The following is a 60,948-nucleotide window of genomic DNA, read 5'->3' as shown; positions in this document are numbered from 1 at the left end:
TCCTGAGTGAGCCCAAACACTTTTACAGAGTGTGAACAAAGCTGACAACCAATGCCTTTTTCAGTTGCTGAGTGGGAAGAGTGGACCAACTGTTCTCTGAGGTAGCGGCATTGGCACATTGAGCGGTTGGAGGGCAAAGCCATATTATTCCTCAGTGTGCCCAAGGGAAACTTCAGCTTGTTAATGTTTGTGCTTCCTTCCGTGTGCAAGGCCTCTTTGGACTCCGAGTCTGCAGTCCACCAAATGGCACGGAAGACAAGCCACTCTGTAGAATATGGATATTGCAGTTTTAATGCTTACATGGAATTATGAACAGTTAGCAAGATTTGGCAGGAGATATCCATTCATATTTAAGCTGGAATCTTCCCAGGTTTTTTTTCTAGTTCACAGCATGTTTAGTACCTCACCCTCACCAGGCAGGTCTAAATTGGTCTCTACCAAGGGCATGGTTTGGAAGGACAGATCTGCAGTGTTTGTCTTCTTCCTCTAGTTTAAGCTGTTCTGCCTAGTCTAAGCTAGTCTCACTTCCAAGATCCACACTAGACACAAAGTAGGTCAGGACAAGTCTGCCAGTGTCTTGCTTAAAGCAGTTAAGGAGAGATTGACAAAGACAGCCAGATAATGTAAGTTCATCCTCTAATAAAGGATATGGGTTTTAGTTTCTTGTGCCAGTCAGAAGTAGAGCTGCAGATTTTGGGAAGCTGGGAGGAGGGAGCTGACCAAGAGAGGGCAGTGCTTTGGAGGGAGGGTATCCAGAAAATGTGTCTTGAGAGAGAGACATCTGAGTCAGGTGGGAAGACCTGCTGAGGCTTATATGGAACAGGAAAGGCTGGAGGAAGGAGGGCGAGCTCAAAAGGAGGTATCTGGGAGACCTCAGCAAATCATCATAATGGAGTGGGTCTAGGCTGAGAGAGGTGCTCTGGGAGTGTTCTTGTGGAGAAGAGCAAGGGGCGTGGCACGTTTTGTTTGTTTGCTTGTTTTTCCTGCATTGGGACAATGAGACAGCATTCACAGCTGCCTTCCTCTCCAGCTGCTGTCAGGGTCTGATGTGTAATCCACGTACGTAAGATTCTTTTGGTGACGTTGCAGAGCATTTATGTGTGTGACTTTGGTTCTATACAGGTTCTCAGTAATTGGCTGTAAACATAAATGGACTAATAAGCCATTGAGAGCACTAAGTCACTTGCTTCTTAACTCTTATTTTGGCTTGGTTTAGGATGTCAATGGATATTATAAAGGGAAACCTTGATGGAATTTCAAAACCAGCCTCAAGTTCAAGATCACGTCCCGGGAGCCAGACTTCAAACGGTTCTCTGGAGGTGCTCTCGCCAGAACCAGGGCCTGTCAAGGTAATCTGCTTGGAATGGGACAGAGCTCTCAGCTACAACAATTAGCACCCATTTAGATGGCATTTCTATAGATTGTTTAGAGTAAGCACACTCAGTTCTTTTTCTCTCCCCTCTTCTTTCTCATTGGTCTTTAAAAAAATCTACACTAAACTTTGTTAAGGTTTATGTCCTGTTTGACTTCACAAGAAAACTTTGTATTCCAATGTCTAGTATATACCCACTGGCATTGGCTATGAAAATGATTCAGTACTAAGAACTAGATATGTCAGGTGAAGTACTTGCCATGTAAGTGTGAGGACCTGCGTTGGAACCCCCAGAACCACATAAAGCTGGGAGTGGTGGCACACATCTGGAAGTCCAGTGCCTTCTGGTGAGGTGGAGGGGTTGGAGACGGAATTCTCCGGAGCTTTAGGCAGCTAGCTTGGTGTACAGGGTGACTAGCAACAGAGACTCTGCCTCTTGTCATGAAGAGAGTGCACAGCAGTCAGTTTACTTCTTAATATCACATAACTTCTGCCCTTGAGGTTGCCACTGGGGCTGCCCATTGCTATGGTGTTGAGTATGTGGGTAGCATCAGTGGTTGAGGCGGGAGGGCTGAAGCGGACGGTCCTCCTTAGAGAGAGTTCCTTTGAGGACTCAGCTCTCCCTGGCACATATTTACATCTATCATGACTCTCATTGCCCCGTACGGGCTTCAGAGTTCTAAAAGAGGTCTTTCCCTTGACCCCTCCATAAATGTCCTTTTCTTACCCTCTATCGGGAAGACACAGCTGGGCCAAACTGCTGTTTTCAGAGTGAATTTTGCTGACGTGTAAAGGGAAGCTGAAACAAAATGGGAAACTAAGAATAACCTAGGCACGCGAGTCTCATCAGAAGACTTATTAGAAACACATCTCATTTGAAATAGGCACGTCCGAGTCACCGAGATCACTCAGCGGCTACACGGGGACGCAGCTGCCGCGCAGTGCCTGAGCGAGGCTCGGCAGGGCCAGCTTCAACCCTTCCCCAAGATTGTGGGACAATTTGGTGAACTATTATTAAATTTAATTTGCAGTTAAATTGCATTTCAGTAAAGACCCTACGTTTCTAGAAATTTTAACAATAGCACGTGTATCTACATGTCTCTTTATATGTTTCCATTAATGTTAAATGCTACGAAGTGTGAAGTTTTAAGAAAACAGTGTCTTTTTTTAAAAAATGTCTTTGAGCATTATATTTTGTTGAAATTATCTTTAGATCGACATGGTAAACAAGCTGAATTCTGGCAAAGAGGGCCACACATCAAACAGTGGTAGTGTGGAAGAAAGATATAGTAATGACGATAAATGGGCAGACAACTCCAAGAGCACAAAGCCAGCCAAAGAGAGCTCAGATGAAGACTCGGACCTGACTCAGCCTCAGGGGACCCCTGAGTATTCAGGTGGGATGGCACTGGGTGACTGGCTAATCACAATCGCAGATGCTGTATTTAAAATATTAGAGGTGTATTTTTTTTCCAGCCGAGGAAGACAATAAACCCCAAAAGGACATGGTTTTAGTGAGAAATTCATCTCTGTTTTTATGTATAAGACTAGTGAGAGTATTTAAATACATTTAGACATTCAATAAAGCATGTTCCTTAATAAAATAAAATAATTGTGTTCCAAAAACCCTCCTCAAGGGGGAATATTTCTGTATCGAGCAGCGTGACACACGGGCCAGTTCTGATGGCTACAGTTGCGTATAGGTGCGTATACATACCCTTTAAGGATAGCCCTGATGGGGACGGACAACACTGAGATGTTAAAAGCTACTCTCTTTCATAATACTAAACTCATTCTGGTTGGACTGAGTTAGAACAGCAGTCCTCAGCAGTGACACGCAGAGCTCCTGGGATGTGGGTGTCTCAGACTCTTGCAGAGGCTCTATCATGACACTGAGGAGCATTTGCAGTTTTGCCTTCCGTACTGGTGTATGTGGTGATGCTCCAGAGGCAACGGTGAGCAAGCCAGCCAAACACTGGCACCAAGTGGCATCGGCTTGCAGTTGGTAAGAAACGTCTGAGGGAGTTGAGATGAACTATCAGGTCTATTTTTTTTTTTTTTTTTAATTGTGTGAGTTAGTTTAAAATCCCTGACCTGTGCATGCCAGGATTGAACCGTACAAGCAGCGTGATTTTAGATTAGATTAGTATCCTTTTTTAAATATTCTCCTTTTTTTCTCAAGGAGGTAGAGATGTACATTATCGGTTAACATCGCTGGGCTCTGAGCTCTCACTTAGCATAAGGTACTGTTTTAAATGATCAGATCTGGGGAGTCTGAGACTAAGTACTGGCCCATTTCAGCTTTCTCAGTTTTCATGAAGGGAGTGTTGCCTGGTAGCTAAGTGTTCCCACTGTGATGTTAGACAAATGTGGGTGGAACTCACTGTTCTGCTTATTAGTTAGAACACTTTGAATATGCAAATTTGCCTCAGCTTACTAACTAAAAGGAAGACAGGGCCACCACGTTGGATGAACAATGTGTGTGAATGAAGCACACTGTTATCTTAGCTGTCACCCAAACCCGGAGTGACACCACTTCTAACGTCCTTAATTTCATAAGGTATCACCAGTTACCATCTTCTCACGAACATTTTCATGTGAACCAGGAGATCAGCAGAGAGGGACTGGGAAAGGCACATCTATGCATGCAGAACACCTACTCGAGTTGGCTGTGTATTGGATCTCCTGTGGTTCACAGGTTATGCCTGTGCCTTCAGTGAGTCAGAATTGGCTTAGAATAGAGTCACAGTCTTTTTATTTGGTATGTTTGGATACAGACAGGCTCGCAGATGGGAAGAAAGACAACTGTGGACTTAAAGTCACAGGAGAAACACCTCTATGCCCAGTGCCGTAGCGTATTGTCCCCTGGAAGGGTCCAGTCATCCCACTGGACTGTCCAGTGTCTGCCTGTCAGCACGGTTAGACATCTATGTGAAAAGACACTTGATGTTCACCAAGTTAGGACTCAGTATTAATGCCGTAGGTGTCAGCACTGGCTGCAAGTATTGGTTGAATAAATAAAAAGTAAAATCAAAACAAAACTTTGCTGCTTTTATTAAACTTCAAATTTCTTTTTACCTTCAACACAATGCAGACGATTCCAAATTAGAAGGGACGGATGCTGCACTTCAAAACGCTATTCGTAAAATGCACAGACTAGACAAGATACTGGCGAGAAGACAATGCAGAGAAAAGGAAGTTAAACAGCGAGGTCTAGAAATGAGAATTAAGCTGTGGGAAGAGCTCAAGGTAAGAACTGTAAGAGTCTGTTTCCTCTAATGCGAAGAAAGGCATGGCCCATGTGAGCGTTAATGCAGTCCTGCTTTATTGATTTATTTTGAAACAGTGTGGCTTCACTCTGTGTGTGTGTGTGTGTGTGTGTGTGTGTGTGTGTGTGTGTAGTTCCTGAAACCAAGAGAATAATTGGTCTGTGACATTCCCGCTTTGGGGCCCTGCTTTGGCATGTTCATGGCCCATGGCACCAGCTAACCCCTGTGGCTAGTGTCAGACTGGCCCTGCTCCATCTCTGACTAGGAACAGATGTGATGGCTACTTTTATCAAAAATGTGTGTCTGCTCTTTTTCCTCTGAGCTTATCGTTTGGAGATGTGCACACACAAAGCACCTCGTTGGTCTGTTGTTGATCAAATAAACTTTGGGACAATCAAGTTGCAGGCTCACTACTTCATAGCTGCTCAGACTCTCCGAGAAGTCATAAAGAGGCCTAAGCCACGCTCCATCCGCCTCTGTGTTGCCACATTACTGAGCCTGATTAACCTCCCTTGGCCTTTACTGGCCTCCTGTTCTCCCTGGCATTGAGAGGTTGAAGTTGAAGAAATGCTGGCACTGTCTCTTAGAGCCACTGACTCACAGGACTCATTCCTTAAAACCGAGCAGCTGAGTGAGGGACGCCGAACTAACTCCCGGGCAGATTCTGACAGTCATCCTAGTCACTGACTGACTCTGGGGGTGGCTCCCTAGGCAGTAAGGTGAGTTAAGAATGGAGTGAGCAGGGATACATTTGTCTGAACTGCCTAGAAAGACTGACCGGGCAAACAGAATACTGCAGCCAAATTTAAACAAGAGGACGATTTTATATAATTAGCAGTTTTTAATTTGTGTTGAAATAAGAATTACAAATAGATACATAATAAAATATGAGGCTAACCTTGAAATTTCAATTTAATGGGGTACCTGTGAATAACTCAGTATATACATATATATGTATATAACTCAATATATATATACACACACTATATACACACGTACATAAATACATAGATGTATTACCTGTAGATAATTCTGTACATACACACACACATATATATGAAGATACTTTAAAATACATGCAAAGTTTTTCTGGGAAAACTTACAGATAGATTTTCTGTTTGAGAAACAGGAAATATTAACAGTTTTCCTGCATGTACACAGACAATTGAGAACTGGGTTGGACTAAGAACCAGCGGCCATATTTGCTTTTTTATATATATTTACATTTAAACTGCTCTTCCCCAGTCTGCAAAAACCACCAAAGACTTGGAAAATGAGGAGGAGTTGGGAAACACAAAAAAGTTTTTGTGCTTGAGTTCAAAATCTGCAGCGACGGCAGCTGGTGAGTAAAGGGGGTGGGGCTTGTGCCCTCACCCCAGCTTGGCCTGAGTTGTCCTTTTCCCAGTGTGACCCTCTGAAGAGCCAGAGACGGGTCACGTTAGGTGGGATTAGAGGGAAGTGTCTGAGTGTAGGTCTGTTTAGTTTATGGGCTGTGTCTATCTTCAAGGGGAGAAAGAGAGAGGGAGGAAACCCAGAGGAAACCCTGATGGCTTTACCCTCATTTCCTGTCCCTTTCAGAGTCAAGATGCTATTCATGCCCTCTACCCCTGCTTGCCGTTGTCCTGGGCAACTCCTTTGTAAAAGTGTATTGCTGGTTCGCCCGTTTCTTGTGACCTCCCAGTCCTACCTTCAGAGAGCCGCCAAGTTCCCTTTCTCTGCTTTCCTTTGTCTCCCTCCACCCTTTCTTCCCTTTCTTCACCATAGGATGGTTTCGGAATCCCTTGTCATGCATCACAGAGGTGCTATTCCAGTTTTGTGTGGACAGGGATGCTCTAAGAGATCCTCTGAGTTCTCTGAGAATGCCGGCTTCCTTGTGTCCTCCACAAAGGCTGTGTTTAACATTTCAGAACCCCAAGTTCTGGGTTCAGATTCAGCGTGGTGTTCTGAGTGGACACCTGGCTTGAGGGACAGATCTTCGTTACATGGGTTTCATTCTGGGCTCAGAACCTTGAGCAATTAGGGTTTACAGCTCACCAAAGTTTTCTCCTGGAGTCTGGGTGCTCCTGTGCGTTGGCCCTTCTGTACAAAGGGATAATTTGTAAGTGAACTTTCTGTATGGTTTTTAATGAAAGCGATAAGACATATACTGGAAAAAGGACACTATTAAGTCAAAGGCAAAAACTGAGCCATCTGCCGAAGAATGAGGTTACACCCGTCTCTCTCACGCCACACAAAAACCAATTCAAAGCAGACCAAAGACCTCAATTTAAAACTCCAGACCCTGGAACTGCTGGGGACAGCAGGTTGGAATATAGGCTTAGGAAGTAATGCTCTGAATCGAACCCCAGTAGCACAGAAAATAGCTCCAAAAACTGACAAATGGAAGTTTGAGGAATTGAAAACACTCGGTGAACCAACCAGAAGATGGAACGGGAAAAGTACTGGCATCCAAACAAACCAGTTCAGTCTCTAGAACCCACAGAGTGGAAGGAAAACTGGCTCCTGGAAGTTACCATCTGACCTCCACATGACACACATAGACACATATGCACAATAGCATATGTGAATGTGCATAATTGAAATGTTTCATCACAACAGAAGAAACTAACTACAAATTAAACAGACATCAGAATGGGAGACACATTTTTTTAAACTAGAAGAGATAGTTCTCAAAGGAGAAATACAAATGACCAGTAAATATTTTTAAAGAGTTTGACATTCTTCATCATCAAAGAAACACGCACTGAAACTGCTTAGGTATTCTATCTCCTCCAAATCAGAATGGTGGGCATCAAATGCTGGTGAGGATGTGGAGAAAGAGGAACCCTTACTCACTGTTGGTTGGAGTATACCTGGTAAAGACATCTTGGAAATAAGCATGGAAATTCCACAGAAACTACAACTAGAACTATCTTACAGGCCAGCAACACCACTCCCGGGCATCTACCCAAAAGACTTCATAGTGTGCCATAGAAATACTTGCCCAGTAATGTCTGCTGCAGTTCTAGTCACAATAACAAGGGGATGGAATCAGGTGAATCATAAATGTGCTGTGTGTGCACAGTGGAGTTTTATCCAGCAGGAGAAATGAAGTTTTCGGGAAAAGAAGTGATTTCCAGTGAGGTAGCCCAGCCTCAGGAAGACAAAGAATATATGTTCTTGTTCATATGATGACTGTAGACTCTCATTTTTGTGTCTATGTGGGAGCGAGTGTATGTAGAGATCAGAGAACCAGAAAAGGGCCCCAAAGGAGGGAGAAGCAGCTCTGAAGGTGGCCGCTGCGGGAATAGGACATAAAACACAAAGCAGGCAGAGCCTCTGGAGCCTTCTCCACAAGGATTCCCTTCTTCCTAACTTGTGTCAAATTGGAACAAAAACTAACTGGCACACTCACATCTACACAAATATCTTCAGATAAATAAGGGCGTGTGTAAGTGTCATTAGGGAAATAGGGACCCCTGTGCTTCCTTCCCTTGCTGTGACCAGGAAAGTGCCAATGTTTGTACACCATCCACTAGGTGGCAGCATCTTGTTGCAACCTGTTTTTAAAGGTGCAAAGCTGTTGTTACCCTGGAGCCTAGCTTGTCTGGAAATCACACACCTTCAGTTGGTTCCTCGTGATTCACAGACGTCTTCCCTGAGTGGCAGTTCCTCGGAGGAGACTTTCTGTTGGAGCCGCCTCCCTCTTCTTCTCTCTTATGAGTCTAGTCTTTAGCATTTTTCTTTTAGGTTGCTCAGGCAGTTTTAGTCTCTTTACCTTGCCTTCCTGCTATCCTTACATCCCTGTGGTGTAATTGTATTAGTAATCTACTGCTGCCTAACAAATTATATCAGAACTTGACATATTAGAAAACAACAGCTTTCTACTCTTAGAATCCAGTGTGGCTGGTGGTTCTGACTAGGTTCCTTCATGCCTGTAACTTGATGGCTAGTTTCTGTCAACCGAAGGAACTTCTGGAGCCTGAGAATCTGCGTCTAAAATCACTCTCAATACTTCCTGGAAGCTCTAATTCCCTGCTCACTTTTGGCAGGGCCTCTTAAGTTTCTTACTACCTGAATTCCACTGCAGTATACTTACCTGTCCTTAGGATATGGCTGCCTGTATCTCTTAACATGGGTAGTAAGTACTCAGTAATTAGGTTGTTTTTAGTATTTCCTTGATTACTAAGCAATAATAACAAGAATATAGTGTTTCATGTACTATTTCTTATATATCAGGGAACTTTGGTCGGCTTCACATAGTTATTGGCTACGCATCTATACAGCTCTTTGCTGCTATACCTACCTGGCATCTGAGTGGCTGTACCAGCTTATGTTTACAAGTTCTAAATGAAATGAGAAAAGAGAGTAACTTTTATAAATTTCAGTGTCGAATTATACCCTATTCTATAATGGTTTATAATTAACTAGTTCATGTTATTTGTTCTGATTATCTTTAGTTTGGGTGCTTTGTATCTTGTTAATTTTGAACATGTCAACCAGAAAACAATGTTAATCTCTGAGTCATCTTAAATAACTGTTCCCATTTCCAACACTATAAACTTACTGCTGAAGGACATTCAGTCCATTTCAATAGCTATTTAAATTATTATAGATTTCTTTCTTGATGAAATTAATGTTTTTAAATTAATAGATTTAAACAATGAATCTATCTCTTGTTCCTAGGTCAACGCTCCTTGCTAATGGAAGATGATTCTTTTAATTGGTATCGATTTGGCTGAATTTATCCAGAAGTTTTGTTTCTATAAAGCAGGATTAGAGGCAGAGAGATGGCTCAGTGGGTAAAGGTGCTGGCTGATTAGCCCAACAAACTGAGTTTCATTCCCAGGACCTACAAGGTTGAAGGAGAGAACCAGCTTCCTCAACTTGTCCTCTGACCTCCACATGTGTGCCACGGCACAGGCTTGCCCCTCTCCCAAATATAATATGCCCATCTGCACACGTGAATAAATAAGTTAACCAACATGCACCAGGATTAGGTTTTGTGTATATGTGTGTATTCAGGTGTGAACATTTTGTCCGTGCATGCATGGGTATTGCAGATGGGCTGGGAGTGGGAGTCGTGGACAGAAAAAACAACTAGTTCAAATTGTCTCTGACTTCTCTGCTTCCTTCATGTCTGCTGTCCTTCATTTACTGGTTCTTCTGGAGACAGTTTGAACAGGACGCCCTCACTCTAGACTTCAAGTCTCTACATACATGATTAGAAATAATCCATTAACGTAGCATCTCAAATCAGTATTTTAATAGTAACATTCCATAATGTATGTATTCTTACTTTGTCTATTTTTCTGTTTTTTTCTACTTGAAAAAAGCAGGTTGGAGAGATGGCTCAGTGGTTAAGAGCACTGACTGCTCTTCCAGAGGTCCTGAGTTCAATTCCCAGCAACCACATGGTGGCTCACAACCATCTGTAATGGGATCTGATGCCCTCTTCCGGTGTGTCTGAAGACAGCTGCAGTGCACTCCTATACATAAAATAAATAAATAATTCTTTAAAAAAATAAAGAAAAAGTAAGCATGAGCCAGGTGTGGTGGTGCACACCTTTAATCCCAGCATTAGGGAGGCAGAGGCAGGTGGATCACTCTGAGTTCAAGGCCAACCTGGTCTATATAGTGAGTTTCAGAACAGTTAGAGCTACACAAAGAAACCATTTCTCAAAACAAACAAACAAACAAACAAAGTAAACTAAAAGCAAAACCAAAACAACAAACAATAACAAAAAAGCAAGCTTTTAAGTTTTAGCACAACTCCTAGTTTACAGAAAGTTACAGGAACAACACAACGATTATTTTTCTGCACCTCCCCTGTAGGAGTCCCTACGTTTGAAGTGAGCCAGCACTGATACGGTCTTATTGATCAAAACCGTATTTTATTCATATTTCTTTACTTTTAATCAAATGTTCTTTTCCTGTCCCTGGATCCACTCAGGATGCGTCATCACATTAGCCCCCTGTGTCTCCACGGTCCAGTCTTAGTTGGGGTGCTTCTCATACTCTCCTAGTTTTGAGGCGCACTGGTCTGGCATTTTGTAGTGTGTGCACTGGTTGGAATTGATCTCACACTTTCCCATGACTAGACGGAACTGCAAACTCTGGGGAGGAGGGTGACAACCAAGTGTCATTCCCTTTACACCACAGTGGCGGCAAGCACACCCCCGTTGCTGTTGATGCCCTCCCCCTCGGAGGAAGAGTTTGCCAGAGACTCCCATTGGATGGTCACTCCATTTCCCTCTCTTCCAGCTGTGACCTTTATGAGGAGGTGTATGTACACTGTCTGTGTGAGGGGTGGGGAGCCATGCTTTGCCTCACTGAAAGCAGAATGCAGGCCTACATTATTCCTACTTATTATTATAATTGTTATCATGTTATTACTATTATTACTCCTCTGCAGCGAAGGTCCATCTGTCTCTTTTACTCATCTGTGTCAGTATTAGATTGGTATTAGCTTGGAGTTAGAGTTCAGTGCTACTGTATTGTATTGGCTGTGTTTTACCATTTGGCCATTAGATGGTCTCTTAGTTGGTCCCTGTGTCTCTTTGACCTATTTCTGTCACTTTGGCTTTGTTTCTCTGGACAGACATATCTTCTCTTGTTTGTTTCTGACTCCTTTTTTCCCACCCGAGTCTTGGGATCAGCAATGTCTCTAAGGAGCCCGATTCCTTTCACTGGACAGTGATATTAGGCATTCGGATCTGGATGCTAGGTGTAATTTCCTCTGGGAAAAGAAACGTATGTACATATATGAACCCATCATGTACATGACTATAACTATGCCTGTGCCTGTATGTAACCATTTCTGTTTGAACTAAAACTGCGTTCACATGTAGCCCTGTGTCTGGCTGTACTCCGTCACCACCTGAACCATTATGGCCCAACCCTCTTGCTTACCTGTAAGGCTTTGTTTCAACAGTGAGAAGCTTGTTCCCACTCTCTGCCATCTCTTTACCTAATTGTGCAGTTGCATGGTATACAGACAACGTTGTTGGTCCGTAGAAAACACTGATCCCTAGAATACAGTTCTGAAGTTTTGTTTCTGTTTCCTTTAGTCATAGTGGCTTCATTTGTCAGAGTTAGAGTGTTGGGGTTAAGTGGCACTTTTCACGAGTGTCTATTTGATGAGACTCTTTTATAGATTATGACTGTCTTGTCAGGTTTCTGCATTCAACATGTGCGATTTCTCAGTCTCTTACGCGATTTTTTAAAATCAGCAAACATTAATTTTTTTTTCTTTCTGTTCTGATGGTAAATGTTTTTTTTTTTTTTTTTTAAACACATAGCACTCCACATTCACAATTACAACATTATGTAGAACAGTTTTACTGCTCTCAAAGAACCCTTTGTGTTAATCCTCTCTGACTTGGTAGCTAACTTTTGCTTGTTATTAATAATATTTCACTCTACTGGTTACTACCCGTTCTCGTTGCACTTTTGTTGCTGTGATAAAATAACCAAACAAAAAGCAATTTAGGGGAGAAAGACCATTCATAGTTCAGAATTCCTGGTTACAGTCTATCACCGTGAGGAAGTTACAAGGGCAGAAGCTTGAGACAGGTGGTGACATCACACCCACGGTCAAGAAAGAAGTGCTTGCATGAGCACTCCTGCTTACTTGTGCTTAGGTAGATCTCTCCACTCCTAGACAGTTCAGGACCCTGAGTAGGGAATGCCGCCTCCCATGGTGGACCGGGCCTTACGTCAACTAACTTAAGGCAGTCTACCACAGACATGCCCACAGGCCAATCTCCTTCAGAAAACCCTCATTGGGACTCTTCCCAGGTGATTCTAGGGTGTGTCAAATTGACAGCGAAAGCTAACCATCATTTGTTCTTCAGGAGCTGCCAACCTTATATATTTATTTCTTTTTTGGAGATAGAGACTCGGACTGTACCTGAGTCTCAGTGCTTCAGTAAGGCTGATTGGCCAGCAAGTCTTAAGGATCTTTTTGTCTTTGTCTTCCCCAAAGCTGGGATTACAAATATGCACCACCACATTCAACTTTTTTTTTTCTTGGCATGGGTTCTAGAGATTGAACTGAGGTGCTATAGTTTGTGCAGTGGGTACTCTACCAACTGAGCTGTCGAAATTTCCAGTCCCAAAATGTTTAATTTTAATGAGGAACAATTTATCATTTTTAATTTAATATGTCTGTTTTTGTTTTGTTTTGAAATACCGTTTCACTGTGTAGCCTTTGTTGGCCTGGAACTCACTTTGCAGGTCAGGTTGTCTTCTAACTCAGGATACTCATCTGACTCTGCCTCCTAAGTGGTGGGATTAAAGATGTACACCACCATGCCTGGCTTGCTATGCTTTTTAAAACAAAAGGTTTTTCTTTTTTTTTTTTTTCTTTCTTTTTTTTTTTTTTTTTTGTGTTACAAACAGGCAGATTCAAGATATCATGTTAAGGCACAGAGAAATAGATTTTGAAGATTGACTTAGTTAGGCTCTGTTGCTGTGGGAGAAAACCATGACCAAAAGCAAACTGGGGGAAGAAAGGGTTTATTTCAATTACACTTCCACATTGCTGTCCATCACCAAGAGAAGTCAGGGCAGGAGCTCAGGCAGGGCCGGAACCATGAGGCAGGAGCTGATGTAGAGGAATGGAGGAATGTTGCTTACTGGCTTGTTCCTCCTGGTTTTTTCAGGCTGCCTTCTTCTAGAACCCAGGATCACATACGTAGAACTGGTACCACTCATTATGGTCTGGGTCTTTCCACATACTTGTCTATACAAATCTTAGGGAGACATTTTCTTAATTGAGAGTCTGTCTTCTTAAATGACTCTAGCTTGTGTCAAGTTATGTAAACTAGTCAGAACAAAGTTATACAGTAACTAAATTAGCTGATATGAGACATAAAACAATCACTGTGAAACAAAAATTGTTGAACAATGCAATCAATGTCTTAGTTTCTTTGTGGAGCTTAAGAGAAGAAATTGCAAGAGAAGAACACCAACTTCAATGAATCTCTCAAATGTACTCTCTCTTTTAAATACAAAGTGTGTGTGTGTGTGTGTGTGTGTGTTTGAGTGTGAGTGTTATGTGTGAATGTGTGTGTATGTGCGGTGAGTGTGTGTGTATGTGGTATGTGTGTGTGGTGTGTGTGTATGTGAGTGTGTGTGTGTGTGGTATGTGTGTGTGTATGTGTGTATGTGAGTGAGTGTGTGTGTATGTGGTATGTGTGTGGTATGTGTGGTGTGTGTGTGTGTGGTTGTGTGTGTGTGTATGTGAGTGAGTGTGTGTGTGTGTGTATGTGGTATGTGGTATGTGTGTGGTATGTGGTGTGTGTGTGTGTGTGTGTGTGTGTGTGTGTGTATGTGTGTGTGTGCATGCCATGGCTGGTGTGAGGTCAGAGGACTTTGTGGAGATGGCTCTCTTTTACTTGGGATGGAGCTCAGACCGGCAGGCTTGCTTGAGTGCCTTGGCTCCCCAGAGCCATCCTGCAGGCCTTTTTTTTTTTTTTTTTTTAAGATTGAGTCTCATGTAGCCCAGACTGGCCTTGAACTTTCTGTCTCAGAGGATAATCTTGAACACAACCTACTTGGGCCTCTTCCCTTCTCTTCCTATGGCTGGAGTGACAGGTATTTGCCACTGTGCCTTACTCAAGGACATTCTGTTAATGACTAACAGATGAAGGGCAATGGACAGTTCTGTCACCGTGCATCCTGTGTCTATCACCAGCCCGGGATCCGTGCGGGTCACCCTAGAGAGAGGTGACGCTCCCGTGTGCTCCCATGCATCCTGGGAAGTGCTGGTTGGCTGTCTTCGGCCGTTCATCTCGTGGTTTATGTGAAGATTGCCTGGTTGATGTTTCAACATGGGAGCGACACTGACTTTTTATGTTAACAGCTCGTGTGTATGGAGAGGATCCAGGAATAGTGGCGAGAGTATTCAATCCTTTCTCTTCCTTCGGTGTCGATAACTTTATCCTGTGGAGATTGAACAAGTGGTTTTTTGTTTGTTTGTTTCTGTATCAGTGGAGCTGTTGCACTGTGAGTTCGAAGATGCCCTTTTCTCGGTGTTTCATACTCAGATTCCTCCAGAAACTTACGAGAAGCACACGGAGAAGGGTATGTTAAACTTCTGTGGCTGTACAGAGTGCCACAAGGGGGCGCTGGCTGTATGCGGGAATAGTCACGGATGAAGGGGGCTTGGCACAATTTAATCTGTTAAGCAGTAATAACTAGAGTTCAGGGTGAGGCATAAGGACCAAGAATGTAGCTCAGTGCCACAGAACACGCCTAGCACAGAACAGACATCGCACACGACCCTTTGTGAGTTGTCCATGTTGAAGTTACTTACTGAAACTTCCTCATTGCCTTCTGTTACTGGATCTTTGAAAATCGGCATAATAGTTTTGAAACAATAGGCTGCAGTCTCCCTGTTCTTCTGGCTCCTAGGTGCCGGCGTTGTCTCATAGATGGATCATTTAGGGCCGGGCACCCACCTGCATTTGTTCTCAGCGTTTTGGCTGGTTGACAGGGAGAAGTTTTCTTCAGGGAAGAGCCCCTAATTGGTTATCCAGAACCAAGTGGGCGGCCCTGAAAGCACATCATACGATGAAAAGAGGTCATGGTTTGAGAGAGTAAGCGAGCCAAGCGCCTGGCTAGCAGGGGAGACTGGAGGTAGGACAAAGAAGAGTGAAATGATGGGATTATACTTTCATTAAAAGTGATTTAAAAAGTAGACTGATAGAAATTTGGGTTACAGAGGATAGGGAGAAAATAAACCGAAGTCAAAGAAAAAGTTTGCATTACTTTTCTAGGTCTAGAACTATATGTGTCTTTGAACCCTATTTTAATGTATATTTAAGGTGAAGTTTCAGTATGATTCAGAATTGTAGCTGTGAGCTTACTTTAAACTCTTTCATTACTAGATCTTACCTGTGACGTGGAGAAAGACGGGCCACCGATTGAAACAGGAAAGCGACAGTTTTCAGATACGGAAGTGATTGAGCCTCAGAGTGAACACAGCCAGGGTTTCACTAGGCAGAACGTTGAACATAGCCAGGATTTTATTAAGCGAAACATTGAGGTGGGTAGCTAATGATTCAAGAGACAGAATGTGGGAGAAAGCCAGTGGCAGAAAGAGTCACAGTCATTTACTTACTTTCTCTCTGGGTGTGAGTGTGGGTAGTGTGTGCATATGTGTGTATATGTGTGTACACATGCCTGTGTGTGCAGAGGTCAGAGGAGGATGGAGGCTGTCCTTGAGACAGGGCCTCTCACTGGACCTGGAGTGAGCCTGGTGACCACCAAGCCCCAGCAGCCCTCCAGTCTCTGCCCCTGACTTGACACTCGGGATCTGTAGGCATCTAGCTTTTTGCATGGGTCCTTCCTGGGGATTTGAACTCATGCTTGCGCAGCAAGTGCTCCTACGGTTTTAGACATCTCAGCTATTCAGGGTCTTGAAATAGCCTTTTTAAATCAAGATGAATGTGTGCATAATTGGTTTAGTATATATAACCAAAAGAAAAGCTTTTTTGAAATAATCTATCCCCATCCTCACTGCTGTCTCGTCTAATTACATCATGTCTCCCATCTTGCCTTGCCCTGCTTCCTTCTATCCTAGTTTATCCCTTTCAAATTTGCTGGTTGCAACTAGAATTTATGTTGTCACTCAGAAATAGTCCGGTTCCTGAAATGGAAAGCAGCCTTGATCAGTACTTCCCCTCCAGATTTTAACTTGCACACCAGCAAAGTGTGTGTGCTTATTTATATTAGAAGACTGATTGTGAAGCTCCCGTGTTTAGAACTTAGGATGGAAAATGCTCCTGGCAGAGCAGCAAGGCTGGCTTGCAGAAGCCAGCTGGTAGTCTGCTCTCCTCTGGCCCTCCCATCGCTGAGTCACTGCCCTTGAGTGTGTCCGTGAGGCAGGGGCTCACCCTTGTTACACCACAGGCCAGGCCGTCTGATTTGGTTTGTCTTTAAAGGAGACAGAGCAGTGAGAGGGCACAGGGACTCCATGTTGGCCTGGGCTGCTTCTGGAGACGTCTGTGGGATGGAGAGACGCTCACACTGACTGCATGGATTGCTGCAGTGAGAAACCACATCAGCAACAGGAGAATTGTGTCTCCTCTGCTTAGAGCACAGTCTGTTCTTGCAGCTGGCATGCTGTGCCGGGCAGCTTGGTCCCCGAGTAAGTGTGCCAGTGCCAGGCTGGCCTCTCTCTGTCACTCTCAGTTTTCTGTGCCCCAGGTTCGTGTTACCTCAGGGAACCTTCTCCTACTTCATCTGGCCTTGGTCCTGCTGGCCTATCAATCTCGATGCACTGTTTTCCAAGAACAGCAGAGTTTCTTCTGAGCTCTTGCTGATCTGCACAATAGCGTCAACATAGATTCGCCTTCTTTCCCTTTTAAAACACCAAAAGGATCTTTATTTAAATGTCTTATATGATATTCCAGAAATCAGTTAATTTTTTAGAGAAGGTCTTGTGCCTCAAACCTGGTGGGTAGTTGAGGATGATCTTGAACTTCTGATCTGCACCCTCCCCACCCCGGCCTCTGCTTCCCAAGTGCTGGGATTACAGGTGTGCACCATGGTTCTCAGTTCTATGAGGTGCCAGAGACTGAGCCAAGGGCTCCATGCATGTGAGGTAAGGCTTACCCACTGATTGGATGCCCAGACTCAATATTCCAGAAATTTAAAAGCAGTTTCATTAAGTGGATGTGTGGGACCAGAAAGTGTGCCAAAAAGTCTTCTGTCTCAGCAAATGTTTTTATGCTTCTGCATTGGCACATCCATATCTTCTGTATCTGCACCTCTACATCTCTATCTCCATCATTAAATCTACACATTTGGAGAGAAATTTGGAATCAGCTTTTATTTGAACATGTGCATATAAAAGTGACTTTTGGACCACTTAATGAGAAGGCCTGCTTGGAGCCAGTGAGATGACTGGGGGGCGGGGGGGATAAAGGGTGGGTGCCTGCAGCCTGAGTTCTACTTCCCGACCCACACAGTAAAAGGAGATAATACGCTCCTTAAGATGACTTCTGACCTCCACATGTGTGCTGTAGCCAACATGTGTGTAAGTGTGCATGCACACACACACACACACACGCATACACACATGCGTTTATGCAGAGAGAGAGACACACACAGGAGAGAGGGGGAGGGAGGGGAAAACGAGAGAGATAGGATGTGTGTGTGTGTGTGTGTGTGTGTGTGTGTGTAGAGAAAGAAAAGAAGGGTTGCTTATACTGGAAATATCTTTGGAGAATGACTATAAAAGATTTTTTAAAGATAAAACTTACATTTCTCACTAATATATTCTGTAGCTGGCCAAGCGTTCAAGAAGCCCAGTGGTTATGGTTGAGGGGGAGAAGAAACGGCTGGATGAGCTCCTGGAAGGCTTGGATGCCCTAGACTCAGGACTGTCCAGTTCCGAGGTATGCAGGCTCCGTTGCCAGGGACTTTTCCTTTCCTTGTCATTATTGGGCTTTCAGCCTCTTCACACAAGTGCATAGTCTTCCAGATTTTTAATCTGCATTAAAAATCTAACGTTTTCAAATGTGTTATTGGTCAGGTCACCGAGTCTGTAAAGTGATGCTAGGCTTAGTGCCTGATGCCGTGAGAATGTGTCTCTCTGTGCCCCTCTTCATCCGTCCTGTCCGGGTTTCACAGTGCTTCAGTGTGGTCTTTGTAATCCTGTAGGCTGCTGTTCTGCTCCTGCCCAGTCAGTCTTCACCATCCCTGGAGACCTGGGAAGAGACTGTGCAGTAGAAGAAAATGCAGATATTTACAGAGCTAGGGAATGATCTACAGAGGGCAGCGGCCCACGGTTCATACAAGTTTTCCTGTTCATTGTGTACGCATGCTTTTCATTTCCACAAAGAAAAGTGCTCTTTAGTGTTACCTGCAGCAGTTGGCACTCTGGTCTGATTTCTATTTACCTGGGCTGAATAAGGATATGATCGGACTGGTGCTTCTGGGCCCTGCCCACATCCCTTTTATCTGCTACCTGGTTGTGTATCAGATTGCCTGAAGCCAGCTGCAAGCCCAGGGCACACAGGAGCAGAGGGCAGCGTTTACTGGAGGTTTAAGAGCAGTGCGTGCGGACAGCCATGGCCACAGGGCCAGATGTACCAAGGAAAACTAAGCCCCACGACTACCCTGGCTGTCAGGCTCCTGCGGATTTTTGAGAGAAGCTAGAAAATCAGATTTTTAAATGGGAAACATGTGTCTTAAATGTCAGCCATTAATATTTTGGAAAAAAAATTCTGTGTGGGCAAACATAATGCCTCTTCTGCTCCAAGTTCAAAGCAAACACTAGAGCCTCACAGAGTAAAATCTTTGAGGGACCTGTGAGAACTGGGGGAAAGAAGCAGCAAGAAAATCTGATGTTACTTCAGCTTTGCTAATCATGGTAACTGTCTTAATGTATTAACAAGAGTCATGTCGCAGAATTAGACACCCAGGTTTCGTTTTTTAGGTCTGTTACTAAGCGTGAAGCTGGGCAGGCAAGCTTTATAATATCAATTCAAACAATATTTTTGTTATTTTTAAGCTATTTTTATTGTTACTTGGAGTGACCATTGATAATATTTGGAACATTTCCTGACTTCAAATGATGAATTTTAATGGTCATATTTGATCTCTTTTATCCATTTACTCCACCCCCCATATTATTTGGGAATCCAGTTCTATTTATGATCTCATTTTGTTATTATCCCTCAACTTGTAAAATAGTTCCTGAAAGCTCACATCTTGACCCGACTAGCCCTTTGGTGGGAAGGTTGTTTGTTTTTTCTCCTTTTTTCCTTCTGCATATGTTGAAATTGTCTGAAATTTTAGTTTTATAGTATTAAAATTTTTTACCTTTATAAAGTATGTATCATGTATTTTAGGAATTCCCTTTTAAAACTGTATGTGCAGTGAATTCGTGTATGGTGGTGTGTGTGTGTGTGTGTGTGTGTCTGTGCACTGATACCTTGTTGCTCTCCTTTGTAGCAAGGTGGGTTTTACAGTGGTGCCCAGATCACTCACTTCTGTGCCAGTGAGTGGATAAGCCTGGCTGGTAACAAAGTTGCCTGCCTGAACCCTAACTAGAAAGGAAGCTGGGAAGATGATCTCTGGTTTCTGTCTCTGGAAGGGGAGACTCCGCAAACCAGAAAGTTTAAGCTTCCCACACAGGCCAGTGGTTTTTAGGTTGAGCATCAAGGCAGACAGTCTTACCTTCCACTTAATATATGAAATTTCTTGCTGCAACTGCCTGGTGCCTGGACATCAGTGTTTCTGTTGGGCTTCATCGATAGTTTCCAAACCTTAGCCTCACTGAAAATAATTTCCCCCAGGCAAGAGTTTTAAATTAGTTGCTGTTTAGTCCTTGATTCTGTAATTTAAGTTTTGGCAGTTATCTTTCATTTAGAGCATTCAGTATATCAGTTTTGTGTGGGCAAATAATAAACTGGTTTCTCATATGTGACTCAATAAAGCAATACTACTTCCCTTGTAGTTTTAGACTTTGGGTTTTTACCACCATTTTGTGCTGTAAATTACGTGCTGTGGTGTTAACATGAGGTCTGTTTTCCGGTGTGCCGACACCGTGACTGAGGGCCTCTTTGCACACCTTTTCCAGTTTTGCTGCCACGAGTCTGAGGAGTCATAGACTGCAGATCTTTGTGCCCGTGCTCATGGGTACTCATGCACGGTAAATATTCAGTGTGGCCGTTTTGAATGGATTCTATAAATAGATTTTTTTAGAAAGATTTTTTAAAAGTGTGTGTGTGTGTGTGTGTGTGTGTGTGTGTGTGTGTGTGTGTGTGTGTGATGTGTATGTGTATATGTTCACAGAAGCAAAAAGAGGGTATCGGCTCTCCTGGAGGCTGAGTTGTAGGGGTTGTGAGTTACCTGGTGTAGGTACGGGGACCCACACTTGGCCCCTTTGCAGAGCAGCCTCAGCTCTTAACCACTGAGTCATCTAAGCAGCTGTTGTGATTGGTGAGGCTCAGCTACTTGGTTACAATAACACATTATAAGGTTATAATAGTTTACGTCTTAAGGTAAGTATAGGTCACCTACATGAAGATTTTGGGCTAAACTCATTTGGGCATGGAGACCAGTTCAGGTCAAATTATGTTAATTCCTTGGAATAAAGTTTGAAATACCCTATTCATGATGGGTTAAAGCAGATTTCTTCTCAATACCTGGAAGATTGATCATGTGAAAGAGAACCTGCTTATGAGGCTGTGGGACTCCTGTGCAGGCTGGGAAGAGTATTAAACCATAACCTTCACACTCCAGGGGTCCCTGGTGTTGTGTTTTGTAAGTCCTGGGCTCTGGTAGAGAGGTCTAAGCAGTATGTTTTGGTGTGAGAATATGGTGTGGGAATGACCTGGTCACTTTGGTTTTTTCTTAGGGTGACCAGTGTGGCTGGCTGGTTCCAGGAGAAGGCTACACCTTTGCAGCCACGGAGTCTCAGCAGCTTGCCGAGATTGACATAAAGCTTCAGGAACTCTCTGTGGACTCTCCCATCGTCTTTAGCCTTAAAAGTCAGAGCCATAAGGGCAATATGGTATGTTTTATCCTTCCTTCCTTCCCTTTCTCCTTCCTTTCTTCCTTTTTTCCTTCTTTCCTTCTTTCCTTCTTTGCTTCCTTCCTAACTTTCTTTTTTCCTCCCTCCCTCCCTTTCTTCTTCTCTTCCTTCCTTCCTTTTTTCCTTCCTTCCTTCCTTCTTTCCGTTCTTCGTTCCTTCCTTTCTTCCTTCACATTCAAATTGCAGACCCCCTCCTCCCAGTCCCGCCTTCCAGTCCCCCTCATACCCTCTTTTTTCCTTTCCCCCACCCCTTCTTCAGAGCAGGGGTGCTCCCTCCCATGGGTACCAGCTGACCCAGGCATATGAAGTCACTGCAGGACTAGGTGCATCCTCTCCCGCTGAAGCCAGACAAGCAGCCCAGCTAGGGGATAAGGATCCAATGGCAGGCGACAGTCAGAGACAGCCCCCACCCCGTTCCAATTGTTAGGGACTCACATGAAGACCAAGCTGCACATCTGCTACAAATGTGTGGGGAACCTTTGCATGTTCTTTGGTTGGTTCAGTTTCTGTGAACCCCTTTGGGCCCAGGTTAGTTGGCTCTGTAGGTCTTCTGTGGTGTCCTTGACCCCATCAGCTGCCTCAGTCCTTCCCTTGACCCTTTCACAAGACCCCTCAAGCTCTGCCTGCTAGTTGGCTGTGGCTCTCTGGATCTGTTTCCATCAGCTGCTGGATGAAGCCCCTCAGAAAACAGTTATGCCAGGTTCCTGTTTGCAAGCATAGCAGAGCATCGTTAATAGTGTCAGAGGTTGGTTCTCTCCAATGGGATGGATCTGAAATTAGGTCAGTCACTGGTTAGCCCAATGTCTGATCCATTTCTATCCCTGCACATCTTGTAGTCAGGACAAATTTTGGGTGGAAGGTTTTGTGGGTAGTTTGGTGTCTTCCTCTCTTCACTGGAAGTCCCATCTGGCTACAGGAACAGTCACTCTATATCCCACCCACACCCCGTTAGGAGTCTCAGCTAGTGTCACCCCCATAAATTCTCGGGAGCCTCCCCATCCCAGGACTCTGGCTTGTCTTAGAGATGCTTCCTCATCGATTCTGTTCTCTTTTCCAGCCCCCCACTCTGATTTGGTCCCCAGCCTTGCTCTCCTCTACCTCTTACCCAGTGCCCTCCCTTTTATCCACCTTCAATGTCTTTTATTTCCCCCTCTGAGTAAAATTCAAGCACCTTTTTTTTCCCCCCTGAGGAGGCAGGGGAGTTGAGACAGGGTCTCTATGTAGTCTGGGCTGTCCTGGAACTCACTGTGTAGGCCAGACTGGGCTTGAACTCACAGAGATCTTCCTGTCTCTGCCTCCCAAGTGCTGGGATTAAAGACATGCACCACCACACCTAATCAAATGATAAGTACGCTTAACCCAAGAGCAGGCTGACTAGGTTAATGCATGCAAGAGCTTCTGCACCTACTGTCTAATCCCAACTGGAGGGTTTCCTCCTGAGCGCTCTTCTCTGAGAGCAGCTGCAAGCAGAGTGTGCTTTCTTCTGGTTCTTTCTACTTTCTACTCATTTGGCTTTCAGTTGGGGATTAGCTGGGAAGATATGAAGTTTAATTTTATCATATCTTTATGATTATGATAGTTCATTATTAGAAAGAAGAGAGAGAATTAATAGTATTCATTCGTCCTTAACAGCCTCTCCTCTTTTTCCTTTGGTACTAGATATGAGCAGAGCCAGTCACTTGCTCCTTACCAGGTCACGTCCTTTCAACTCCTTTAATAGCAGAGATGGAGCATTGCTCTGGTGAAGTGTCTCTCAGGGCTTTGAGATGAGAAGGCTCCCTCCAAAGTTGTTTTACAGAGTGTGGTGTTGTAGAGCACAAAGAAGGCAGTGCCTCACACTGCAAGGTTCACCCTGCTCTCCCTTGCATTTCAGCTCCCAAGGGCTCCTGTTGGGGTGTGCGATGGCTTGAAGAGACAGTGTCTTGGTGTGTGTGTATGTGTGTGTGTGTGTGTGTGTGTGTGCGCGCGCGCGCGGAGGTTGGGCTTCTAAGGGCCAGCAGGGGCGTTTCTAACCCTCTGAGGCAGAAGCAGTGAGGCATTGATCTCAGCGCCAGTCTCTGGATTGGGGTCAGAGTTCATGAAAAGAGAAGGCTGGCATACTTACTGTCATTGGATGCTCCCTGAGACAGTGACACAAACGACTAGAGTGTTTTCCTTGTCTTTACCGAGTTCTGCTTCTCAATAAAAGGCAGTTAATTAAGATGGGTAATAGAACTGCCCACAGGAACCCCGTTTCATCTGACTGGTAGTTGATGGGGTTCTAGGAGAGCCATGATATAAAGTGTCAACAATGTTCCCAAAGAGAAGCTGTCCTCATGGCTGCCAGGCAGTCTTCTTGAACGAGGCTGAGAACTTAGAGATCTGTTCAGGCATTAGAAGGTTGAGTAAACCATGATTCTTTGCTAGCTTTTGTTATTGTCATCTAAATCACAGTTTTCAGAGTCCACATTATGGTTCAGATAAATGGTGTGAAACATAATGGGAAGGAAAAACCTATGTACAACTTTGCTGGTGCAGGCTGAGATCATGTGAAACGGCACTTTTTCTTTTTAACAAAGAGAAAAGATAATCCACTTGGGGTTCCCACTGAAAGAATGAACCGATCAGGAACATAATAGTTGCTGAAAAGAAGAAATTAATGTTCTGTTCTATGCAAAATAGCATATCATTTGGACTTGCATTTTTAGTTTCTTCTTGAAGCTTCTAGCCCAAACCAGCACCATACACTGAACCTTCACGTAGAAATGCAAGCCTGGCAAATGATTTTGTGGCAGCTGGTGTTGGATTGGGATGGCTTCTGAGTAAGCACAATGAAAAGAATTCATAAGTGCGTTATCTCTGTGTAGTTGGCGGGGGATGGGCTCCAATCTGTGGCTGAGTACAAACACTCAGCATCCGAATTCATTTTATTTTCATTCTTCTGCAGACTATTAGCTCATCAGTTCCTCTTCATGAACTTCTAGAAGAATGTCTTTTAAGTGGAATCTAAATTCCTACTCAGAGAAACGTGTGTGTGTGTGTGTGTGTGTGTGTGTGTGTGTGTGTGTGTATTATGTGTTCGTGCAGGCCCTAGTAGAGGCCAGAAGAGGGTGTCAGAGCCTTGAAGCTGGAGTTGTAGGCAGCTGGGAGACACTTTGTGTGCTTCCCAAGAGCAGCAAGTACTTTTGACTGCTGAACTATCTCTCTAGTCTCTAAATTACTACTTTTAAAATAATTCAACAAACAGTGATGAGGGTTTACTGTGTATCAGGAGTTACAGGGGTGTGAAGTCAGGCACATGGGCTGTTTTGAAGTATGAAAGCCTTGCTTCAGCATTTTTCAGACTGAGCAGGTTATATTTAGGAATATGTATGTATATACATTTAAATATATGCATGCAACAAACAATAAAAAAGAAGAGACCATGAGTTTGAAAGGGAGGATACATGGAGGGTTTTGGAGGGAGAAAAGGGAAGGAAAAATGATTTAATTATATTCTAATCTCAAAAATAAGAGAAAAAGAAAAAAGAAAAAAGCCATTAAAAAAGAACAGCAAAGTTATAATATTCATTTACATCTAGGTATAACATTGTTTTTAAAATCACTTCAATGTATAAACATTGCCATCCAAATACCCAAAAGAAAAATATATTATCCCATGTTTGTTGAATACTATTAACAGCATATTATCGATTTTTAAATATTTGAATGTAGTAGTTTTAAAATATCATGTAGAAAATTTAAAAACCATTTATGGCTAACTTATTGAAAATACCTCGGACAACACAGCAGACCTTTAGTAGACAAATGGATAAATAAAAATATAAAACTTTTACTTGTTCATAGCAGCTCTATTTATAATAGCCAGAAGCTGGAAAGAACCCAGATGTCCTTCAGTAGATGAATGGATACAAAAATCATGGTACATTTACATGATGGAGTACTACTCAGCCATCAGAAACAATGACTTGACCAAATTCTTAAGAAAATGGCTGCATCTAGAGAATATCATCCTGAGTGAGGTAACCCAGTCACAAAAGAACAGACATAATATGCAGTCACTGATAGTGGGATGCTAACCCCAGAGGCTCGGACTGCCCCAGAAACAACTCACAGACTGTGTGAAGTTCAAGAAAAAAAGAAAAAAAAAAAAAAACAACAACAACAAAAAAAATAAAAACCAACCAACCAAACAAACAAAAACGTTATGCTTAGTCCTTACACACCAAGAAAACGTTGAGTAATTCCGGGTTACATCCTGTTTTACATGTACTTTTTGCTCATTGTAACTAGTAAGACCTTAATGCAGAGAGAGTATCAAACCTTTAAAAAAAAAAAAAAAAAAAAAGCCAAGCACTGCTGACACAATTGTATTTGTATACATTTATGCAAAAATGTTTAAAATTTTTTTTCTTTTATCTTTGTTTTTTAAAATAAAGTTTAAAAAAAAACCCTTTTACTATATGATAAAAATCCATGGGCTATGTAAGTTATAACAGCAAAGTCATTTGGGACAGCAGTCATGCTATAACTGTAGTAGTGAAAATCCCCTCATATCTATTGTATCAGTTGTTTGTTAACATTGCTGTGCTGTGGGTGGACATGACTTTAACCCCAGTGGCTATTATGTTGGCCAGCTTATGCACCAGTATGGACATGTTGAGAGACTGGTGGCACTTTGAGGAGACAGGGACTATCAGACGGCCATGTGTGCACTACAGGCCTTTTGTGTATATTATACAGCTTCCAGAACACTCTGGAACAATTGGGTCTTTGCATCCAAATCTGTTTCTTGTGTCTTATGTTTGGCTCCTTTCCTTCTGTTTGTTTTGTCTTATGCTAATGCATGAGCTATATCATATATCAGATCACATTACATCATAATCCCTTAGAAGGTTGTTTGTTTTCTGAGAGACAGAAATTGGGTGGACCAGATGGGAGGGGAGGTGGGGAGGATCTGACAGGACTAAAGGGTAAGAATCTCATCTCTAAAGGAAATGTTCCTAAATAAAAATGTAATTTCAGCTAGGAAGAGAAAAACAGCCTTGTTTCATGTCTTAGCTCTGCCCCCCCTTTTTTTTTCTGGCCTGGGGCACTGATCAGAGGTTCCGTAACACCTCCGTTTCACCGTGTAGAAAATGCAGACAGTGACTCCAGGACTGATCAGTCCTGTTCAGTGTCTGCCTCAACAGCACGAGGACCCCAGCTTGACTCCCAGAGCCCACCTCAGAAAAGCCACAGGAGGCTGCCACCTCATAGCATGGGGTGGAAATGGAGCTGTGGAGACAGTTAAATTCATAGGTGGGCTTCCTTAGGCCCACAGAGTGTTTGCAAATACTCGCAGTCAACATTTAAATGTAAATTCAAACAAAAATGCTGATTTCTAGTTTTTGCTTGAGAAATCAGAAAATACAGCCACACTTCACCTGATTCCTCGGTGTCGGCTATGAGACTGGATTAAACTGGGTAGCAGTTGTCTTTTCTGGTTCTCTGCTTTCCTGTGCACTCACTATTCTGTATCATGCTGTCAAGAAAATGGTTTTCTAGGCAAGTTGAAGCCTAGGCTCCTAAATGTAGCTGCTGTGGTTTCTACGTGGTGTTAAGTTGGTAGGCATGGAAACCTGGGATGCATGCTCAGAGGGTCTTTAGACGTCACCGCAGAGATTGCCAAAGCTCTTGTTGTTTGGAGAAGTAAGGGGAACAGCATGCTTCCCCCCTGACCTTAGCAGTTGGTTGGTTGTCACCGTGTTTATGTTAGTCACATACCTGGTGCTAATGAACTACTGAAAAATGGAAAAGCAGCATTTGTCTAAACATGTAGCCACATGTAAAACCAAGAATGTTCTGTTCCTGCTGGTGTCATGTGGCTGCACTTTCTCATGGGCTTCTACATCTCATCCTACGGGAGCCAGAGAACTGGCCAAAGCAGTTTCGTTCATATGGTCTGTGGGTACACTGTGGCTGTCTGTGTATCTACGTCCTGACTCCATAACCAGCCAGTGGATTTTTTCTCTGTATTGGAAATCAGCCTGTAAAATTGCATGATGGCGTGTAATTTTGTTTTTCTCATTTGTAGATAGATTGGATTCCAGCTTTCTCTAGAAATATCTGGGATATGGGAGTTGTGCAACATTCAGTTTCTTCAGTTTTTTAAGTTCTCAGCAACTGGATTCAATAATAAATGGTATTCATTTTTGGCTCTTGTAAAGACAGAGTTTATTCATCTCTCACGTGATCAGTCTTACTAAATCTAGAATTCCATTTCTCGGTTAGAGGTCCCCCCCACCCCCAGTCATAGGAGAGTTTTCAGGAACAGCTCTTACTGACAAGTGGTATTTTTTTGTTCTCAAACCAACGAACTTAATTGAATATAAAGGGTCTCCTAAACTTGACTTATTGTCCTGTGCTTAGAATATTAATTCTATCCCACACGATTTGGTAAACCAAAACAAAACAAGCACTCCAACTATTTGGCTGAGGAAAATTGTGTTTATAGTCATCTTTTCTTGCCAAGGTCACACAGCTGCTGATGGCAACAGTGGATTTGGTTTTGTTTCTTTCTCAACACTAGCTAAAGCTTAGGAACAGCAGACCTCCGCTTGACATGTGATCCTAAAAAATGTACAGTGTCAAGTCTTTTTCCCCCAGGTTCAATGCACAGGTTCCAAGCAGGGATCCAGTTACGGATCAGTCTATGCCAGTGACAGTTCCTGATGCTACCTCCCTCCAGAAACCGTGTCTATTTGTCTCAGGAGTGTCCGTGTGTCTCAGGAGCATCTGTGTTTGCACTGAGGAAGAACCACGCGCAGACTTCAGCACTCCTTACCTCTAGAGCCAGGCTGTCAGAATTCTCATTTAGATCTGGAGAGAGCTCTTGTTCTTCATCCTTACAAATTATTTGGAATTTTATATTTTGTTTTCCCATGATGCCTCCGATGTCAGCCAGGTTTCTTTCATTTCATGGCAACTTCCAAGGTTTAAAAACAGTCTTTTTGACATGTTTTCCTCACCACAGTTGGGCAGCTAACCTACGTCAGCCACGCAGTGGGAGTGGCCTGTAGACAGTAGAGAGTGATCCTGGACACACAGGGTGGAATACCTTTATCCAGGCAGGTCTGTGTCCTTAACACATGGCTGCTTTGAATATCAAATAACCTAGCAAACTCTGAGTGATGTTCTTCGTAGTTGACTTATGAAGAATGAGTTTCTTTAGCTTTAAAGGCTTCTGTTGTCTCAGCCAACATCACAGATACTTTTTAGAGAGTTAACTCAGAATCTCTTAGCAATCAATTAGTCAGAATAACAAATATCAGTTTACTTCAGGGTTAGTTCTCTCCTAATGGTACATTAGACATTTGGAGTACATCACGAGAAACTTTTACTAAATTCTCCATAAAATCCTTTTTGATGTCTCAGAAACAATCTGTTACTTGGAGAATCTGCTGAATTAATTTTCAGAGATCATGAAGACAGTTCTGGCTGGTGCCTGCTGTCAGAAAAGAACTCCCTGGCACCAGGCGTTTGTTGAATTTGCAGTGGGATGCTTGACAGTACCAACATTTTTGTTTGTTTAATTTTTTGTTTGTTTAATTGCTTCCTCTTGACCTGTTTTTATTACATGGTATTCTTCAGACACTTGAACTAGATGACCAAGCTGTCAAAGAGCATGCCTAAAGGAAGGTCTCATGCCCTCCTAGTCTCAGTGCACAGAATTACAGATAAGGCAGTAGAAGTTAAGACCTGGAAAAAGGAAATGGTCTTTCTGCTTATGAAATTAACATGTTTGCTGTTATTCATGAACCACAAAAAATATCACACACACACACACGCACACACACACACACACACACACACACTCACCCTAACTGAATGTGAATGTTGGTCTCTTATTCCTGTTTCCTGTGTGGACACCTGGAGGAGGATGTCTGTGGGAGAGAAGAAAGTTCATTTAGTTTAGATACAGAATCAAGAAGGGCCCATATCTAGTCACCAAGAAATGCTATTACTTTTGAGCAGCTATGCTTCTGTCAAGAACAATGTGATCGGCAGCCCTGACGCGGTCACCAAGTGCTTCCTTTGTATAGTGCTTCCTGTGTTTGAAGGACATGTCTGTTGGGTGCTGTGATGACTTTGGCCAGGTCTCATTTTCCTTTCACAGATGACAAAATGGGGGCTCTGAGATTACTCAATTGGTTATGTCATCCTTGTCAGGAACCAGGTGGAACCAAGATTCAAAGCTTCTGGTGTAGCCGAGTCCAATTTGTCCCCATTATCATACACCCGCCTCTAAGGACACAGACAGACAGTTGTAAAACGTGTATGTGACAACAGCAGCTGAGGTTGCCTGTGTGTCTCAAGCAGCCATCGGTCTAGCATAGATGGCGGAAGAGCTCATGATGCCTCACTCCTAACTGAGGGGCTACTGGCAATTGATAGCTGCGGGGAGAGGGAGAACCATTTCTCTTTGGAGGTGTGGCTACGGGTAGATGTCTCATGCTTCAGTGGATGGCCCCACACCCGCACGGATGAACAGACTTAAGAGGGGACATGTTGGGGAAGATTCAGGGGGAGTAGGAGGGTGAATGGTGAGTGGATATGATCATATTTCATTGTGTGCATGTCTAAAATTTGCAAAGAGTTAGAGAAAAGCAGAAATGAAGAATGGAGCGGATTGTGAGAAACCTGAAGCCCAGAGTAACAAGTTTATCTACTGAGCCAGGCACAGGCTTCTACTAAACCTTCCTGCTCTTCTGATGACGTCAGATATGGAGTTTATCGACCCATTTGCTTTATGTGTCTTTGGGATTTTAATTCCTCAAATAGGAAACTTGAATAGAATTGTGAGCATGGGTTGAAGGGAAGGGCGATTGTTTGAGCAACACAGTTAACCCTCAAGTCTCAGTCTCATCGGAGGGTCCGTGGCAGCTGGGCCCTAACCCATCTGTGTGTAAATTTGCTTACTTTTAGGTTAGGAGCATGACCTTCTCTTACTTTTAAATTAGGAACATGACTCCAGTGAAGAAAGAAATAAGGAACCAACGCCAGGAGAAAAGATACTCCGGGACTGCAAAGAGCAAAGGGATCGGGAGTCTCGGCTGAGAGCCATCGACGGCAAGCTGAAAGAGATCAGTGAACAGGTGTGACCTTTAGCCTAAAGCCCAATGGTTAACACTCATTGTACCAAACAACAACGGAAAATCGCTGAGTTAGATTGGTTTTTCTAATCATTGTGTAGGATTGGGCAGGGGAAATTGCCAGTCGGAGTTTAAACAAAAGCTAAAAATAAGATTCATAGGACTTAAGACATTATGATGCAGTAGTTTACATAATATACCCAGAAAATACTATATAAACTGAGAATAGTGACTTATGCGTGAACTTAATGGTCTGTGTCTAACAGTGACACACCTGTTCTTTTTTGTGGAAAAGTTTTATAGACTTTATAAAGTTTAACACTTAAATATTCCTACCTTTTATTAACAATGAATGCATTGTTAATTTTGATATAGTACAAATAATTTTAAGCCTATTTCTTTTTATTGCTTTTAATTAGCTATATCATTATTGATGACAGGTTACTTTTATTTTTGAGTTAGAGTCTTACTATGTAGCCCAGGCTGGCTGTAAATTTTGTCTTTAAGGAAGGAAGGGGTTGTTTTGGTTCGTAGTGTGGGGGTGCGGTCCATCATGGTAGGGAAGGTTAGTGGTAAGAGTGGCTTTTAGCCACTGACCTTGGCATCAGGGGCCAGAGGCAGCTCGTCACATTGCTCCTGAAGTAAGGAAGCAGAGAGCACTGTACAGCCTCTGAAGGATAGCTCTGGGACTGCCTATTCTGCATTCTTTTCTTCTGCTGGACCCTCTAATGGAGCATTCTTTCAGATCACTTCTGTTTAAGCGTCATGACCTGAGTGTGATACCTGGAAGTCCCAGCTAGATAACACATCTATATAAAACATCCTCCATGGGCAGTCTCTCCATCCTTCGCCGTACAGATGATGGAACTCTCGCTCTCTTTTCTCCTCCCTTCTGAAAGTTGGTTGCTATTACTTTTGGTGTTCTACAAGCTTCTCTTCCCACCTAGTCTTCTAAACAATGCCCCCTAGCTCCCCCCCCACCCCTGCTTTATATCACTTCTTAGAGGTAAGCGTCTGTTGTGGGCTCTGTGCTTATGATCCAGACTGCTCAGGCTTCAATGAATCTCAGCTTTGTGATGTTACTATATTGTGAGATTTTTTTCCCAGAGGAAGATGTGAACAACGTCCACCCCTCATTCCCAAGGTCTCCACCAACGTTCACCCTGGGGAACCAATGAGTTTATTAGGCTTACAGAGCTTGGATGGGCGGTTATGGGCAGGAGCTTGGGTGAGCTTGAAGCAGCTCCACTATACTCACTGTGGATGGTGGCTTCCCATGGGGTTCTTCCCCTGGCTTCCCCAAACTACTCTAGTCACATGAGATTAGGGCAGAATCTCAGGCTGGGAAGAGTTGCCGGATACTCTGGTGAGGTGCATTGACCCATTTCATGTCCTCCTCCTGTGAGGGAATACTTAGTCAGCAAGCTCAGTGGTGGTTTCCTGCAAGCAGACTGTCTGGTCTCGGAAGGTGGCAATAGCTCTGCTTTGAGGATAGTGTCAGTATCAGCATCACAGTAAGATGGCGTTTCTGTGAGTGTGTTTCCAGACTGATGAGCAGGTCTGGTACAGATTATATCATGGTACTGATGACGAATCGGAAACTGAGGGGGTAATCTTTGCAGAGGAACCATGATATTCTTCCCCTGACTCAGGAGGAATGAAAGGAAGGGTGGACTAAGAAAAGCAGGCGTGGAAACAAAGATACTGAGAAAGGTTGGTGTGTCCACTGGATCTCAGAGAGAAGGGACAAGAGCTGGCGTGGGCCCAGTGAGGACAAGAAGGGTGCAGTGGTGAGCACTGTCCACCGGAAGTCCAGGAGCAAGGTTTGGAGGTTTCTCTGACAGCCCTCCAAAAGTAGAGACAATGGGCATTGAGCTGAGGCAGGGTGAGGGGAGCTTAGATAATTGAAATGGAGGGCTGTCTTAGTTGGGGTTACCATTGCTGTGAGAAGACCCCATGACCAAGGCAACTATTATAAAGGAAAACATTCCGTTGGGACTGGTGTCCAGTTCAGAGGTTCAGTTCATTATCATTAAGGCAGAAACCATGGCAGCATCCAGGCAGGCATCACACAGGAGAAGTAGCTGAGGGTTCTACATCTTGTTCTGAAGGCAAACAGGAGAAGAATGGCTTCCAGGCAGCTAGGAGGAGGGTCTCAAAGCCCACGCCCACTGTGACACAAGTCGATGACTGTTGTGATCCATTTGTATTGAGAAGTCATGGGGAAATCCTGGCCTGGTGTGGATCTCCTGCAAGTAGACCACTAACAGCAAGTAGGGTTTTAGTGAGCACGGGGGTAATGGAAAGGTGAAGAAAGGAAACACACCTTCTATGACTTGCTACAGGTGAATCTTAAATAACGTTTGGCATTTTTCTGTTCTCCCCAACTTTAAAAGTACATAGGTTTTGCACTTGTAAAAAGCATTGGTGTTTATAAATATTAGAATTTATTGCTGTTATTGTCTCCTTCCTGATTAGTGATCTGTTAGCATTTAGAGACAACTGTAAGAATGAATGAGACTTAGTCTTACTGGTAACTCAGATTCACATTCTCACACCTGTTAAAACAGTGGGAATGTCATCACTGTGACCCAACAGTGTGCGAGGTAGGATGGTATGGGATGGGGAGAGTAATGTACTAGTATTAGCTTTTAAAATAGTTTAAAATAGAATAATACATACAGCAGTGACTTTCCCATTTTTTCTAAAGGAAGAGGAGTCATAATTAAGGACAGCCTATAATTTCATTTATCGCTTAGAGATATTGTAATCCATGATGAACTTCTTGATAATTTAAGAAGTAACAACAATTTATGTTTTATCTAATTTCCTAAGGTATTGAGTGTTCCACTTTGTTATTACTGATGCTTTAAAAGAACATCCCTAAGTTCGAGAGTGAGGCAAAACACCTTTAAAGAAGTGGGATAATTCTATCTTTTAGGGCTTTCATTTTTAGCTTTTGGATTCTCAAAAGCATCAGCGATCAGACTTTGCCTCAGCAAGCCCATCACCGACACAATGGACAGTGGGTTTTTGGTGTAGTTGGGAAAGGCTCTTCACGGTTCCAGACATTCCAAAACCATCTACTCCACGCCTCAGGTCTTTATTGTCTACTCCACTCTGAGTCTTTTCATTATTTTCATCCTTCGCCGTTGCTGCTGCATCCTTGCACATTCCTTCCCGCTTCTGTTTCCTGGAAACCACAGTTCAGCCTTGTTTGCTGAACTGTCACTGCATCAGCCTTGTTGGCTCTCTAAGCCCCGTTGCTGAGCATTGAGGATAAGAATGTGGTTCACAAAGGGCTATCAATCCTCTGCTCTTTCTTTTAGTCTGACATGTGCTCATCATTTAACCTGCTGTAAGAATATGTGGAGCCTGATCCAAAGACCAGTGGGTTTGTTTGCTTGGAGGATGGGTTAGAGGTCACACCTCTGGTTGTTAATCACTGGCAGATCAGTTGTACAGTGTGGAAGTTTGTCACATGGGCTAGTTCTGTAGAATAAAAACTCGAGTATGGAACAGATAAAACATCTTTCAAAAACTCACAAGTAGTTAACAGTAGACTTGGGCCAACCTTCAGTTCTTCTGGTACCTTAGTCTGTGAACTTCTCAGTCAATAGTCACTAGTTACTTCAGTGTGGGTTGGCCGTTTTTTGTGTGAGATTTGTGACTATGTTGTATGGACTGTGCCACCATGCTTGGCTTTTTTATGTTGGTTCTCGGAAGTGAGCTTAAGTCTTCATGTTTGCACAGCAGGTACTTCGCCAACTCAGTTCTCTCCCTAGACCACATGCACATAGCATTTATTAGCATATTCTCAGCTGTTAGCAGTCAATGGGTGGGTCTAATTTATGAATTAAGTGAATACATGTATGTATAGGAGGAAACAGTGGAGATGGGGTTTGGTACTAATTGGGGTATTACCCATCCAGTGGGCTCTTGGAACATGTCTCTGGGGAGTGGGTGCTGCTTTCCCTGTGGTTGTCATCTGAAGACTCTTCTAGCCTAAAGAAAGGATTGACTAGGACAGTGACACACAGTGACAATCGTCAGGACACTTGGCTTGCTACTGGTGGCTAAGAAAAGTTACCCAATATAAATATAGGTACCCTATATTTTATTAAGGACAATGTGCTGACTAACAAAGTTAACTTGATCTTGGCACAACTCCTTTGTGAAAACTAGTGGCTGACAGTTTGAGTCTGAGGGATGGCACTGACCAGTAGACTACTTGGAGGGTTGTGCATTCAGTCCTTTGTTTGTGTTGATACCAAGGCCGTGGCTTTGAGCAGCCATACTTCTATGTCTCAGTATCAGGACATGGCTCTTTTCTCTGTTTTCTATGTAGCCTTGTGTTTCCTGGACCTAGACTCTCCTAGATATACTCTTGATATAGCTAGGTTCTGCCTTGGAATTTAGTTTAATCATGGGCTCCCATATGCCAAGGGATTATATGGAGGCCCATTTCTTGACATACCAGACATAGAGATGATCTATGGGTATTAAATTGCAATTGTCAGTCTCTTTTGTTTGTGTGACATGACATCATTAGTCTTCAGTACTTCATTTTTGACACTATTATTTTGGGAGAAGATGTTGTACATGAGAAATATCATATCTAAAATTCTGCCTGAATTTTTTATTTAAAAAGTTGTTTGAGGCTGGCAAGGTAGCCTTGGGGGCGGGGTGGTTATCAGGCCTGGTGACCTGAGTTCAATTCTTTGGATCTACATGTTGGAGGGAGAGAACTTACTTCTGTAGGTTGTCCTGTGACCTCCACGTGTGGGTCATGGTCCATGAGCAAACATACATACAGCTTCATTAATTCAAGGTAAGGAGCACCCCTAGCTTCTGGACCATCAATAATGTCTACATATTGGGGACTTTGGTTTCTTCTAACACATGTATGGACACAAACACAAATTAAATAAAAATAAAGACGTTTAATTTTTACTTTGGATCAGTGTTGTATATTGATCTAAATGTATGTTTGCCTTGGCTTTAAAAATGAGACAACTTAAAACAATACTCTAATAGTGAAACAAGGTGTGTCTCTGTAGGGCATGAGGGTGTGAGAATAGAAACTTACATGGAAATGAGAGTGTGCGTGCTACATAAGCTGAGAGTTTGGTTAAGGTGGAGCAGCCCACGGGGGCTGGGTACCCCAGTCTCCTGAGGAGGCAAGGGGGTACAAACGTTGTGTTTCCATGGGGATAGCAGAAGGCTGGAAAAAGGAGGAACACCCTGAAAGTATTGCCTAGAATTATGAATCAGGCAAGGTTTCATGTTTAGAGACAAGCATGGCCTTGCAGTCAGATTCTGTGGGTAAGACAGTTCTGGCTTTACTCACATGACAGACTAGATGTCTGAAGAAACTAAAAAGACCCATTCAAGCTGCATAAGATGTATTTTTGTAGGGTAATTAAAAACAGTTCATTATTTTTATTGAGATATAACCATAAAATTTTGTGGATTAAAATTTTAATCTATACAGGGTAGAGTATAATAATTTGCTACATAGCTTCATTCAGTCAAGGTAAGGACCTCTCCCAGCTTCTGGGCCATCAGTAATGTCTACATATGGGGGACTTTGATTTTTTCTAATTATTTTGAAATAGATCATAATTTATTGAAACCAATAACTATCCTATGTGCTAGAGAAAATCACAGTGAATTTGTCTGTGTTTTTACACCCCTTTACCTAACTTGCTTCTGTTCCATTTCTTCCACACCCTTTCCAGTCTCTAGTGACCACCATTTTGGCTCATTTTTTCCAGATGAACATTTTAGTTTCCACAAGTGAGTGAAGCCATATTTTCTTTTCTGTGCCTGGCTTATTTTCCTTAACACAGTGGCCTCCATGGTGCTGCAAATGACTGAACCTCGTTTATTTTTTTAAAGATGGAGAAACATTCCATTGTGTACACACAACATTTTCCTGGCCCATTTATTCACCGATGAACAGCTTGGTGGATTCTTGACTTAGCCATTGTGAGTGGTGCAACAGTAATGTGGCGAGCTGTCAGCCTCTCTTCGGTATTATGACGTCACTGCTTTGGGGAACATACTTCTTCATGGGATGGCTGGATCACATAGTACGTGTATTTTTAAAGTTGTTTCTGTACTGTTTTCTATAATTGCTGTACTAGTTTTCCTTCCAACAATAACGAATAAAAGATGTCATTTTACTTTGCACCTGCATCTGCATTTCTTCTTTCAGAGGTTTTGATGATGAGCATTCTCCCTGGGATGACAGCATGGTCCTGGTCTGGTGGTTTTCTCAAGCACTTCCTGGCCATTTTTATGTCTTCTTTTGATAAAAGTCCATTCAGACATTAAAATTAGCCCCAAATACCCTGGATACAAACTTTTGTTGGATGGACACTTTTCTCCTATGCTTTCTAGTAGTGATTTCAGGTGTTAACAGTGAGGCCTTTGGTATTTTTTTGTATGGAGAGAGATAGAATATCTAGTTTCACTGATTTGCATATTCGTCATGATTCTCGGCATTCTTCTGACTCCTCTCTGGTGTATGCTCCTAAAGAAGACACACCTGGCGGAGGGGTTGCAGATTAGTTTTGGGTTTCTGTATTCTGTTCCATTGGTTTCTGTGTTGATGTCTGTCCAGTAACATGCTGTTTGGTTGCTGTAGCTTTGTAGTCGATGCCTTTAGCATTTGGTAGGGTTGGGGTGGGGCTGACTTGACTGTTCCGAGCTTTTGTAAGTTTCATGTGGATTTTAGGGTTTTTCTTTGATTTCTGTGTGGAATGCCATTGGTGTTTGGATGGGAAGTTCATTGATCTCGGGTCCCTTTGGGCAGGATGGCTACATTAGCTGTGCACTAGTACTTCTCATCCATGAACACAGGGCAAGTTTCTATTCTTTTATGCCTTGAATAATTTCTTTCCTTGGAATTAGCATGTGAAAGTGCTGCTGTTTGTATGATGGTGTTTGTATTCTTCAACTGCACCAAATTTCTTTATCAGTTTTAATATATTGGCTTCTTAGAAATATCTATTTAATGTACATGAGTGTTTTGCCTGCATTGTGCACGTCTGTGTGCCAGAGGAGAGTGTGAGGTGCCCTGGAGACTAGTTACAAATGGCTGTAAGTTGACATGTGGGTCCTCTTGAGAAGCAGTCAGTGCTCCTAACCGCTGAGCCATCTCACATGGGTCTTAGAGCATGTCTGAGATGACAGACATGCCATGGAGTTCTGGGTGGAAAGAACTGATAAGACAAGATGAACTCAGGGAACAGCACTGTCTCTGTGCTATCCTGATTTTCGAAGGCCTGAGGTGTGGCTTAGGATGCATGTAGGGATTTCAGAAAGTGAAGCCCAATGCAGGGTGCAGGTCAAACCCGAACTCCCCTGCTGAGCTGATACTCCACATGTGAAAGATCAATGGAAAAGTAGGGAAAACCTGTCTGGGATTGGGGCTTGTGGGGGCGAGGGGGCACATACATACATCTCTGCCTTGGTTGTGGGTGGATTGGCATATAGAAAAATCTCTCCCGAGAATTTCTAAGTAGAGCCTTGGTTTTGAGTTTGCATCTACACGACTCGTAGCTCTAGGTCTTATGTTGGGGGAGCTTCCGGCTCCTGGTGAAAGGAAAGGAAAATGCCCCTGAAGAGTGAAGTTTAAGTCCAGACGTTAACTAACTCTCACAGGGGAAGCCGAAGAACTCGAGTCCACAATAAAGAACTGCCTGCTTTTCCTTCCCTGCCAAGATCTCAGGGCCAACCCTGAGGGAGAGTCAGCAGAGAAAGACCCACCCACTGAGAACACAAAGTCTGGAGGGTCCAGAACGTAACCCTACTCCTTTGAATATGTCTAAAGAAAGAAAGGGGGCTCTGGACTGTGGCAAAAGAAGAATCCAGGTGGTGCCCAGCAATGCTTACACAAACACTGGTATGAGAAAGGTTCTTGGGGTGGGCCTTGATCTTTTATGCGGGGTCCTGGAGCCACACTGGTCACCCTCCTGTTTCTGTGGCTTTTCTAAAGCATTGAAAGATTCTTGAGAGACCACCTTCTGTATTTTCAAACCAGCCAGAGAACCGTTGTTCTGCAGCTTTCCAGAACTTGTAGACCGCGGTTGTGCACACGATATGTATGGATACTATTACAGCTTGCTCAGGGTAATGCTTTCTCTACCTGACAGCTCAGTTTCCCATTCACTCCCCTCTTCCCCTCTCCCAGGAGCATTAGGCAGTTCCGATCTTGTATTGACTCATTTTGCCCTTTCCAGGATGGCACCGAGCAGAACATTATGGCAGGTGAAGTCCGCCCTGACCCATGTCCCTCCTCCTTATCTGGAGAGTGGTCTCCCTCGCCTTTTCGTCAATTGACAGATCACGCCATTCATTGCATGGCGTCCTTTGTTAGTATGTCTTGATTGCATCCATATTTCGGCAGTTTTAAACCTGCAGGTTTCTGTGTGGATGTGTTTCCAGTTTACTTGGTTATGTATCTAGGAAAACACTTGATGAGTCTTATGGTAAGCGTACATCAACTTCGTGTGAATTTGCCAAGCCATCTTCTACAGCGGCTGCTTCATTTCCATCAATGAAGAACGAGAATTCCTATTTCTCATCTTTGTCAGACTCTGATGTGGCTGCTGTTTAGAACTGTGGCCGTTCTAATAGGTGTAGAGTATTGCTGATTGAATTTACAGGTCCCAAGGATAAGTGAGGTTGAGCCCTGTGTATATGTGTCTTTCCCATGTGCATTCAGTGTTTAGTGAGTTGTCTGCCCAGATAGCCTTTCCTTCTCTAATTGGGATGTTCATTTGCTTATTGGCGACTTTTATTTGTTTATTTCAGATTTAATTTTTTATGAAATATGAGTTTCTGAAATTTCTATCTTCTCTTGTCTTTTATTTTTTAAGTTTACAACATATTTCTTATTGTTTCCAATGATTAGTTATGTTTTCTTGTTACAAATAAAAGCAATATGAAATACCAGAGTTTAAAGACTCATTTTGAATAATATATAACTGTTCTTTTCATAGGTCAAAAGCGATGGATATTGGCAATTTTATGTAATTTAACACAATAGAAACCAAAACTCCTATCTAGTTTTCTGCCCGAGAACCTGTCAGTTACAAGATAACTCTGGGCAAAAACTAGGCTCACATTAGAGTCATAAGCAAATCCAGATTTCATAGCACAGCCTCAGTTCCCAAAGAGAACTCTGGCTACAGTTGCTTTGCTCACCAACCATTGGGGGGCTATTATCCTAAGAATCCTTCCTGCTTAAAGTTGCCTTTAAAATACAAACTTGCCCGGTAATGGCCCAAATACTCTGGCTCCTAGCTTTGGTTTAGAGCATCTCTTCATCATCCCTAGATGCAGAAGCATTTCCATGTTTCTGAATCTGTTGCTGAGTTTGTGTGGGGACCCTTGGGCTGCATAGGGGACAGTAATGCTTTGTATGGCCTGGTGACCAGCCTTTCTTTCCTGTCCAAAGCAAAAGGTTAGCCCTTCAGGTATTTGTCAGGGCTTTAAAATGGAAGCAATGTGCTGTAACTGTTTTTGAGTCCTAATTCATGACTAGTTTTATATTACTTGTTCCACAAGAGAGTCCAGAGTTAATTAGATGTTGATTCTGTGTCTTTACTATGTGTGAAGCTCAGAACAGGAAGTGAGGTACTGACTTAGACCTTTGATCCTGCAGGAAAGGATGGGACTAGTCGCCAAATCTGCAGTTGTAAAGGATAAAAGAAAAGTAGGAGACATGGCAAAAGTGCTCAATGTGTCCAGAAGGAAATATCAAAATGGAGAATAATTACAGCCAAGAGGCCTGGGAAGGCTTTATGGGAACAGAAACACTCGCTGAACCTTAAAGAACATATAGGGTTTCTTTTGGCTCAGACGAGAACGGGGAGAGAAAGACTGTAAGGCTGGGAAGGGCCGGCTGTGGAAACCTTGGGCTGTGTCAGGGAACAGCAATGTGGATTAAATATGCAGTGTGGACTTCCCGCCAGTGACACAGAGAGTCATGATATTTTAGAAACCGGAGTTTTGCTGGAGCAAGACTGTGAACAGCCTTGTCTGGGTATGAGTTGCAGCCGAAAGCACGTGGTTGGCAGGTAGGCTCTTGACCTGCCATGGCTGGGCCTCCACACTTGTGAGATCCAGAAAGCCACATTTCAGTGTCTTTTAGGATAAAAGGCCTCTAGGGCAGTGACAGAATGAAGGCAAACACAATGTCCACATAGCAACAGCTCTTCAGATCAGTTTGAGCAGCTCTGACGTTAGGGAGATCAGTTGCATGAGTTTAGAATTTTTGCAAATGCCTTGGGACAAAAGTCTAATATTTGGGCAGTTTGTCCATTGGATAGAAGTGAATACAGGGAAATAAAACTGTATTGGTCCAATAGAGCAATAGGGAACTGCAAATGGCCGGTGAGCTTTTCAGATCAGTTTAATAAGATCTGAGCTGAACGGTCAGCAAGTTGTTATTGACAGGCTGACTGTTCATTATCAACAAAGACACGCATGGAAAGTGTCTGAAGGACCAGCTTGACACACAGCCGCTGGTAAAGTGGAGGATTCGTGTCAGATAGTATGACCCTGAAGCTTCCACTGTCCTTGCTCTGTCAGACACCAATGCTGTGGACCTTTCTGAGTCCTTCGGAAATCTCTTTTTCCCGTCACACTTTCTCCTCTAAGACTTGCAAGCACGTTGGTACAGTTACAGTTGCAGTCACCGTTCATTGTCCCCCTTTTTGCTCTAAAATTCAGAGGCAGCCATGTTCCTAGGAAAAGCCCTAACTCTTCTTTCTATTGAAGGCATGGGGAGAGACAAGTCTGTTTAATCAGGAGAAAAAGGAAGTTTTCTGAGGAGAAAAGAGCTCGGTTGGGCCGTGCCTCTGTCCTTCCCTCTTCTTCATGGCATCTGAGGACATTGCCGGGCGCTTTGGAGGCACCCCGAAACCAGTCAGTGAAGAATGTGGAGAAGGCTGAGGCAGTGAGTTTGTCACAAAGCCTCTGCCTCACCTCTGTTTGCCTTGGGCTGATTTCCTCAAATAGGACAAGCCAACGCTGGTTTGCTGTTTTTTTTTTTTTTTTTTTTTTTTCTGGAATCCATGGTAACTGATCTAGAGTCCACCTCTGGGCATTCTGCAGATCCCCAAAGATCACTAACGATGACCATCATCTGTAGAGTGTGTGGAACAATCTCAGACCACTACCATCCCCCACAAGTGCAACCAAACACGTCATTTGAGATCTCCCAGGAGTTCAGAATGTTAAAAGAAAGCGCTGTGATCATACTTAGCCCAACATACCCCAAATATGTAAGTGTGTTCTGCTTCTTTTGCACTGTCTCTGAAATGTAGCCTGTGAGCCACACAGCATGTTGTGGTCTGGGCTAGCCTGGTCTAAGTTCACAGCCACCCAGGGCTGGCAGTTATGGTTACTCCAGAGAACGAAATGACAAATGACATAGGTTGTGTTCATTATAGAGGTATCCCTTTAAAGCCATTTTCACTAATATTCTCATTTTCTAATGCTATAGTAGAAATAGGCCTCAGTGAATTCTAGAAGTTTCTGACATGAGAAAAAATCCCCTGGTAGCGTTTAACTATATACTTTCAAAGCATGTCTGAACTAGGCTGTTAGATTAGATCTTTAAGGCAGACGGTAAGGATGAAAATTGAAGTCTTGCAGTTACTGAAACCTTGTGTGTAGTCTTGGAAAAGAAAGAATGTTCCTAATTTAACTTTTAGGTATAGGAAGAGGTAGGACAAACGTACCTCTTTAGAGTTACTCACAACACAATGTCTATCTAACAGGTTGGGGATCTGTCAACTTTTTTTTTTTTTTTTTTTTTTTTTTTTTTTTTAAACCATTGTGCTGTTTAGACTTTTCCCTTCCTTCAGTTGGGAGAGATGGGGAATCCGGGGGAGCACAGCAGGCTGTCCTCCCTCACATTATGGGCTGGGCTCCATGTCAGTTGGATCAGGGTTTGCATCCCAAAGCTGGAGTGTCTCAATGGCACTACTTTGGGTGCTGCCTGCTACTGTGACCCTTATTAATCCCAGGTCATGTGATGCGTCAGGTATTCCAGAGGGTGTTAACTCTTGACCAACCAGCATCTGCTTTGCGGTATGCTGTTTTAGGCTTCACCGCTACTACAATGCTTCCCTCAGGAACATTAACTGTTTTAAAGGGTTTCTGGGTATGCAGGAGGCTTTGGCCTTTTTCTCTTGCCTGCCACTGCTCCTGGGCTTTCCTCCCCATCCTCCTCCTTCTTGTCCTCCTCCTCCCCCTCCTCCTCCTTCTCTTCCCTCCTTCCTCCTTCCTGTTCCCCACTTTCATCTGTCTCCTGCCTTCCTCTTTCACACTCTTTTTTCTTTCTCTTTGTAACTTGATTCACTTTGTAATAATAATAATAATAATAATAATAATAATAATAATAATAATAATAAATAATGATGATGATGATGATGAATTAATTCTCTTGTGTGTAATTTGAAACAACAAATAACCATCTCAGAATATGAGAAAGGTAAGTTTATTGAGAGATTTCTGTCCAGTTTGTAAAGTACTTGTGCAAACATGGTTACCATGCAGATTTATCTATGTGGTAAAAATGATGTTTTAGGGAATTAGAAACTTAGAAAACTACAAAGAAGAGAAAAATTACTCAGTAATCACTGTTAATTCTTCACTATTATCCTGATTTTTCTTTTCCTTCTTATTTGTGCCCCACAAATTCACCCTATCACCACACAGACACACAAACACACACATAGACACACACAGAGCACACAGATGTATAGACAGACACACCCTTTCCTTTCCTTTCCTTTCCTCTATTTCTTTTTTATTTCCTTCTCTTCCTTCCAGCTTTCTTTATCCCTAAAGAAGGCCTGTGTCATACTGTTGCGTGTGTTTTATAGCTCCACTCTTTCCTCTGACAGTACACATTGGGGTGAGGCACAGAGAAACCAGCGGTTAAGGGCAAGTACTCTGCTTGCAGAGGACCCATGTTGGGTTGCAAGTACTCATGCAGGCAGCTCCTAATCACGTGTGACTCCAGCTCCAGGCATCTAACTCCCCCTGCTTTTGAGAGTCCCTGCGTTCACACACACACACACACACACACACACACACACACACACACACACTCCTATGCATACACATTATTAAAAACAACAAACATAAACTATTTAAAATAAAAACAATGGCAACTTGATACTATGCTACTATGTGACTCCTGAATGGCTCCACTCTTGTTTATTTCTTACAATGTTTAATGTTTTTGTTGTTACAAATTATGATAGATGAGCACCTGTTTGCAATTATTTTCTTGGAATATATCATCATCATCATCATCATCATCATCATCATCATCATCATCATTATTGGTGTTAGAGAGCAACCCTGTGCCTACCACTGAGCTATAGTGTAGTTTTAGTTTTTTGACTCAGGGTCTCACTGTGTAGCTTAGGTGGGTTAAAGTGAAGCTGATCCTGCCTCAGCCTTCCACATGCTACAGTTAAAGTCTTCAGCTACCGTGGGGGCAGGATGTGTTCTTTAGAAGAACTGCTTTGAGCACAGTTAGCAGTATGACTCCAGGGCTTGTGGCTGTGAGCTGCCCTCTGTCAGTGTCTAGAGAGGGGCACCTGCACCTCAGCCCACGCCCATGCTTACCTGCACCCACACTGGTGCCCGAACCCGGGCCTGCCTGAGCCTACACCCATGCCCGCAACCACACCCATGCCCTGGATCCTTTTTATTTTTGCCACCCTGAGAGTTTCAGGATGATGTCATGTCTTGATTTACATTTTTGGATTCTAGAGAATTTGAATGTGTTTCCAAATATTTATTAGTAGTTTGTATCTTGGAACATTTATTTATCAAAGTGTTCTTTCTTTGAGAAAGCTGTCTTTCTGTGGGTAGACATATACTTGCTGTCATAAATGCGCCACATTTAATCTTTAACAAAATGTTAATTCTTGTTACTGTTGTCTGCTGTTGAAGTTTTTTGAGGTGTCGCTTTCCATGTTATTGCCAGTGGAGTCATGTATAAGAAATATATTTGGCTGTTGCAACTTGTTTTTCGTTTCTTGAAAAGATCTGTCAAAAGTATTTATTTTCTTTTCCGTGTGAGCTCTGCACTACTTCTGGACTGTTTTGATTAAAGCTCCCCCACCCCAACCCCCAGCTAATTACCTTCTGGCCAAAGAGCTTGGCTTTAGCCTTGAGGATCGCAGCTGATGCGTTTGCTGCAGTTTCAGAATCTAGGCTTTAGATGAGCAGTGGTAAGAAGAGACAGAGATAGTTCTCTTCATTTAAAACCCATTCCGTCGGCTTGTAGGGTTCACATCTAACTGGGGAGCAGCAGTTTACCATTCGTAGTTTGTTCTTTGAATCTCTACATCTTGTAAAATTGTACACAACTCATGTGACCTACGCTCACCGGGCAGAAATGGCCTTGGCACGTTGCTCAAGCAGAGGCACACTTGAGAGTCTGTGGAGGCCGAGGCACCTTCTGAACACAGGACTTTCCGAGTGGAAGGGTCCCCACTATCATGAAAATAGCATGGGAATGTGAACTTTAACCAGGAAAGAGAGTATACAGTGAGGAGGGCAGGGAGACAGTTCACCGAGGAAGACATTGCTTTGTGAGCCTGACGGCCTGCATTCCCAGGAGTCCACAGCGGAAGAAGACAACTGACTCCAAAGTTGCTCTTCGCCCTTCATACACGTGCTGTGGTATGTGAATACCTGCACATACACGTGAGTGCACACTTACACACATACACTCCACAATAACAACAAAAACGACTAAAAGGTGATACAATTAAATCTGTGCCTCTAAGCATTTGAAATTGGGTAGGGGACAGAAGACCAAAACATGTAACTAGTGGGTATAGAAACAGTAATGAAAGATTTTGAAGGATTGATTATGGAAGATCATAGGTGAGAAAGAAAACACTTCAGGTAGAGGTTGCAGTGTCTTTCTAAGGGGAGTAGGGGTGCACAGCAGAAGAGAAGCAGCCGGGCAGCAGATGCCACATGTCTGGAGCTTGGCAGCTGCAGGAAGCAGCAGGCATCAAGGTGGCGGTCGGGACAGCAGTGCTCCTGGTCAGGGTGCTACCCCAGAGGTCCAGTGAATGCCTTCGTCATCAATGGCATGGCTACCAGACACACGTCAGGGAAACAGGTTAGAACAGGGACACAGGGGAGGCTAGAGAAACAGCTTACAGAGGAGCAGATGGAGAGCTGACACAAAACTGTCTACCCTTCTAGGACTGCTGGGGAAACAGAAATCTCACGAATGGTGGATTTTGTCTTACTGTAAAATGTTGGGAAAGCAGCTAAGAAAGAGCTGTTTGAGAGACTTTGCCTCACGTTGGTTATGTCTTCAGCTTCCCATTGGTTGGCTTTGGTCTTTCAAAAGGAGTCCATGCCTAATCAGAACTCAGCATGGCGTTGTGCTCAAATGCAGGAGCTTCCCATAATTCCTAAAGCCTGACATTTTGATTTTTGTATTCTTAACCACCCCAGGTTGAGGAATGCTCAGGTTGATAACTCCTGGTAAACAGAATGAGTGGATTTCGTGGAGATGGCTGCTTGCTAAAATCCTTGATCCAGAGTGAAAAAAAAAAACCAAACAAACAAAAAACCAAAAAACCACAGTTTGTAAAGTGTAACTATTCTCTCTGTATTTTATAATACATTATACTTCTCGAAGTGTGTATCCTTCTGCAGTTTAAAACTTAATTGATTTGGCAAATACCTATTGTATATCTCTCGGACACAGTGTGCTGTCCTGATGCATGCGTACATAGTCGGATGATTAACCGGAGCTCATGAGCCCAGCGCCACCTGGCTTTATTGTCTCTCTGCACGCGGTAAGAATCATCCGGATTTATTCTTTACACTTCCTGCAGTTGTGATATGGTCTTCGTGCCAACCTCACAGAGAGGTGGCAAAGCCATCATTACTTCTGTTATTCTGATGACAATACCAAGACCCCAGGGACTTAGAGGACTTGCCCAGCCCCCACCTTTCCTGCCTTCCAGGAGAGTGCTGTTAACACGGTTATTATACGCCTCCTTTAACTCGATTATTTGAAACTACCCAAGGCAAAGCGCCTCTCTTTGTTGCCTGCGTCATTTCTTCCCAGGCTGCTCCCCCTGGTATTCAGATAATTGGAAGGTGAATAGGTCTGTGCCTGAGGAGGAGAACAGTGCGGCTGCAGTGTGAACAGGTGGCTAGGACACTCAATTCTTACTCTGGCAGATGTTTTGGGAAAAATTAGGTGTATGGCTGGGCCAACCACCACGCTCTCAGCTTGATCTTTCTCCGGGGCTGATTGGGGTATCCCAGCTCAGCGGGTAAAGTGGGCCGAAGCATCTTTCAGTGAGCCTGTGCCCATGGAGTGTGCCTCATTCATCAAATGCATCTGCAAGGGCACAAACACAGCCTCTTTCACGTCATCTTTACACCGTTTGTGTGGCCCGTATACTAGACTGTTCAGGAGCTACCAGACCATAAAATCCAGCCAGCAAGAAAGCTGGAAGCCGCACAGCCCAAAGGTTTATTAAGTGGCGTGAAGCTCTATTGTTTTGTGCAAGTGTTAAACACTGCTGTCAGCGCAGGACTGTTGAAAAGATTCCCGGCTAGTAACAACGCGAAGGGTACTTTATGGCTTCAGAAGGAGATAAAAGAAAGCTCTTGGTCAGCACTCTGCTGGCACCACAGCCCACATCATCCTCGGCTTGGCTCCATGAGGACTTTACTCTTGGCAGATGCTCTTGCTTCTGGATGCAGACTCCAATTATCATATAAATTAAGCTGAGAACAGAGGGAGACACACAGCTCGGACCCTGGCTTCAAGGGCTATAATGCCAAGCAGGCATAATACATAGTGCTGGCCAGGGCTTTGGAGGACAGGGCTCTGCTCCCTTCTTTCCCTATGAGATCTGCAGGAACGCCAAGTGGCTGAGCTGCTGTCCACACAGTAGAGCTGTTCTTTCCGCCTCCCCAGCGTCCAAACAAGAGCTCTCTCCAATAGCATCCCACAAATTAGTCTAATCCACCTGCTCGCATTCAGAGGCACTAATTATATTTTGGTGCACATTCTCACACACTTAATTCTAAGTGTCTCCTTCACTTTAAATCTCTTGTAACTAATCCTGAAATTTAGGGTTAGTACTGTCATCGGGTAACAGTCTTTGTTGAGTTGTGTGAGGGGATTAAGCCCTTCATTTAAAAGCCAAAGTTGAAGACATGGCTGATTTTTTTCCCTGTATTTTCTTTAACCAAGAGTGCAATTCAGAACTCAGGAATGACCTTTTTACCTCCATAAAATGATGCTAAACACTCTGGTAGCTCGGGGACACAAGCGATGATTCAGTCTGTAGTAGGACTGTGGTAGTCTATAGGAGGAGGACTGTGGTAGTCTGTAGGAGGAGGACTGTGGTAGTCTGTAGGAGTAGGACTGTGGTAGTCTGTAGGAGTAGGATTGTGGTAGTCTGGAGGAGGAGGACTGTGGTAGTCTGTAGGAGTAGGATTGTGGTAGTCTGTAGGAGGAGGACTGTGGTGGTCTGTAGGAGGAGGACTGTGGTAGTCTGTAGGAGGAGGACTGTGGTAGTCTGTAGGAGTAGGACTGTGGTAGTCTGTAGGAGTAGGATTGTGGTAGTCTGGAGGAGGAGGACTGTGGTAGTCTGTAGGAGTAGGACTGTGGTAGTCTGTAGGAGTAGGACTGTGGTAGTCTGTAGGAGTAGGACTGTGGTAGTCTGTAGGAGTAGGATTGTGGTAGTCTGTAGGAGGAGGACTGTGGTGGTCTGTAGGAGGAGGACTGTGGTGGTCTGTAGGAGGAGGACTGTGGTAGTCTGTGGGAGGAGGACTGTGGTAGTCTGTAGGAGTAGGATTGTGGTAGTCTGGAGGAGGAGGACTGTGGTAGTCTGTAGGAGTAGGACTGTGGTAGTCTGTAGGAGGAGGACTGTGGTAGTCTGTAGGAGTAGGATTGTGGTAGTCTGTAGGAGTAGGATTGTGGTAGTCTGTAGGAGGAGGACTGTGGTGGTCTGTAGGAGGAGGACTGTGGTAGTCTGTAGGAGGAGGACTGTGGTAGTCTGTGGGAGGAGGACTGTGGTAGTCTGTAGGAGTAGGACTGTGGTAGTCTGGAGGAATAGGACTGTGGTAGTCTGTAGGAATAGGACTGTGGTAGTCTGTAGGAGTAGGACTGTGGTAGTCTGTAGGAGTAGGACTGTGGTAGTCTGTAGGAATAGGACTGTGGTAGTCTGTAGGAGTAGGACTGTGGTAGTCTGTAGGAGTAGGACTGTGGTAGTCTGGAGGAGGAGGACTGTGGTAGTCTGTAGGAGTAAGATTGTGGTAGTCTGTAGGAGGAGGACTGTGGTAGTCTGTAGGAGTAGGACTGTGGTAGTCTGTAGGAGGAGGACTGTGGTAGTCTGTAGGAGTAGGACTGTGGTAGTCTGTAGGAGTAGGATTGTGGTAGTCTGTAGGAGGAGGACTGTGGTGGTCTGTAGGAGGAGGACTGTGGTAGTCTGTAGGAGGAGGACTGTGGTAGTCTGTGGGAGGAGGACTGTGGTAGTCTGTAGGAGTAGGACTGTGGTAGTCTGTAGGAGTAGGACTGTGGTAGTCTGTAGGAATAGGACTGTGGTAGTCTGTAGGAATAGGACTGTGGTAGTCTGGAGGAATAGGACTGTGGTAGTCTGTAGGAATAGGACTGTGGTAGTCTGTAGGAGTAGGACTGTGGTAGTCTGGAGGAATAGGACTGTGGTAGTCTGTAGGAGTAGGATTGTGGTAATCTGGAGGAGTAGGATTGTGGTAGTCTGTAGGAGGAGGACTGTGGTAGTCTGTGGGAGGAGGACTGTGGTAGTCTGGAGGAATAGGACTGTGGTAGTCTGTAGGAATAGGACTGTGGTAGTCTGTAGGAGTAGGACTGTGGTAGTCTGTAGGAGTAGGACTGTGGTAGTCTGTAGGAGTAGGACTGTGGTAGTCTGTAGGAGTAGGACTGTGGTAGTCTGTAGGAGTAGGACTGTGGTAGTCTGTAGGAGTAGGATTGTGGTAGTCTGTAGGAGTAGGACTGTGGTAGTCTGTAGGAGTAGGACTGTGGTAGTCTGTAGGAGTAGGACTGTGGTAGTCTGTAGGAGTAGGACTGTGGTGGTCTGTAGGAGGAGGACTGTGGTAGTCTGTAGGAGGAGGACTGTGGTAGTCTGGAGGAGGAGGACTGTGGTGGTCTGGAGGAGGAGGACTGAGTACTTTCAGCTGAGTAGTAGCAATGTCAGGTGTGAACAGTTTCCACTCAAGCGATTCTGTTTGGAGTTTAAATAGGTCTTGGTGTGGGTAACATAGGGTTAATGGGACTTGAATACTTAAGACCACACGGGTCCGAAGCACAGCTGGTACCCAGACATAAATCTTGTCTCCTTGGGGGTATGGGTGAGGGGGCTCTTACACTTCATTCTCTTTATTGACTGAAGGTTTCCCTTGCCCCACCTTCTCAAGCTCCCGGTCAAACTATCATCCCTCAACATTTGGAAATTGATCATAATTTGTAGCATGTAAAAAGAGTCACTTGGGGACATTGTGTATACATTTACATTTTGCTGAGTATAAAGCAAGTTGTTTCTCCCACTCTGACAAAGGAGGCTGTTCTGCTGTAAAAGAGATCATCCCTTCTCTCCCTCCCTCTCTCCCTCCCTCCCTCCCTCCATCCGTCCCTCCCTCGTTCATCTCCCTGTTCCTGTCCTGGCTTCTTCTGTAAAAGGCCTTAAGGCTCTTGAAAGAACGACAGAGTCGATGGGCCAAGGAAGACCTTTTGAGAACCAGCTATTTTGTACAAAAGGAGGGGATGGGAGACTGCCTCTCTTTAGAAGAGAGCTGGGATTTGCATGGATGTTGGGACACGACGACACCCAGTAGTCCTGCTCTCATCTCACGAAGAAGCCTGAGTCCATCGTTCCTTTGTGAGCTTTCTCTTGCCTCCTCGGGGTCTGGAAAGGGTCAGAGATTGACCCTAGAGCTCGCTTCATTTCCTAAAGAAGTTCTAGCCTTGCTGGTGAGACCACAGGGTCCATGACTGTGGGCACCAGGCAAGGCCAGAGTGGGCTGAGACCTGCTCACCCCGTGATCAGTACGTTCCCGACACACTGCCTCTTGTCACACAAAATTACTCTAGGCACCTGTCATTGTTTTAATGGGTGTGCTTTCTGCCTCTGTGGCCTCTATTTCCAGATGCACTGGGACATTCTCTGTGTTGATGGGATCTGTGCCGGTCCTCAGAGGAGGCCCACATGACACCATTCTTCCAGTCCCTGAGGCCAGGCATGTCATACCTTCCCCCTGTTCTCTTTCCTCCAAGCTGGGAAGAATCTCCAGGTACCTCACTCTTCGGATGAACACAGGAGCCCTACCTTCTCCAGACACTTGAGTGGGCCCTTACCTTCATCCTTATAGAGAGGAGAAGGGCTGCCAGAGTGCAAGGCAGACGCAAACACATCTGAAATGCCCTTGGAACACACCTGAGCCTGTGGCATTTTGGTAAGAGTGCAAAGGGATGGGCAGACCTTCCTGCTCTGCTTCCCTGCCAGCCGCAGACAGCACTGCCAACAGTGTTCCAGATAAATGAAATGTCTGCAGTGTTCCAGATAAATGAAATGTCTGCTGCTCAGACCCCATCCAACGATATCCTCCACTCTCGGAGACGTTGACAACTAGAGATGCTCTAAGGTCACAGGCTGGGTTGATTGTAAAAAAAAAAAAAAATCTCTTAAACCCTCAGAACTGTTTGTGTTGGACAGTAAGTGATGTACTGTCTAGTGTGTAGAATCCTCTGACTCTGAACATCCTGGGGCTTTTGACAAATTACGGGGCTTTATTATTTGTTTATTTATTTAATTTTTTTTCAGCTAGAGTTTTTGCTCACAGGGCATTTGAAGGGACCCGACTTCACTTACACGCTCAGTCCAAACTCCCGCACCAGCCAAGTTGCGTGGCCTGGAAAATCTTCAGAGTCGCTTTGCTGAGTCCCATTGTGAATATAGTGCCGTTGGGTTTGTCAGTTTGAAGAGGATGTGTAGGCTGCTTTTATGGTCAGATAACGTTAGGACGAGGCAGAAAGGATTTCTGTTTGTTCTTTTGTCCCGTCCTGACGTCCTGACGTTTGTTCTGCGTTGTTATGTTACAGTAATGTGCTTTGTTGGAGAGGGAGCCGACATCCAGGCTCGAAGGAGCTGTTCACTTCTCTGTTTCTGTGGTCAAACACCATGACCAAGGCAACTTGTAAAAGAAAGAGTTTGCTTGGGCCTGCAGTACCAAGGAGGTCAGAGTTCATCACGGCAGGGCGTCCTGGTTGCTGTAGCAGCAGGAACAGCGGAGAGCTCTCACCTCAAACCCAGAGCAAGAGTGAACTGGGAGTAGCATGTGGCTTTGGAACCTCAAAACCGACTTCTGGAGACAGACATTCTTCCTCCAGCAAGGCCAGACCTTTCCACCCAGACAGTGCCACTGCCAAACCTCCAAATATTCAAATATGTGGGCCTATGGGAAGATTCTCATCCAAAACTGGATGCTGCTCCCACACTTGGGAGCCTGGGGTTAGAGTTTGAGGCCAATTTAGGTTACACAGTGAGTTCCAGGCCAGAGTGGGTTAACAGTTCACAGACAAAGGAACAATGACAGTAACAATGACATAAGCTGTCCTTTGCTGACTGTCTGACAAACATTGCATCACTAGTTATAGGAAGAATTAACATGTGTTTTCTAAGCTTTGTCTCTGTCCATTTGTTAGATGTTGAAGTGAGGTACCTACCTGAGTTTTGAAGCCCCGTTGGTTCCTTGGGACACTAGGCAAAATAAAGGACCATTTGGAGATGGAGCAGTGTAGTGGTGCCACCTAGTGGCCACCTGGGGTGTTCCATTTGAATGAAGCTGGGAGCCAGTGAAGCGTTGCCAGCAATGCAGAGCTCCTGGAGAATGTTCCAGAGAACCAAGTGGCAACCATGCTGAACACACTTTTGTCCTTGGTGGACAAAATATTTTTTTACCATTGCTCTATGGTTACCCAAACTCTTTTATCTGAAATTTGTTTTTAATATCTTTCCCCCCCCTAATATTTAGAACTAATTGTGTCAATCACACTTTTGGGTTAAACTTGGAAATCATAGCTTAGTCACATTTTACTACTTTATCGACATGCTCTTACATGTAATGTCCAGAATCATGGAGAATGTCTGCGGAGTGTCCCTGATCCTAACCAAACCTAGAGGATGACCAGCCGCAGTGAGCTCTCATCAAAGCTTATTCTTTTAGGATCGAGCTCTCTTTTGAGTTGTGGTCCCCAAACACCCAGTACACAAGAGAGGCCACAGAGAGCCTAACAGTCACCTACCCTTTTATCTTTAGAGCACCTGTAATCTAAAACTCGGACCAGTATTAAGGATTTTCAGAATAATTAGGGATAGAGATCTTAATTACAAGGCGTATTCTAAGGGGGCGTGGCCGATTGTCTACTTAGTGACAAGAATTCTTGAAGGTTCCTTTCCATCCAAAGCTAAGGCTTCCTCTTCCCCCCAAGACATCTTTAGGAAAGGGCTTTTGTTGGCCATCTTATTCTTCCCATTGCTGTGAAGAGACACCATGACCACAGCAACTCTTACAAAGGACAATGTTTAATTGTATCTGGCTGCTTCAGAGGTCTGGTCCGTTATCATCATGTTGGGAAGCATGGTGGCATGCAGGCAGACATGGTGCTGGAGAAACAGCCTAGAGTTCTATATCCAGATTCACAGGCATTATTCTTGGTTTTTCATTGAATATATTTTATTTACATTGTAATGTTATCTCCTTTCCCACTTTCCCCTCCATAAACCCCCTATCTTCTCCTCCTCTCTCTGCTTCTATGAGAGTGCTCCCCCACTCACCTACCCACCCACCCTCTCCTGCCTTTCCACCCCGACATTCCTATACACTGGGGCATTGAGCCTTGGTAGAATCAAGGGCTTCTCTTCCCACTGTTGCCCAACAAGGCCATCCTCTGCCACATATGCAGCTGTAGCCATGTGTACTCTTTGGATAGTGGTTTAATCCCTGGGAGCTCCGGTTGTTGCTATTGTTGCTCTTATGGGGTTGCAAACCCCTTCAGCTCCTTCAATCCTTTCTCTAACTCCTCCATTGGGAACCCCTTTCTCAATTCAGTGGTTGGTTGAGAGCATCTGTCTCTGTATTTCTCAGGCTCTGGCAGAGCCTCTCAGGAGACAGCTGTATCAGAATCCTGTCAGCATGCACTTCTTGACATCAGCAATATTGTCTGGGTTTGGTGGCTGTATATGGGCTCAGGTGGGGCAGTCTCTGGATGGCCTTTCCTTCAGTCCCTGCTCCAAACTTTGTCTTCGTATTTCCTCCTGTGAAGTTGTTTATCAGCTGTAGGAGTTCTCTGATGAAACTTTTTGTGGTCACTTAAGTATACTATCATATCATCTGCAAAAAGTGATATTTTGACTTCTTTCCTTCCAGTTTGTATCCCTTTGACATCCTTATGTTGTCTAATTGCTCTGGCTAGGACTTCAGTATTATATTGAATAGGTTTGGAGAGAGTGGGCATCCTTGTCTAGTCCTTGATTTTAGTCGGATTGCTTCAAGTTTCTCTCCATTTAGTTAGGTGTTGGCTACTGGTTTGCTGTATATTTGCTGTATTATAGGTATGGATCTTGAATTTCTGATCTTTCCAAAACTTTTATCATGAAGGGGTGTTGAATTTTTTCAAATGTTTTCTCAGCATCTAATGAGATGACCATATGGATTTTTTCTTTAAGTTTGTTTATATAGTGGATTGCGTTAATGGATTTTCATATATTGAACCATCCCTGCATCCCTGGGATGAAGCCTACTTGATCATGATGGATGATCTTTTTGATGTTGTCTTAGTCAGGGTTTCTATCCATGAACAAAACATCATGACCAAGAAGCAAGTTGTGGAGGGAAGGGTTTATTCAGCTCACACTTCCATATCGCTGTTTATCACCAAAGGAAGTCAGGACTGGAACTCAAGCAGGTCAGGAAGCAGGAGCTGATGCAGAGGCCATGGAGGGATGTTGCTCACTGGCTTGCTTCCCCTGGCTTGCACAGCCTGCTTTCTTATAGAACCCAGGTCTACCATCCCAGGGATGGCACCTCCCACAATGGGCTGGGCCCTCCCCCCTTGCTCACTAGTTGAGAAAATGCTTTACAGCTGGATCTCATGGAGGCATTTCCTCAAGGAAGGCTCCTTTTCTGTGATAACTCCAGCTTGTGTCAAGTTGACACAAAACCAGCTAGTACAGATATATTCTTGGATTCGGTTTGGGAGAGTTTTATTGAGTATTTTTGCATTGATATTCATAAGAAAAATCGGTCTGAAGTTTTCTTTCTTTGTTGAGTCTTTGTGTTCTTTAGGTATAAGCGTAATTGTGATTTCAAAGAATGAATTAGGTAGTGTTTCATCTGTTTCTTTTTTGTGGATTAGTTTGGAGAGTATTGGTATTAGATCTTTTATGAAGGTCTGATAGAATTTTTCACTAAACCTATCTGGTCCTGGGCCTTTTTTTGGGTGGGAGACTTTTGATGACTGCTTCTATTTTTTTTTTTTTTTTTTAGGTATTATGGGACTGTTTAGATGGTTTATCTGATCCCGATTTAACTTTGATACCTGGTATCTGTTTAGAAAATTATCCATTTCATCCAGATTTTCTAGTTTTGTTGAGTATAGGCTTTTGTATAGGATATGATGAATTTTTCAATTTCCTCATTTTTGTTGTTATGTCTCCCTTTTCATTTCTGCCTTTGTTAATTTGGATACTCTCTCTGTGCCCTCTGGTTAGTCTGGTTAAGTGTTTATTTATCTTGTGGATTTTCTCAAAGAACCATTTTTTGGTTTTGTTGATCCTTTGTATAGTTCTTTTGTTTCTACTTGGTTGATTTCAATCGTGAGCTTGGTTATTTCCTGCCCTCTACTCCTCTTGGGTGTATTTGCTTCTTTTTGTTGTAGAGCTTTTAGGTGTGCAGTCAAGCTGCTAGTGTATGCTCTCTCCAGTTTCTTTTTGGAGGCCCTCAGAGCTATGTGTTTTCCTCTTAGCACTGTTTTTATTGTGTGTTATAAGTTTGGGTATGTTATGCCTACATTTTAATTAAAGTCTAAAAGGTCTTTAATTTCTTTATTTCCTCATTGACCAAGTTACCCTTGAATAGAGCATTGTTCAGCTTCCATGTGTATGTGGGCTTTCTGTTGTTTTTGTTGTTATTGAAGACCAATCTTAGCCCATGGTGATCTGACAGGATGTATGGGATTATTTTAATCTTCTTGTATCTGTTGAGGCCTGTTTTGTGACCGGTTATATGGTAAATTTTGGAGAAGATGCTATGAGGTGCTTAGAAGTTATATTCTTTTGTTTTAGGATGAAATGTTCTATAGATATCTATTAAATACATTTGATTAATAACTTCTGTTAGTTTCTGTTTTCATGACTTGTCCATTGATGACAGTGGGGTGTTGAAGTTTCCCACTATTATTGTGTGAGGTGCAAAGCATGCTTTGAACTTTTGTAAGGTTTCTTTTATGAATGTAGGTGTCTTTGCATTTGGAACATAGATATTCAGGATTGAGAGTTCATCTTTGTGGATTTTTTTTTTTTTTTTTGATGAGTATGAAGTATTCTTCCTTATCTTTTTTGATAACTTTTGGATGAAAGTTGATTTTATTTGATATTAGAATGGCTACTTCAGCTTGTTTCTTGGGACCATTTGCTTAGAAAATTGTTTTCCAGCCTTTTCTCTGAGGTAGTATCTGTCTTTGTCGCTGAGGTGTATTTTCTGTATGCAGCAAAATGCTGCATTTTCTTTACATATTCAGTCTGTTAGTCTATATGTTTTTATTGGAGAATTGATTCCACTGACATTAAGAGATATTAAGAAATAGTGATTGTTGTTTCCTGTTATTTTTGTTGTTAAAGGTGGAATTATGTTTGTGTAACTATCTTCTTTTGGGTTAGTTAGAAGATTACTTTGTTGCTTTTTCTAGGGTGTTGTTTACCTTCTTGTGTTGGAGTTTTCCATCTATTATCCTTTGTAGGACTGGATTTGTAGAAAAATATTGTGTAAATTTGGTTTTGTCATGGAATATCTTGGTTTCTCCATCTATGTTAATTGAAAGTTTTACTGAATATAGTAACCTGGGCTTGCATTTGTGTTCCCTTAGGGTCTGTACAACATCTACCCAGGATCTTCTAGGTTTTATAGTCTCTGGTGAGACTGTGTAATTCTGATCAGCCTGCCTTTATATGTTACTTGACCTTTTTCCCTTAATGCTTTTTAATATTCTTTCTTTGTTTTGTGAATTTGGTGTTTTTACTATTATGTGATGGGAGAAATTTTTCTTCTGGTCCAATTTGTTTGGAGTTCTGTAGGCTTCTTGTATGTTTATGGGCATCTCTTTCTGTAGGTTAGGGAAGTTTTCTTCTATAATTTTTTTGGATTTACTGGCCCTTTAAGTTTGGAATCTTTGCTCTCTTCTAAAATTATTATCCTTAGGTTTGATCTTCTCATTGTGTGCTGGATTTCCTGGATGTTTTGTGTTAGGAGCTTTTTGATTTTTGCATTTTCTCTGACTGTTGTGTCAATGTTTTCTATGGCATCTTCTGCCCCTGAGATTCTCTCTTCTCTCTTTTGTATTCTGTTGGTGATGCTTGTGTCTATGACTCCTGATCTCTTTTCTAGGTTTTCTATCTCCAGGGTTGTCTCCCTTTGTGATTTAGTTATTGTTTCTATTTCCATTTTTAGATCCTATATGGTTTTGTTCAATTCCTTCACCTGTTTGGTTGTTTTCCTGTAATTCCTTAAGGGAATTTTGTGTTTTCTCTTTAAGGGCTTCTACCAGTTTACCTTTGTAGTCTTATATTTCTTTAAGGGAGTTACTCATGTCCTTCTTAAAGTCCTCTAACATCATCATGAGTTGTCATTTTAAATCAGAATCTTGCTTTTCTGGTGTGTTGGGGTATTCAGGGCTTGCTGTGGTGGGGGAACTGGGTTCTGATGATGCCAACTGACCTTGGTTTCTGTTGCTTAGGTTCTTGCACTTGCCTCTAGCCATCTGCTTATCTCTGGTGTTAGTTGGTTTTGCTGTCTCTGACAGTGGCTTGACCTTTCTGTAAGCCTGTGTGTCAGCACTTCTGGGAGACCAGCTCTCTCTTAGTGGGATCTGGGTACAGAGAGCTGTGGCACAGGGTCAGCTCAGAGCATAGACAGAAACCAGAAGGATCCTGTCTAGGACTGCTCCTCAGTTCCTATGTCCTGAGGGCCCCAGGCGGGTTCCTCTTGGGCCAGAATTTGAGCAGGGGTGTTGGTCTCACCTGTGCTCTCAGGTGTGTCAGCACTTCTGGGAGACCGAATCTCTCCCAGTGGGATCTGGGTATAGAGAGCTGCATTACAGGGCCAGCTCTGGGCACAGGCAGAAACCAGATGCCAGAAAATATTTTTTTTTCAGGAAGATTTTTGCATGACTAATATTATGGTATTTTGTGGGTATTCACTCAGGAAAGTATTTCCATGAAAAATCATAACATATGATTCATACTAGCATTTTATTACACATGATTTCTTTTGTTATGGAAATTCTTCGAGGGAGAATGAAACATTATATAGACTTCAGGAGGACTCTAAAACTCTGTGTAGGTGACTCTCCAATTCAAGGACAGTCCTGATATCATGCAGTTGTTAATTTTATAGCTGCCCAAACTTACTGGGCAGTGAATGCTAAGAGAAGCCAAGTCACCAAACCAAATAATCAAACCAACCACCAAACTGAACCAGGGCATCAAACAAAGCAGAGTATGATGGTGTTTGGATTCTAGTGGCTCTTGTTTCAGTCTTTGCTCTGCTTTGACTTGCGTGGGACCTTTATGAGGTTCTTTGTTCCTTCCTTTTGCTAGTGCACGTAATAAAACCTCACAGAGCTGGAGGCAAATGCTTCGGAAAGTGCTGGGTGGGTGTTCCATACATGGAGGGGTGGGCGGCCATGGTTAAGGTCACAGTGAAGAGGGCAGTGAGACCCTGTTGAGTAAGAAATGGAGATGATGCCTAGAGACCCAATGAAGGAGAGAAACAGAGGAACCAAGGCAATTTGGGAAAGAAAAAATAGGAAGTAAATCTGGATTTTGAGCCTTGCAAAGTGGGAGTTAATTTTAAGCTAGTCTTTTTCATTTGACTTTATGTCAAGGAGAGGAGCTCATGACGATTCCCAGTACTACTTAGGTTTGTGCTGCACGTCTTGATCTGCCGCTCAGTGGCTGGTTCGGGTTTGTGCACAGGTGTGTAGAAGCAACCTCACAGGCTCAGGGTCTGTTCCGCAACCTTTTATGTTTTAAGATTTGATTTTTATTTTGACGCAGGGTCTCACTCTGTAACCCCAGCTCGCCTGCAATTTTCTGTGTAGATCAGGCTGATCTCGAACTTAAAGCAGTCGGCCTGCCTCTGCCCTCTGAGTGCTGGGATTAAAGACAGGTGTCACCACGCTTGGTTTTATTTTATTCTTTTAACGTGCGTGTGTTGGTGGGTGTCGGTGTGCCTGTGGATGTGATGTGTGTGCAGGGACCTGTGGAAAGAAGAGAGCACCGGATCATTTGGAGCTGGAGTGACAGGCAATCGTGAGCTGCTGAAGTGGGTGCTGGGGACCAAACATTTGTTGAGATTTGTCGGCCTAGTTTCCTGCAGCAAACAGCACAAACTCTGGAGTAACGCCTTCATAGAAGTCAAGGTTGCTTTAGAGGTTTTCACTTTCAGTTGGTGTTAAGAGCAAATATGTGAGTTTTATATCTCAGTTGCTTGTGGTTTTATTTTTCTCTTTCCTCTTCAATGTAAAATATGCAGGTGTTAGTTTTCAGCAGGTTATGTTGTTTTTTGTTTTGGTTTTGGGTTTTTTTTTTGTTGTTTTGTTTTGTTTTTGTTGAAAACAGTTGGAACAAAATGTGTTTTACAGGCATATAAATGTCAGGCCATAATGATTTTAGTGTGCATGTGTAAAAGTGTTTGCTAATATTTAAGACATTAAAATCTGTAAAGAATGTAAATGTCAATAAATCATCTAGACATAGGAGACGGTTGAAACTCATCCGGCAATGACGTTGAGAGCATTTTATTTCAGTTTCTGTATCACTTGTGTCTTAGCTAGGGTTTTCATTGCTGTGGAGAGACCATGACCAAGGCAACTCTTATAAAGCAAATAGCACAATTTGGGGCTGGCCAACAGGTTCAGAGGCTTAGTGCATTATCATCATGGCAGGAAGCATGGCAGCATCTAGGTATGGCTCTGGAGATGCTGAGAGTTCTACACTTTGTTCCAAAAATGGAGCTAGCTAGGAGGAATGTCTCAAAGACCAACCCTACAGTAACACACTTCCTTCCAACAAGGCCACACTTACTTACTCCAACAAGACTATGCCTCAAAATAGTGCCACTACCTGGGCCAAGCATATTCAAACCACCATACCTGCATGTTTTCTGGCTTTCAGTAACTCAAACTTTGATCTAAAAGTTATTAATCGTTGGGACTTGACCATCGAGCCTCAGTGTTTCAGTAATTGCAGTTGTGTCTGGCTATCCACTGTTACATGCCACGCCGTGTTTCAACAGTTTACTCGCAGAGCTTCGTGATGGAGTTAGTCAGATTCCACAGGAAGGGCACCTTAGCTAGGTGATTTCAGATGCTTCCCAGAGACGACCCCGGAATTCTGACTCCGTCACTGACTTTAACATAGGAGAGTGATCAGATAAATCAACACCAGGAGATGCTGTGCCTGTGATGAGAGTCGGGTGGGTGGGAGAAGAGGTTCATTTTCATAAAGTAAAATTTAAGAATGGTTATATTTTCTGATATTTACTAATTTAAACGCGATTCTAGAATAGTTCTGCGGACTGTGCTTCAGTGCCATGCATGTGAATGTGGCTCTGTATTGAACAGACCGTCCCCAAATATTGACCTTTCCAGTGGGACACTTGACTAGCATGTCTATTTTTAAAGCCTCTGCTCCTTTTGGCTGAGTTGTTCTTGTGGAGTTAAACCATATTTGCATGTTTTCCTACTCCTACGAGTGTCTCATTTCAGACTTAAAAAGACTATCAAAAGCTTCGTTTTTTTTTTTTTTTTTTTAAAGTTGTTGGATTGCTTATAGGAAGCAAAACAGCTACATCTGTCAGCCAAATTCATTGTTTCTTTTTATGGAGTATAATTTTCCTAAGTTTTAAAATGTGATGACTGCTAGGTTCCATTTATTAGAAAATGTGTTAACCTTGGTTTTAACATTTATATGTATTTGGTGTGGTTCTATGAATATAGGAATTACTCATATATGTCTACACGATAGGATAATCTACATGTATATATGTGTGCATGGTACATGTACCATATTATGTTGTGAAAATTCCCCTTGTCAATAACTCGCTTTGGGAACATATTTTTTACCTAATTTTTCTTATTTTTTACTTATTCACTTTACATCCTACTCACTGCCCCCTCCCAGTCACCCCTACCCACAATCCTTCCCCCATCCCCTCTCCCCTTCTCCTCTGAGCAGGTGGGGCCTCCCTGGGTATCCACCCCACCCTGGCACTTAAAGTCTCTGCTAGGCTAGGCACTTCTCCCACTGAGGC

General features: G+C 43.4%; 1 protein-coding gene across 1 annotated transcript; it reads left to right on the top strand.

The window, feature by feature from the left end:
* Positions 1–1,217: 1,217 nt before the first annotated feature.
* Positions 1,218–45,831, top strand: FSIP1 (fibrous sheath interacting protein 1; the record flags this gene model as incomplete). The annotated part of the gene is made up of 10 exons (XM_080931782.1): positions 1,218–1,349; positions 2,586–2,769; positions 4,467–4,621; positions 5,887–5,983; positions 14,617–14,709; positions 15,516–15,673; positions 17,919–18,029; positions 20,999–21,154; positions 30,157–30,291; positions 45,811–45,831. The coding sequence occupies 10 exons, from the start codon at positions 1,218–1,220 to the stop codon at positions 45,829–45,831; spliced, it is 1,242 nt and encodes a 413-aa protein (XP_080787908.1).
* Positions 45,832–60,948: the final 15,117 nt, after the last annotated feature.

This window comes from Micromys minutus (assembly GCF_963924665.1).
Source record: "Micromys minutus genome assembly, chromosome: 17".
Classification (NCBI taxonomy): Eukaryota; Metazoa; Chordata; class Mammalia; order Rodentia; family Muridae; genus Micromys; species Micromys minutus.
This window is presented reverse-complemented; position numbering and strand designations above follow the sequence as displayed.